The following is a 72089-nucleotide window of genomic DNA, read 5'->3' on the forward strand; positions in this document are numbered from 1 at the left end:
TGTTTAGTTGAAGGTAATTCATGTCATAAGTATATAACCTAGTCATTTTTTGGTACTTTTTAAAAATTTTTTGGTACTTTAACTCAAATTTTCTGCAGCATTTGATACTGCTGACTGGTCCCTCAGTGCTACCTTGGAATGCTTTCACTCCTTCAGTTTGCAAGGTATTTTATTATTCTTTTTTGTTTTCTACTTCTTGAATTGCTGCTTTTTTTATCCTTGTTATTTTTAGCTTTCTCTAAACTTTCTCCAAATGTAAGCATTTACTAAAGGTGTAGTTCCTGACCATGGAGTTACTCTTCTAAACTATCCTGGTGAATTCTGTCTTATACTCTCAATTATCTTCTCTAGATATACAGATTCAAATCATCTATCATCAGAGTTCAAGTTCTCCGATGTCAATTGTCTACTGACCATTTCTATAAATGTCCTCATTTTCCCTTGAAGATACTAATTCTCCCGGACAAGGATGAGGAGCTCTTCACTTTGTTCATTCCTGGTGTAATGATTCAGTTATCTAGACCTGTCAATCCTTCCTCTTTATTTCTCATGTGCATCCATAGTTCCTACCTTCAAATTCTCAGCACATGATAGTACAAATAATATCTCAGCTCATGCTGTGACCACCAATTTAAATAATCACGCTTCCCTAACCTTAGGTCATGCCAGTTCTATCCATCGATTCCTATGGGCCCAAGATTACAACATCCTTTTCCTCTCTCCCATGGACACTAAAACAATAAACATACCAGCACCAGTTACATACTGATGTCTTACTACCAGTTAGCCTTTAGTTCACTAATAGTATATATTCATACACTAGTGCTTCTTTAAAAAGACCATAAGCCTCTTTGTAATATGGACTCCTGCTCCGCCCACAACTTTTAATTAGGCAATAGTGTTAGGATTTTTTAAAGCATGGTATCCTGGGGGATTCTTCTATATTATAGTATCACAGTTCAATTTTACCTCATCAATATTATATATAAAAAAGAATATGTGCTCATAAACACTTTCAAGATATAATAATAGTACTTTTATGACTACATTACTCTAGAACTTACAAGGCACTTCCCATCTATCCAGTGCAGAGCCTGGACAGCATAGTGCCCAACTTGGGGCATGAACTCATGAAGTGAGACGCTTAACTGACTGAGCCACCCAAGTGCTCCTGAAGAAGGATGGTCTTTTCAACAAATGGTGCTAAAGCAACGGGACATTGACAGGCAAAAAATGAACCTTGACCTAAAACTCCTTTCTTACACAAAAAGCAACTGTGCTGGAGTCTGCTTTGGATTCTGTGTCACCTTTCTGCCCCTCCTTGACTCACACTCTCTCAAAAAATCAATCAATCAATCAGTCCTATTAGTGGGATCATGTAATATTTGTCTTTATATGATTGGCTTATTTCACTTACCACAATGTCCTTAAGGTTAATCTATGTTGTAGCATATGATAGAATATCTTTTTTTAAGGCTGAATAATATTCCATTCTATATATACGCCACATTATCTTTTTCCATCCATCCATTAATGGACATTTCGGTTCCAACCTCCACATCTTGGCTACTGTGAATAGTGTTGCAAATCTGTCTTCAAGATCTTATTGTCAGCTCTTTTGGATACATACTCAGAAGTGGGACTGCCAGGTTAAACCATAGTTCTAATTTTAATTTTTTGAAGATCTTCTGTACTATTTTCAAAGCAGACGCACTACTCTGCATCTCCACTAACACTGTGCAAGCATTCAGATTTCTATACATCCCCACTAACACTTATTATTTCCTGTTTTTTTTTTCTAATAGTGATCATTCTAATGGGTGTGAGCTGATATATCACTGTAGCTCTTTCTGCATTTCCCTGATATTGATGATGAGCACATTTTCATAGACCTGTTGGCCCCTTGCAGATCTTCACTACAAAAATGTTGATTCAACGCCTTTGGCAATTTTTAATCAGGTTATTTGGTCTTTTGTTATTGAGCCTTAAAAACTCTTTTTATGTTCTGGATATTAACCCTTTGTTTGGTATATGGTTTGCAAATATTTTCTCCCATCCCATAGATTGACTTTTTACTTTGAGTGTTTCCTTTGTTGTGCAGAAGTTTTAAAGTTTGTTGCAGTTCCATTTGTCTATTTTTGCTACTGTTACTTGTGCTTTTGGTGTCATATCCAAAAAAAAAAAAAAAAAATCACTGCCCATTCCTGTGTGATAAAGCTTCCCCGCTATTTTCTTCTAGAAGTTTTATCACTTCAGAGCTTATGTTTAGGTTCCTAATTCATTTCTGAGCTAATTTTTGTATGTGGTATAATACAGGGGCCCAGTTTCATTCTTCGTCATGTAGATATCCAGTTTTCCCCCAAATAATGGCCTCTGCCCATTGTGCAGTCCCGGCACTCTTGTAGAAGATCTGTTAACCGTACATGTGAGAGTTTATTTCTGGATTCTCTTCTGTTCCAGTGGTGGAGATGTCTGTCTTTATCCAGTAGCATACAGTTTTTACTATCCTGTCTTTATAGTATGCTTTGAAATCAGGAAGTGTGAGGCCTCCAGCTCTGTTCTTCTTTCTCAAACTGTTTTGACTATTCAGAATCCTTTGAGATTCTATACAAATTTTAGGATTTGTCTTCTATTTTTTAAGAAACTGTCATTGGACACTGAGATACCACCTCACGCCAGTCAGAGTGGCTAAAATGAGGAAATCAGAGAACGCGAGATGCTGGCGAGGATGTGGACAAACGGGCACCCTCCTACACTGATGGTGGGAATGTAAACTGGTACAGTCCCTCTGGAAAACGGTGTGGGGTTTCCTCAAAAAACTAACAATAGAACTCCCCTATGACCCAGCAATAGCACTGCTAGGAATTTACCCAAGGGATACAGAAATGCTAAAGCATAGGAGCACAAAAACCCCAATGTTCATAGCAGCACTCTCAACAATAGCAAAAACATGGAAAGAGCCTAAGTGTCCATCAAAAGACGAATGGATCAAGAAGATGTGGTTTATCTATACAATGGAATACTACATGGCAATGAGAAAGAATGAAATCTGGACTTGTGTAGCAACATGGATGGACCTTGAAGGTGTTATGCTGAGCGAAATAAGTCAGGCAGAGAAGGACAAATATCATATGTTTGCACGGAGGATTAGGAGGAACTTAACGGAGGACCATGGGGGAGAAGAAGGGGGGAAGTGGTGGGGGAAAGGGGGAGAGGCAAACCATGAGAGACTCTTGAATGCTGCCAAAAACTGAGGACTGATGGATGTGGGGGGGGGGGAAGGGGGATGGGCACAGAGGAGGGCACTTGTGGGGATGAGCACTGGGTGTTATATGGAAACCAACTTGACAATAAACTATTTGTAAAAATAAATAAATAAATAAAAATAAAACAGCAAAAAAAAAAAAAGAAACTGTCATTGGAGTTTTGATAGGGATTATGTTGATTCTGTAGATTGCTTTGGGTTCTTCAGACATTCTAACAGCATTAAATCTTCTAATCCATGAACATGTGATATCTTTCCATTTATTTGTGTTTGTTAATTTCTTTCAGCATAATTGATTGATTTCTGTTTCTAGTTGACAAGTCTTTCTCCTCTTTGGCTAACTTTATTCCTAAGTATTTTATTCTTTCTGTAACTATTGTAAATGGGATTGTTTCGTTAATTTCTTTTCTGATTGTTGTTAGTTTATAAAAATGCAACTGATTTTTGAGTGTTAATTTCTATCCTGCAAGTTTATTGAATGGTTTATTAGTTCTAACAGGTTTTTTCATAAGTTTGTAGGGATTTATACATATAAGATCATGCCATCTTGAAAAGAGATGATTATACTTATTCTAATTTGGATGCCTTTATTTTCCTTTCCTTCCCTAATTGCTATGGCTAAGACTTCCAGTACTATATTAACTAAAGATGGTAAGAGTGGCATCCTTGCCTTGTTTCTGATTTTACAGGAAATGGTTTTAGTCTTCCTTATTGAGTATAAATTAGCTATAGGCTTTTAATATATTTTCATTATTATGTTGAGATAATTTCTTTTTATAAGTAGTTTAAGTGTTTTTATAATGAAAACATATTGAATTTTGTCAAATGATGTTTTCTGCTGAGATGCTCATGTGATTTTTATTCTTTGTTTTGTTAATGTGGTGTATCACAGTGATTGATTTGTAGATGTTGAACTATTCTTGCAACACAGGGATATATCCCACTTGGTCACAGTGTATGATTATTTTAATGTGATGCTGAATTTGGTTTGCTAGTATTTTGTTAAAGACTTCTGCGTTATATTCTTCAGGAATATTGGCCTGTAGTTTTTATTTTCTTGTAGTATTTTTGTCTGGCTTTGGTATCAAGGTAATTCTGGTCTCATAAAATAAGTTTGGAAGTGTTTCCTCCTCTTGAAGTTTTTGGAAAAGCTTGAAAAGAATTGGTATTATTTCTTTTTTTTTTTTTAATTTTTTGGAAGAATTCACTAGTGAAACCATCTGGTCCTGAATTTCTCTTTGTTGGAAGATTTTTTATTACCTTGATATTTTATTTTAATTAGTCCAAACACGTGAAAAGCAAGACTTGAAGCAGTTATAAATCACTTCCTGCATATTCTCAATATATGTGTTTACTTTAACTGTCTCTGACAGCGGGGCTAATATGGCACTTCAATATTGAAAAGATTTAATCTGGGTACTGAAGCAACGACTGAAACAAGGTTTTAAGTGGCATAAATGAAGGGGCACCTGAGTGGCTCAGTCGGTTAAGCATCTGACTTCGGCTCAGGTCATGATCTCACGGTTTGTGGGTTCGAGCCCCGCGTCGGGCTCTGTGCTGACAGCTAGCTCAGAGCCTGGAGTCTACTTCAGATTCTGTGTCTTTCTCTCTCTCTGACCCTCCCCTGCTCACGCTGTCTCTGTCTCTCTCAGAAATAAATAAAACATTAAAAAAAATTTAAAAAAAAAAGTGGCATAAATGAAATATAAAATGGACAAAATTAAAATGTCACATGTTTACTAATCTGACAATAGTTCAAAAGTATGAATATAATTGTGACCCTAAAATAAAAAGATAAAAGTAGGTATCCTTTTCTGTGTATTTTATAGGTAACTGTCCTTTTATTACCCATGAATAAAAGTCAGAGGGTTGCACTTCCCTCACCCTCCAAGGTAGCCTCTAAAGGATGCCTATGGCCTTTTTGGTTCAGAGTCCAAGGAAAGGACCTAGTCCCAATGTTGCTATGGGAGGCAAAGATAATATTATATAAAGATATATTCTTATCATTACATTTCTAGGTTTTCTCTATCTTTTCGTGTTGTTGAGGCAACATTCTAAGCATTTGGTCACTGTGCTTCATTTGACTATCTATTGAAGGCCCGATCTTACAGTGAGCAATAGTAATCTAGCAATTAATAATGAATGTGCTCGACCTTTAAGAAACTCATAGCGTTCTGAAGAAGGCAGCCATGTCTATGAATTTTCCTTTGAAAGTGTCAAGGAAGGAGCAACGAATCTCAACTATGGGGTAAATAGGAGGTAGTGTTTGAAACTCTATTCATCTTTTTTCCCATTTCAATCCAATCATTCCTAGGACACAATCCAACATCTACTTACATTTATACAATAGCAGTTGATATTTACTGAGCACTTAATATATGCTGCTCTACAGATTGATTATTTAGGTGACCCAAATATTCGCAGAGGTAACTCTGGCTTTTGACATTTAGATAAATTAATTTAAGCATGTATTCCTCATTCTTTGGAGCCTAGCGCCCTACCCAAGATATCTGCTCTTCCAGAGACTTAATTTTTCACTTTTGGCTCTAAGCCCCTGCTTTCACTCATGTATGAATCTTATTCTCTAATATCATACCAACATTCTCTTCTTCTTTGTACTAGACCATATATAAGAACTATTTACAAAAGACATTTGTGTGGGTAGCATACTGAGCTGGTAGAAGAATTTTACATTGCAAGAATACCAAGAAATTAAAATTAGTTATTTGTGGTCTTAAGCCTTTAGCCATCCTAATACTGAACATTTCCAGCGACTTATTTATTCACAGTTCAGACTTCTATAATTTCACTTGATTGTCTCTCTATCTTCTTTCTCCTGACAGGGAAAAAAAAAAAAAAAGTATTCAGTTCTCAAGCAGAGAAGTTAATTATTTCTTACCGTCTTTTTCTAAAGTATGGTTTCAGGATTGTAATTCCATAGCTAAATAATTTAGGTTCTCTGCTCTGCCCCATTCAATGGACAGGGGTATTTTGTGCAATGTCAGCTGTATCTCTGAGACACAAAGGTGAAAGTCGGAGTAAATAGTAAATAGATTTGGCCGTATTGGGTACCTGGTCACCAGGACTGCTTTTAGCTGACAGAGTAGATATTATCACCACTCCCTGGGGCCAATAACCATCAATTTTTTTCTATCCCTGGAATTTAGTGAAAAACTCACGTTTGGTTTGGTTTGGGTTTCCGTTTCTACCTACTACCATTCTCAGAGGGAGAGACAACACTTGACAAGTATGCTCACAGAATTCTAAGCTATGACTTCTAATTGAAGAGGGGTTATTAACATCTTCAAGATGTTTTCTAAGCATATTCTTCTATAAATACAACAACAATTACCAGGAAATTTGAAATCTACCCATTAGAAACCATATTAAGATCTGATTCTTTGAGTAAAGTTTCCACATTAAAATCATCCAAAGATGTAGCAATAACAATCAGCTGGTGCTCAAAATGTAACTGGGTAGGTGGGAGAATTGTGATTCCTGACACTGATGTTCACAAAAGAAAGAACACCTCACACTCAACACAATGGCTAAAGAAAAATATGCAGTCACGGCAAACACTTGTGTTTAGCACTGGGGCTTCCCTAGGCTCTCTGAGAGATCTTCAATAAATGTTTGCTACATTGAACCAAATATAGGAAGAGCAATATTTCTAATATACATATTTGTATTGCCACCGTTTTGATAAAACACACTTCTCCTACAAGTAAATGAGAAAGACCTAACTTAAAATAACGTTAATAGCTAATAAAGACAATTTTTTAAAATTTTTAAATGTTTATTTTTGAGACAGAGTGTGAGCAGGTGAGGGGCAGAGAGCGAGGGAGACACAGAATCTGAAGGAGGTGCCAGGTTCTGAGCTGTCAGCACAGAACCCGATGCAGAGCTCTGACTTACAAACCACAAGATCATGACCTGAGCCGAAGTCGGATGCCTAACCTACGCCCCTATAGGCGCCCCTATAAAGGCGATTTTGAGTCTGGTGGAACTTCTGAATTGAAGGACACTTAAGCCAGACATCAGTAATTATGAAGGTGGTAGGTATGAAGAAGTAAGCCATGCCACCTCTAAGAACATGAAAAATTTATAGTTGGACTAGCTTTGTGTCTCTTGTAAAGTTTCAGAACTGAAACCACAGATGGAAGGAGGTAGTGGCCTTTTCTTTAAGCAGAAAACTGAATGTAGCATACCGCAGTTCAAACTGAGATACAGATGATTAACTCCTAGGAATTTTGTTAATATTCTTTTTCCTCTCAACATAACCAGAAATCCTAGTGAATTAACCTAAGCACTGTTATCTATACATTAGAATGATATCAGAAGATTGTTAATAAAATGCCTTAAAAGGTAAAATATATTCCCATGGGTAGCATGCAAACTTTAAGGTGAAAAATTATCTTTGAAGAAACAGGAAGAGCTGACTATTCATAAATGAGGCATTACAGGTCAAACAGTTGTCACAATGCAAAGAATATATTTTGAAAGAGCTAAAAGGACTTTAAAGATGATCTACTCAAACCATTTTTTTTTTTTTTATAAATAAGAAATTTGAAAGCCAGAGCAGTTCAAAGACTTGACCAAGGTCCCACAGCTGGTTACAGACAGACTTTTAAAACTATACTTTCTCAACTCAACCATTTTCAAGAAGTTATTATTTGTGTTTTTTAATAGTTGACACTTTATTATTGTTTTCTTGAATTATTTTAAATGATATCTATTTTATGTGTAGTGTGTGTGTAGTAACTTAAATTTTTTAAGATGTTTATTTAGTTTTGAGAGAGAGAGACAGAGTGTGAGCGGGGGAGAGGCAGAGAGAGAGGGAGACAAAGAATCTGAAGCAGGCTTTATGCTCTGAGTTGTCAGCACAGAGCCTGATAAGGGACTAGAACCCATGAACTGTGAGATCATGACCTGAGTCAAAGTTGGATGCTCAACTGACTGAGCCACCCAGGTACCCCATGTGTGTGGCAATTTAAAAGCAATTTATCCTTCTATTTTCCAAATAGCGTTACCTACATCAACTGCATCTAGAATCTGAAAGCATAATTCTCAGTTTCCAATATACCTTAGATTTTGTATACTGTTGGATGTTGGGCTCAAAACTTTTTAAATGACAAATTCCTTAACTTGATAAATATCTGGAGCATGCTCTCTTAGAAATTATTATAATACTGATCTCTTAATAATATTAATATTAGAACTAAGTAGACCAGGTAGATTTTTTTTCATTCTTTTAATAGCAATGAAATGCAGAATACACATAATTTTTGTCTCATTTTAGCAGTCATTGGCCTTTATCCCACCATCAATTAGCAATTATATTTTCTACATTTTTACTACCTCCAGTAAAGTACCACTAACATCCTTTCACATTCTGGATTATGTGTTATATTGCTGAAAGACATTTGAACCTTCTATTTCTCTAACAGGCCCTGAGGTGATTTGGGTTTTATTTCCATTTTCAGCAGATACAAAGAAGTAATAAGCTTATAGTGTGTCATTTCTTTCTGAGACTCAAAGAAGAGGATGCACTCACAGGGGCAAAAGTAATTTAGGATCAAAGACTGGAGGGCATAACACAAAGCCGGTGAAAACCTCTGGAGAGAGAAAGAAATAGAAGATCTCCAAGTAGGATTAGAGTTATAGGAGGGAAGAGGTAGAAATAGAAATCCTAGAGAAGTCCAATTAATAATGGCCCTTTTAATTTGGTGTCTGGCTAGTAGGGACATCATTTTGGTTCACTTTAAATATGTTGCATATTCAAAATACAATAATAGATGCAGGTTATAATCAAGTTCAGTAGTACTTTAATGAAGAAGATGATCATCTGGGGGCAAATTTCTGCACCTGAAATTTCCAGGGCACTTGATTTTAATAGGTTTATTGAGTGGATTTCAAAAGAAGCCTGCCAAGGTTTATAACTACTCATTTCTATGGCCATATTCATGCCACGTTTTAGAAACCTGACTGAATTCTCTTTCTGTATTTTTTTTTTAAGTTTTGAATAAATCTTAGCACATGTGGAGATGGCCGGTATTGGCAGAAATTTGTTTTAGATGTTTTCAAAAGACATGTGAATGAATCATTATTTTCTAAAAGTTTGCTAGCAATTTAATGTTTTAAGTGGGGATCTGTTTAAAGACAACTTCTAATAGCAGCAAGGTACCAAGTATGGGGTAGTAGAAGTAGTTCATTCCAGGTGCAGGCATTGAGGGAGTACACTGCTGTTGGAAAATTTAAAAATAATGAGAACATTGCTGAAAGTTTTTTTTTAAACGTCACCGTGCACCAGCAATTATGAATAACACCAGTGATAAAATCTTCCTCACTGAGCCAGACTGCTCCCATTGCCTACCTTCCTTTAGTATGCTACTCTCTAACAGTAAACGGCAAATATATGTGCTGACTTGTACATGTTACTTATGAATGTACAGTCATCCTTCCATTTTTGTGTTGATATGGTTGCCAGGGAAGTGGCGAGTTCCCTTTAAATATCTGTATTAGGAAATTTCTAGGGGAGCCTGGGTGGCTCAGTTGGTTAAGTGTCCAACTTTGGGTCAGGTCATGATCTCACGGTTTGTGGGTTCGAGCCCTGTGTCAGGTTGTGTGCCTACAAGTCAGAGCCTAGAGCCTGCTTCAGATTCTGTGTCTCCATCTCACTCTGCCCCTCCCCGACTCTTGCTTGCTTGCTCGCTCTCGCTCTCTCTCTCAAAAATAAATAAATGGTAAAATATTTTCAAAAGGAATTTCTATTAAGAAATCTGTATTGAATAGGCAACAAAAATATAAAGGAGGTATATCTAGATCAATACTTATTATCTACATTTTATTTTTTATTATTTTTTTAATGTTTGTTCATTTTTGAGAGACAGAGAGAGACAGAGCATGAGTGAGGAAGGGGCTCAGAGCCTGACGCGGGGCTCAAACCCACAAACTGCGAGATCATGACCTGAGCCGAAGTTGGATGCTTAACTGACTGAGCCACCCAGGCGCCCCTTATTATCTACATTTAAAAATTTTCCTCTTTATTGGCATAAATGTTACAGCCTATAATGTGTACACATCTTCAGTAAACAGCTTGGTATATTTTTCCATGTATATGTATCAATAAATATAAATATAAACATATACATGGAAAAATGTACCAAGCTGTTTATATATATAATCTTCACCTAGATCAAGATATAGGGTATTTCCATTACCTAGACGTTCCCTTGGGGTCCTTCCCAGTCAATACATAACCCCCAGAGGTTACTACTAGTCTAACTTCTATCACCATGGTAGATTAGTTTTTCTGACTTGCTCATGGTGTAAATTGAATCATGCAGTGAATAAAGAAAAAGTAAAAAAAAAAAAAAAAAAAAAAAGGAAATCTGTATTTAGAAATGTTCCTTCCACTGTTCTGAGATGAAGTCCTGTGGTGCTTTTCATTCCTATGGTGCATCTATCCCATATGGATCTGTAATATGGCTCTTATCCAGAGCAGCCCTCACCAAACATCTTAATGCCCCTCAAAACCATTAATACAGTTATTTCAGACTAGAGAGGAGCAGTCTAAGCAAGTCTTGCTATAAATCTAGTTCCTTTCTTTTCCTTTAACTCAGCATAAATAAAAATTCCCAAAACCTTAATTTTTCATGGAAATATCTAATGCAACATTTTATCTTCTGTGTTTATGGGATATCCTGCAAACAAATGGTTAACTGGTCAAATAAGCTTGGGAAATGTTGCATAATATATTCTCCTTTGGGGAAAGCAAAAGCACATTAAAGGCGTTGAGAAGTCCTATAAGAAAAAATGTATATACATTCATTGAACCTAGTGTTTTCAAACTTAAGAAATTTTTTTTGCATGCCAATTTTAAATATCCCATGAAATTAATGTTCTCTAATAGGAGCTATGGGAAATGCTGGTCTAATTACTTTATTATCACTTTATTGAAAAGCCATGTGTACATTCCATGGGCAAACTTGCATCTCTAATAAATCACTTTCAATACTGTTGGCATTTTAAACATTTTTGAGCTAAATTTAAAACATTTTCATGATTATAAACTATACTATTATTTAAGGGAAGCCTAGCTTTAACTAAACTAGAAATTGACTGTGAAAGGAATGTGTACGTACGAGTGTTTGTATGCATGCCTTTATACAGGACATTAAATAACATTGTGGATATGTCCTCAAGAAAAATACCAGAGCAAGTGTAGTTGTGAATTGCTTTTAATAGCATCTTCAGCTAAAAGCTGGGCCAACAACATTGAATTCCAATTCAGAGATAGCAATCTACTAAAAGGGAATTGTTGCATTACACATATGCCTATTTTATTATTTTTATTTTTTTATTAGAGAATAAAGTAGTACATATAAATTAATTTTCTAAATGACGTCAACTTATACATTTAAGCTCCAAAACTATTTCTCCCCTTTATTTAGTCTTCTTTAAAATGAATCTTCCTAGAGTTCAACTCACTTAACAAATTGTATTACACCTTTTTTTCTTCAAATTTTTTTACATTTATTTATTTTTGAGAGACAGAGTGTAAGCAGGGCAGGGACAGAGAGAGATGGAGACATAGAATCCAAAACAGGCTCCAGGCTCTCAGCTGTCAGCACAGAGCCCGATGTGGGGCTTGAATCCACGAACCAGTGAGATCATGACCTGAGCTGAAGTCCGGTGCTTAACCAACTAAGCCACCCAGACACCCCTGTATTACACCTTTTCCCTGATTACTTGAGGCACAAAATGAGTGATATCACACTGTCTACTATTTCCTTTCTTTTGAGCAGATATCTTTTCTAAGAACATCAGGTTCAGTGTTTCCCTATCAAGTTAACTTTAATTTGTATGTGATCGTAAATTGATGGGCTTTAGTTTCTCCTAAGCAGCTGAGGTCTTGATGGAGAGGTTTCCCCCCTGAATGTGTAGTTATGTTGCAGAGAGTTGTTGGATGTCTCGGAGGGAGATGGGAAATGATATGGAAAGGAGAGCAGGGTGGACTAGTTGGAGGATTCCCTTGTGGTAGTTGAAAGAATGCACTATTGTATTCCATAATTCTGGTAGTGGCTTCAATACTAACTAGTTGTTACCTCTGGCAAATTACCTAACTTGTGAGCCTCAGTGTTCCCATCTGTAATATACAATCACTATATTTACCATTGTAGAAGTATTAAAAGAGATACTAAATGTCAGATAAAGTTTCAGGTCAATACTAGATTGAGAGCCACAACGATAGTGTACGTAAACAGTACATAGACATTGGGACCCTAGAAAAGCGACAAATCAAAAGCCAAATGACACCCAAGAGCATGAGGGAGTATTTTGTGGCCAAATCAAGGAAAGAGTTCTAAAATACAGGCAAAAGGGTCACCTCTTTATGAGATAGTATAAAGTAGTTAAGCATGTATGGTTTGGAGTCTGGCAGGAATGGTTTAAACCAAGGCACTGAAACATACTAGGTTTATTACGACTGTCAAGTTATTTATCATAAACCTTTTTTTACACATCTCTAAATAAGATAATTTGTACCATAGGGTAGTTATGAGAAGTACACACACACACACAGGCACACACACACACACACTTGGTTAATGACTGGCCGTAAAACCCAGTAAAGAGTGCTGATATGATAATGGAAGAGATGACAACAATGACATAACACACTCACCTTAATTCCTGATACAGTGTAAACAGGTATGTGTCCTCCAGTGCTACTAATCAAGCCTGGCTTCACATATTCCTTCATTGTAACACTATTTAAAAAATGTGATAAACGAACATCTTCACGTTTCTTACTTTTCTCCACTTTTATGTCACGGAAGGAGTCTTGCCATTATAAAATTGCATTTGTCAAAATCCCTAGTGAATGCTATCACCAAAAATTTAGGATGGAGAGTGAAAATAAAGTCAAAAGCTTTAAATTTGGCATATATGGATGCTTGGTATTTCCTCAGTTGTTCTGCGCCTTGGCTGCAGATTCTAATCGCCTGAGGAACTTCTAAAGATCCCAAGTCCCAAGCTACACCTGAGGTGAAATAAACCAGCATTTCTGGAGGTGGAACCCACGATCAGTCATTTGTAACCTTCCCAGGTGATCCCAACATGCGATCACGTTTGAGAACCGCTGCTCCAGGTTAGCGGTTGTCAAATCTGACTGCCTGTTACACTCACCTGAATACCTTTCAGAGTTTCTACCCAGACCAACTGGCACTGACTGGGGACCTACTATAGGTCAGGTATGGTGCCACAAAGTTTAAATATATTGTTTTCTTTACATTTTACAATATTAGAACATGAATTCATAATATTCCTAATCTTCAACAGAACCCTACGAGGTAGGTATAATTTTCTCATTTTAGAGACTTTAACTTCCACAAGGATTTATATGTATCTTATTTGCCTGATCCTCAGAATCTAGCATAGTACCTGGCACAACACAAACAAGTGATAAACGTTTGCTTAATGAATAAGCAAACAGAATTTCACATGAAAAAAACTTAGAGAATTTAAGGAATTCTCCAAAAGCTGCAGAGGCCAGATTTAAACCCAAGCCTGATTGATTCAGGAGCCCAGGCTTCCATACCCTGCCACGCTGTTTTTCTTCTTTGCCTATGGAACTGTATCAGCTTTCCATAACAGCACTAGCAGGAATCACATAGGCAAATTATAAGACTGTCAATGAGGTAATTCATCTTTTTGTGCCATCTCAAGGGTCCCCCCGAGTGTTCCTAAAATCCATTCCAGAGCCACTGCTTACATTCAGCAATGCTTACATACATTATAATCAACCTTTATGAGTTTGAAGACACAATGGGATCTCCTCCATTAAACCCAGTTAACCACAATCTCTTTCCTCCATGCCCATCCTAGAATATGGGACAACTCTAATTTCTCCCTTTCTTTGAATTCCTAAAATAATTGTCATTTCTATTATTTATCTTGGTACACATCACATCCCGTCTCATATGTGTAAGTTTCACAGAAGCATGCTCTCTATATACAGTATAATTATGAAAGCTCTAAAAACAGGTAACAATAGCATATATTGTCTCAGATACTATTCTAAGCACTTTATATATACTAACCCATTTATCCTTAGAATAACCAATTGAAGTAGAAACTTTTAATGTATTCACAAATGAAAAACAACAGTTATATTGACATACAGTCATCAAAATATTTTCAAATTTATATAATACAGTAATATATTTTCTTCATTATAACACATTTGATACAAAATTATCATTGGGCCTACAATGATCATAAATGTGAAATAAGATGAGCTCAAGTTTTATTTCAATATAATTACAACTTTTTTATGTGCATGGAATTATCTACATTGTCTATTGCTGACAGAGTTATAGGTATGGTCTTTTTATTACAGTGCTCTGTTGCCTACTTTCAAAATCAAAGGAAATGCTAATTTTTGGAGATGGGGGAAAAAAGAGATGTAATTTTCCCTTTCTAAATTCACATTCTAGTTGAATATAATTAGCAGAAATCCAAGAACTCCTGGCCCCTAAACAGTTATTAGGCATTGAACCACCTGCTACTTCATATGTTCAAATCTTTATGTGGGGGAAAATCAGATGTACTTTACTCCTTATTAGCTTGGAAATATATTTTGGTTATAGTTACATCAATTATTAGTGAACATTTGCATCAAGATTTAGAGTACTCCATTGACTGTGAAGGCATTCAGAGGGATTCTAAGAGAACTGGCTTGTACATTTAGTAATTTTCCCAAAATTTCATCACTGTTCAGGAAATTATAAAAGAAAAACAAAGAAAAAATTAAAATTATAATCAGTGCTAGCTAGCTTCTGTTTTTACACATAGCGCCTATTTAACCAAAAAGGTTGGCATTCAGTAATATACATTCAACTTTTCCATAAAGTACAAGTTCAGCCTATAAAAAAAAAAGATGATTTTTTTTCCCCTCTCACAATAAGGCAAGATACAGATAAAAAGTCAAAACCTTAACAGTGCTAGTGGGATCTTCAGTCAGCTACCAAATTGAAATTGGTATCTTTCTTGTTATAGAGCACCAACAAAATTTTGCATGTTATATTGGGGTGCCTGGGTGGCTCAGTCAGTTAAGTGTCCGACTTCGGCTCAGGTCATGATCTCATGCTTTGTGGGTTTGAGCCCTGCATCGGGCTCTGTGCTGACAGCTCAGAGCCTGGAGCTTGCTTTGGATTCTATGTCTCCCTCTCTTTCTGCCCCTCCCCTGCTTGTGCTCTGTCTCTCTATATATCAAAAATAAATAAAAACAAAACCAAAAAAAAGAAGAAAAAAATTTTGCATGTTATAAATTGTGGAAAGAGCTTTATTTTGCTTTTAATAAGGTAATTCACTCATAATATATTCAGGCTAATGAATATGATTTTCTGCTATATTATATAATATATATACATATATATTATATATATACACATATATATTCTGCTTTTATGTAGTAGTTCTATTAGACAGTGTTAGTAGCATAGACTTACTAAATCTTGCCAGTATTAGGTCCCCTAGTGTAAAGAGAAAATATTTTCTTTAGGGAACAAAATAAAACAGAATTCTTATTAATGTATCTTTTGAAAAAATAAACATATGTTTAAATGCTCTGCTAGTCTTTACTAAAGTTCTGAAACTAGGTGTTTGACTTTTAGACCTGACAGATGGCAGCTCCCCCCACAATCTGCCTTTCATTTTTTCTCCATCTCATTTGGCATTTTTTAAGGGCAACAGGGAAAGCCTAGCTTTCTTAGCTGCAAATCAGACTAGATCTTTCATTTCAAACAGCTCCAGTTAATTGCAATACAGTGTTACTTTGAAAAGGGCAGGGACATAAACAGGTAGAATAAGCTACAACTTGAGAGGTAATTAATTAATTGCTGCTTCTTTATGTGGACCAGGTCTACCAGTCCTCACTCTGACCCAATGGGCAAATCAATACGGTTGTACTCTAATTATTAAATATGCACACATTAAAAAGTTACATTATTCAGACTCTTCTGTGGAATTTCCCAACGGAAGTTTAGTTTACTGAAGAAACTTTGGTGCAAAGCAGGTATCATGAGGTCACTGACAGCATGATTTGAAATGAAGGCAGGCAAAAATCCCAAACAAACAAAAACACCCCCCCCCAGAAACGATTAATATGAGAACAGGATTACAATGTTCACAGTTTTGCCATATTGCTCTTCAGTATCATGAGTTAGTAAGTTACTTAGCAATATCCTATGGAATTATCTTCTTTGTGCTGTGTTCATAGAACACATCACACCCAAGTACTTTGTTATACCTTTATGGGGTAGGCAATAAACCCTTAACTTAGAGTCACAAGAATTTAGTAGTACCAGTTTTACGTTATTTTTCTAATGTTTATTTATTTATTTTGAATGGGTGGGTAGGTACAGAGAGTGGGGGGGAGAATCCCAAGGTGGCTCCATGCCATCAGAACAGAGCCTGACATGGGGCTCAAACACACGAACTGTGAGATCATGACCTGAGCCCAAATCAAGAGTTGGATACTTAACTGACTAAGCCACTCAAGTGCTCTTTGGAAAAAAAAATATTTCAGTGGTTGAATTATTAGTGAACCAAAAACAATTGTGGAACTGGGGCATTACTTACTTATTTCCCTACTACATGAATAATAAATTAAATGAAATCAGTAGAGCAAAATGATGATCATTTCAAATGGACTAGGACAAATAAAAAGTCAGAACAAATTTATCCATGAACAAGAAATTTCATTCCCAGAGCATTAATCACATAAGGAGAGGCTCTGAAATTTTCTCTTGGTCAATTTTTATGTAAATATTGATTCCAGAGACATAGAATGAAAAAAAAATACATGTTTTATATCAATAATCTATTTTCTCAGTTAAGCATCTACTAGAAGAAACTGGTTTTTTGTTTGTTGCTAGATCACTTTATACTTTTAAAGTTTTTGCTTAAATTCCAGTTAATTAACATAACACTTTGGCTATTATAGATAATGCTGTTATAAATCTCAGGGTGCATGTATCCCTTTGAAGTATGGTTGTATTTTCTGGGTAAATACTTGGTAGTACACTTGCTGGATTGTGGGGTAGTTCTATTTTTAACTTTTTGAGGATCATTCATACTGTTTTCCATAGTGGCTGCTCAACTTTGCATTCCCACCAACAGTGCAAGGGGGTTCCCCATTCTCCACATCCTCACCAATACCTGTTGTTTGATCTGTTGTTGATTTTAGCCATTCTGATAGGTGTGAGATTATATGTCATTGTAGTTTTGATTTGCATTTCCCTGATGATGAGTGATGGTGATGTTGGGCATCTTTTCATGTGTCTATTAGCTGTCTGTCTTCTCTGGAAAAATGTCTATTCATGTCTTCTGTCCATTTATTAATTGGATTATTCCTTTATGGATGTTGAGTTTTTAAGTTCTTTATAATATTTTGGATACTAACCCTTTGTCAAATATGCCATTTGTAAATATCTTCTCCCATTCTGTATGATGCCTTTTACTTTTGTTGATTATTTCCTTGGCTGTGCAGAAGCTGTTTTATTTTGATGAAGTCCCAATAGTTCATTTTTGCTTTTGTTTCTTTTGCCTCAGGAGATATATCTAGAGAGAAGTTACAGCTTATGGTCTCTTCCAGGATTTTGATGCTTTCCTGTCTCACGTTTAGGTCTTTCATCCAATTTTAATTTATTTTTGTATATGGTATAAGAAAGTGGTGCAGTTTCATTCTTTTGCATGTTACTCTCCAGTTTTCCCAACAACATACTTTGAAGAGGCAGTCTTTTTCCTCTGGATATTCTTTCATTCTTTGCCAAATAGTTGTGGGTTCATTTCTACCTTTTATATTCTATCTATTGATCTTTGTGCCTATTTTCATGCCTCCACCATACTGTTTTGATTATTACAGCTTTGTAATATAAAGTCCAGAATTTTGATGCTTCCAGTTTTGCTTTTCTTTTTCAAGGCTGCTTTGGCTATGTAGCTGTGGAGTCTGTTTTCAGTATTTAGGTCGATTTCTGGGGTATTTAGGATGATTCGATAGTTATCTAGTTGTGTTCATGGGATGAGGTGAGCCTAGGGTTCTCCTACTCTGTCACCATCTTACTCCCTCTCCCTAAGAGATTTGGTTTTAACAGGGGCGCCTGGGTGGCTCAGTGGGTTGGGCGTCCAACTTCGGCTCAGGTCATGATCTCATGGCTCATGGGTTAGAGCCTCACGTTGGGCTCTGTGCTAATGGCTCAGAGCCTGGAGCCTGCTTCAGATTCTCTGACTCTCTCTCTCTCTCTCTGGCACTCCCCTACTCATACTCAGTCTCTCTCTCAAAATAAACAAATATTAAAATTTTTTTAAATTAAATTTGGTTTTAACAGATTTTTACGTCTCATGGTAATGGCTGACTATTACTACCATTTTGTAGTTTGGTCTGTGAAATTAAATTTAAATAAGTTTCCTATGGTTCACAAATCTATGATGTTTTCCATCTACAATGCAACATGCATCTTGGACTCTAATACAATATTTTAGTAATAGATGGACTTACTGAATGGATCTTGTGAGCTCTTAATGTAGAAATAATCCAAAAATAGAAGATATGCAAACCAAGTAAAACTGTCACAGTGATGCGTTGCCACTAAGATTTGATATTCACTAACCTTCTACAGATTAGAATGGTTTACACTTGGCATTTCCTATATTTTTTTTATTATTCCTCACAATTACATTATAAAATAGATTCAAACAGTTACATAACTTGCCCAAGATAAATAGAAAAGCCAAAACTATAATTCAAACCTGACTCCAAGGCTTCTGCTCACAACTTCCAAACTGCATTCTTTATCTTAAAATTATCTCTGAAAAGTGTAATACTCTGCAATGGCATTAATAAAAGAGACAGTCAGAGACAGGTAGAAAGCTGGGGCTTCCAGATAGCTGAAAAGAATGTGTAGTTACTAACTCCCCAAATTTCTCCCCCTGCCTACGTGAAATAATTTCAGAACTATGAACATTTTACACCAAAATCATACCTCAGCATTACTTCAAGACAGAATACTGAAATTACAAAATGACTGAGGGGAACAAAGTGAAATCAACAATACGTAGCACACAGTCACTCACACTCATGCCTCCCTCCATGCCTCTTTCCTGCTACAGGGCTTTGTGATAAGCAAATGCAGACTAGGAAAAGCTGTGAAGAGTACCAAGGCTAGCAAAGGGGCCGCAGGGTGATTTGGAATGTGCACCTAAATGGTTAAACCAATTCTGAATCTAAACACAGTGGTAAAGTGTTCAGACAAGTCAGAGTATGGAGTACAGGTAGGAAATTTCAACATAAATTTGATTTAAAGGGCCAGAGGCAATTTATAGAACTACATAACAGTTAAAAGGACAGTTTTACAATCCCTTAGCTTCTGGAGGTGAATAAAGGCTAAAACGAAGGAAAAATCAACCTGTGGCAACTATATGACTATGGGAATAAAGAAGGAAAAAATGAAAATTTAAAGTCCTGAAAAAAGACAAGATAAACTTGAAACCAAAGATTCACAACATTCAAAACCCTTCTCTCACGGCCAAAATAAACAAAATAAGGTAGAGAAATAAAACACTACTACAGAACCTGGCCTTTGCTAGACTGATGATAAAGGGCAATGTTATACTAGGAGACTTGTAAATCACCCCAATGCCATAAAAATGAGCAAGAGGAAAGTATATCCATACAGAAATATTTACAAAATAAGGAATGAAATTTCACCCAACTGAGTAAATTAACTCTGAAAAACACCCTTGAAGTAGAATAAAAGTGTAAGTCTACACTACAAAAAGAATATATTAAAACAAGCACTTAAGAACATGAAAAATATTCAAAACAAACATGAGCAACAGGAAATCTCAATATTTGCTGCTTTAAATTAAAACTGGAATGATATGGCCACTTTAGAGGGTGATTTAGCAATTTCTTACTAAAGTAAGCATAGTTTTGTCATAAAAACTAGCAATCATGATCCTAGATTTCAACTGATTTGAAAACTTATGTCCATACAAAAACCTACACACAAATGTTTCTAGCAGCTTTACCTAAAATCTCTAAAGCTTAAAAGGAACCAAGCAGTCCTTTAATATACGAAAGGAGAAACAAATTGTGCTAGATCTTTATAATAGAATACTATTCAGCAATAAAAAGAAATGAGCCATGAAGCTATATGAAAACACGGATGAACCTTATGTACACATTAAGTAAAAGAAGCCACTCTTTAAAAGGCTACGTACTGTATTATTCCATTTACATGACATTCTGATTAAAAGCAAAATTCTAGAGATAGTAACTGGATCAGTGGTTGCCATGTGTTTACTGGGGAGAGGGTTGAATAGGTGAATCAGATTTTTTGAAGGGGGGTGCAGAGATTGACTTTAATCTTCCCTCCTGAGCGTGGACTGCACATAATTACTCCTTTCCAAAAAAGAAAAAAAGGAGAACTTTCTAGTGGAGAACCATGACAAAAACTAATTCAGCTAGGTGGCTGAGGTTAACATCAGAATTATAAGTTTTATCGTAATATGTACTCTTGATATGATGTGATGAGAATGGCATTTTAGTTCTTATGGAATTCCTCCCCCAAATCCATAATTCCAGTCTAAACAGGATAAAAGCATCAGACACAGCCCGGTTGAGGAGCATTCTACAAAATCCCTGACCAGTGCTCCTGAAAACTGTCAAGGTCATCAAAAATAGGAAAAGTTTAAGACATTATCACCATGAGGAGCCTAAAGAGACATGAAAACTAAATGTAATATGGTATTCTGGATGTGATCTGGGAATACAGAAAGAATGTTAAATAAAAATTAAGGAAATATAAGTAAAGTGTTGATTTCTTTTAATAATAATGTAATAATATTGGCTCATTAATAATGACAACTATGCCATGGTACAGAAAGATATAATAACAGGAAATTGGGTATGGGATTTATAGGAACTCCATACTATTTTCCTAATTTTCCTATAAATTTAAAATGCCCATAATATAAAGTTTATTTAAAATACTAAACTATTAACAAAGAGAGTGTGAATCAGGATATTATATCCAGCCAAGGTATCTTTAAATATCAACGTTATTAAAATAAAATTTCAACATAAAAGAATAAATGTAGAACCATGGTTGCTAGGGGCTAGGGGTCGGGGAAAATGGGGAGGGGTTGGTCAAAGGACACACACTTTCAGTCATAAAGATGAATAAGTTCTAAAGATCTAATGTAGATCATGGTGACTATGGTTAATAAATACTGAATTGCATACTTGAACTTTGCTAAGACACTAGATCTTAACTTTTCTCACATCAAAAAAAATTATGAAAGGCAATAGATGTGTTAATTTGTTTGATGTGGTAATCATTTTACAATGAATACATATACCAAACCATGATGTTACATACTTTAAATATATACAATGTTTATTTGCCAAGTATACCACAATAAAAATGGGAAAAAAAATTTAAAAAGAATTTAAGGAATTCTGCTCCCATTAGTGTTTCTTGAGGAATCTACTAGAGGATGAATTTTTATACAAGTGATGACAGAGATAACTTCAGCAAAAGGACTAATGTTGAATATTTCAAAACATGCATATAAAGCTAAAATCTAAGTGAACATGAAGGTAAAAAAAATTAATTTATAAATGTTATTACAAAAAATTAAAATTATGCATCTAAAAAACAAAAGGGAGAGGAAAAAGGTTCTCATTAATCTATAGAGTTCAAGCTCAATGAAAACTGCAGTTGTGTTTTAACAACAGTAAAATTACAGTAGAATTTATCTGAAAAAATAGAGATTTATAAGTAGCCACGTTAATCTTGAAAAAGAGAAATTAGAGTTCTTGTCTTCCGATGTATTAAAACAGAGTACAGGATCATTGTAATCAATATAGGGTAGTATTCATATAAGAACATATATTAAATACTCCAGGTACTCTGCACCTCTTCATTTGACAGATAGCCACATCTTTGGCTACAGTGCCAGTCATGTTCTTGAACATGATGGTGAGGGTCAGAGAATGTGGATTTGGCCCTACTGGGTGCGTGGTCACCATGGCTGCTTTTAACTTTGACAAAGTGGTTACTGTCACCATCAATGACCCTTTCATTGACTTCAATTACATGGTCTACATATTCTATTATGATTCCACCCATGGCAAATTCCACAGACAATCAAGGCTGATAATGGGAAACTTGTCATCATTGGAAAGCCCATCTCCAACTTCCAGGAGTGAGATCCCACCAACATCAAGTGGGGTGATGCTGGTGCTGAGTATGTTATAGAATCCACTGGAGTCTTTACCACCATGGAGAAGTCTGGGGCTCACTTGAAGGGTGGGGCCCCATATGCTGATGCCCCCATGTTTGTGATGGGCATGAACCATGAGAAGTATGACAACTCCCCCAAAATTGTCAGCCATGCACCCTGAACCACCAACGGCTTAGTCTCTCTGGCCAAGGTCATCTGTGACAACTTTGGCATGGTCATCTGACCAAGGTCATCTGTGACAATTTTGGCATTGTGGAGGGACACATGACCACCGGCCATGCCATCACTCCCACCCAGAAGACCGTGGACGGCCCCTCTGAGAAGCTGCTGCATGATGTCTGAGGGGCTTCCCAGAATATCATCCCTGCTTCTACTGGCACTGCCAAGGCTGTGTATAAAAGGCCATCCCTGAGCTGAATAGAAAGCTCACTGACATGGCCTTCCATGTCCCCACCCCCAACCTGTCAGTCATGGATCTGAACTGACACCTAGAAAAAGCTGCAAATATGATGACATCAAGAAGGTGGTGAAGCAAGCATCAGAGGGTTCCCTCAAGGGCATCCTGTGCTACACTGAGGATCAGGTATCTCCTGTGACTTCAACAGTGACACCCATTCTTCCACCTTCAATGTGGGGCCTGGCACTGCTCTCAATGACCACTTTGTTAAGCTCATTTCCTGGTATGACAATGAATTTGGCTATAGCAACCAGGTGGACCACCTTATGGTCCACAAGGCCTCCAAGGAGTGAGAGACCACTGGACAACCAGCCCCAGTGACAAGAAGAACAGAAGCCCTCAGCTGCTGGGAGTACTCGCCCCAACTCATCCCCCAACACACTGGGAATCTCCTGACCTCCACACAGTTTCCATCCCAGATCCCCGTAAAGAAGGGGAGGAGCTTGGCGACCCCTATATTGTCATGTACCCTCAATAATGTATGCTCTACCCAGAAAGGGAAGAAAAAAAGAAAAAGGAAAAACCAAATACTCTGATGGAACAGAATAAGGAAAGCAAATATAAATAGATTTGCATATGTGTAAGAACATGAATACAATATAATATATGACAAAATTAACAGCACAAATCAAAAGAAAAAATTGGTTTAGCAAATTATATAGGAAAATCTGTCTCACTATAAGCAATATATAAACCTGTATCTCTTAAAATACTTAAAAAGATGGCCATATATTCACTGAAGTTCTACATATAAAAGCAAAACAATGTAAAGTTAATCATGTTAAATGTAGGTGAATATTTTTTGTTCTCTAGGTCTGGGGATTCATGATTCAGAAGCACATACAATAAAGCTAAATTTACAAATTCAATAATCTCATTTCTGTTTAATGATACTGACAAAGTTAATAGATGATAGAATAGGAAAATATGTTAGTAATGTCTGAAATTAATAAGGGATTAATATGTAGAATATATGTGATTCTTTTAAAATTCAACCTTTGGGGCGCCTGGGTGACTTAGTCGGTTAAGCGTCCAACTTTCGCTTAGGTCACGATCTCGCGGTTTGTGGGTTCGGGCCCCGCGTCGGGCTCTGTGCTGACTGCCAGCTCAGAGCCTGGAGCCTGTTTCAGTCTGTGACTCCCTCTCTCTCTGACCCTCCCCTGCTCACGCTGTCTCTCTCTCTCTCTCTTTCCTAGAAGTAAATAAAAAAACATTAAAAAAAAATAAAATAAAATTCAACCTTTAAAACACAGGGGTAAGAGTTAAAAAAAATAGGCAAAGAATATAAACGATGGGAGAATGAATTCTAAAAAGCCTAATAAACATACTAAGTAGTTTCCAAACTTATTAATAATCAGAAAAATGCCAGTTAAAACACTGATGTATCACTTAATACCTATTGAACTAAAAAAAAGTAGAAAGTTGTATATGTGCAAATATGGCCAATCACTGCTAGTGGGAGAGTGCACTGGCTCATATGTTCTAAAAAGGAATCTAGTAATATTTATTCAAATAGGTATGTGTGTGCACAGAAATGTGTATGTATATACACAAACTATGATTCAACAATTATACTTCTGGGTATATGACAAAGAAATGTTCACATAGGTTCATAAAAAGAACTGTACTTCTATATCCTTTGCTGTGTTATTTGTGGGTGCTGGGGAGTTTGACGAAACTGAATGTCCATTAATGGGTGAGTGAATAAGTAAAGTAGAATGGAGAACCACACAAAATATGATTCGTCATTTAGAAGCAACAAATTACATGTACACATAGCAACATAAACAGTTAGTGCATGTGTAAAAATGTAAAAAATAGAGATAAAATCCATACAGGTAAACAGAAATATGCACAAAATAATACAATTTATTCTGTGAGAGCACATCTAAATAAAACAATCTAGAGAAAACAAGCACATTAAAAGGCTGCCTGTGATGGAGTATGAAAAAATCGATGAACGATATGGTGATGCAAGAAAACAAATAGATAATCAGAATAACTCCAAAAGAAATAGATAGAATTGAGGGGCGCCTGGGTGGTTCTGTCGGTTAAACATCTGACTCCTGATTTCAGCTCAGGTCATGATCTCAGAGTGGGGAGATCAAGTCCTGCTTGGGGCTCCATGCTGTATGTGAAAGCTGCTTAAGATTCTCTCTCTTCTGAATCTCCCTCTGCCTTTCTCCCCTGTTCATGCTCTCCCTCTCTCGCTCTCAAAAAAAAAAAAAAATAGAAAATATAAATTAACAATTTTTTATAAAATTGAAATGCAATTCAAAAGTTGCTTCCTCTACCTGCCCCATGGCCAATCAAAATATACAGAGTTTTTAGTAGCAGGTCCTAGATAAAACTTTAAGGATTAATTTGTGCCTGTGACTTACGTAATTATAAATGATGTATCCCAAGGACCCATCAATTCTATTCCTGAGCACATATTCCTAAAAAGCTATCATATATGTCCTTAAGATGCCAAACATTTTTTTCTGATGGCAGAAAGCTGGAGGAATCAGGAAGTTCATCAGTGCTAGAATAAAATTATAGTCGAGATACACCCAGGAGTACTGTGCATCATTGAGAAGTAACAAATCTGATATAAACATAAACATGATCGTGGGTAGCAAAAGTAAGAAAGAAAACGTTATATATATAATATGGTACCATTTACTTAAATTTCAAATACATAAAACTATATGCACACATAAAAATACACATTTTGTAAGAATACAAATAAAAACTACACATTAAATAATTGGAATGGTTGACTATAGACACATTAAAAAATTATAAAACTCCCTGAGTTTCACTGTTTACATCAGGAAAATACAAACAATAATTGTAATTTAAAGTTTTCCAAAAAAATAAAAGCAGCATGATTTATGGTCTTTGAATCTTTTTTCCCTATTTCTCACCTGAATTCTTTGTATTTAGCCCACGATAATTAGAAATTGGCTACGACACACCTGATTGACTGTTATAGGTTTAATTTTGTTATAAACATATTCTGGGGAAATGACTACATTCTTCACTGACACAGTTCTGTTCTAAGCACTCAGCAAAAGAAAAAGAAAACAGGTATATTCTTGGGAATTCAGGTTGAGACAAGAGCCCAGCCAAATGAAGAAATCAATATATAGCACGTACAGGCTTTTGTTATTCCTGCTCTTTGTCCTGTGGCAGCTGTGAGTAATTCACTCCATTTTCTTAATTGTGAAGGGATATCACTTCTGCTGAACTTTGATGGTGGTGACTGACTAAGCCCAGCAGCCAGGTAGTTGTACAGAACATAATGATAAAGTCTTGCTTGCCTGAAACCAATCTAAAATGCTAGCGTTGGGTGGGGGCGTGGGGGGCGCATGAGTGGCTCAGTTAAGCGTCCAGCTTCGGCTAAGGTCATGATCTCACAGTTCATGAGTTCGAGTCCCACTTTGGGCTCTGTGCTGACAGCTCAGAGCCTGGAGCCTGTTTCCAATTCTGTGTCTCCCCTTCTCTCTACCCCTCCCCCACTTGTGCTCTGTCTCTTGCTCTCTCTCAAAAATAAATAACGATTAACAATAAATAAAATGCTATCCTATCACCAAGCCAGGCTTTTTGTGATATCAGTTCTATTAAGGTAGAGTCACTCTTAAAACCACCATTCAAGTAAATAGCAATGGTAGTCATTGCATGAGGCAACCTAGTTGCCAAATGAATCATAGTTGCGGAATAAATCATCTCATCAGGTTTTTTTTAATGCTTATTTATTCTTGAGAGAGAGAGACAGACAGACAGAGCATGAGCCGGGGAGGGACAGAGAGAGAGGGAGACACAGAATCCAAAGCAGACTCCAGGTTCCAAGCAACAAGCACAGAGCCTGACATGGGGCTCGAACCCACAAGCTGTGACATCATGACCTCAGCTGAAGCCGGACACCCAATCGACTGAGCCACCCAGGCGCCCCATCTCATCTGTTTTTATGAAAGTGCAGTATTACCAGTGTCTGGTTATCGGCTTGTAAAAGACTGAAGCACTGCATCTAGACAAAGAGCAGAACTCTGTCATCGAAAACATCCACAACTACTGGAGAAAAAAAGCTAGCCTACGCAAAGGTAGACACTTCAATTTAATTATTTTGCTTCAAAACTTCAAAAGCTAAAGCTCCTTTTGTAGAATATAAGTAATTCACAGCAGCATTGAAATGGAGTGGATACAACTGTGATTAGAGGTTGTGGAAGCTGTCATCAACATGAAATTAGCAATGGTTCTTATCAGAAAAGGCAGATTCTGAAATTGATCTGACAAAAGTGATAGATGAATAGCTGAACTCTAGCTTGAGTACATCATAAAGTGTGTGAGAACAAGGGGCTGGCAGAGTATCGAGCTAAGCATCATGCTCAAAGCAAAATGCAGCCCGTAAACAACCAAATTTGGATGAACCGTGCAACTAAACTGAAGGAACCTGTAAAGGAAAACAATTCTATGCTATTCTAAAATGTCGACATAGGCCATGGAGTATCATCGTCCCAGTCACTATTATGCGACATAAATCGTAGAATAATAAATAACCGGGGCATCTGGGTGGCTCAGCCGGTTAAGCGTTCAACTTCAGCTCAGATCATGATCTCACCATCTGTGAGTTTGAGCCCCATGCCGGGCTCTGTGCTGACAGCTCGGAGCCTAAAGCCTGCTTCTGATGCTGTGTCTCCCTCTTTGTCCCTCCCCTGTTCGCACTCTGTTTCTCCCTCTCTCAAAATAAATAAACATTAAAAATTTTTTAGAAAGCACATTGAATAACCACAAAGCAGTGTGCAGAAAGCTAAAGAAATAGCATAATCCATATGGGGCTCCCTAAGAGACTACTAGGCTGTGATCTCTCAGTTCACTCTCTGGTTCCTTAGCGCAGAGTGGACCCAGGACAGTTTCACATTCACTTAAGTGACCTGTCTCAGCTTCTACAATGAATAGGTACAAAATAATCCAGAGGAGAAGGAAATATTGGTTAGATAAAATAAAAACAGAAATAAAATAAAAAGAGAAGGTTATGTTAAATAATATCTGGGCCTCACCTTTTGGTATTAACTTGGCTGGGCTATTGATCCCAGGGTCTCAGTGTGGTCTGAATCCTATGCTTTAACAGGTCTTATGTAAAGCTTCCTGTTGAAACCTTTAGTGTATTTTCCTCGCGTGGGGGCAGTGACGTGAAGACAGAGAACAAACGAACACGGAAGAGCGTGGTCACGTTTCACAGGTAAATGAGGCTAAGGCTAAACCATCATTCCACTTCTCTTTGTATCAATGGTCAGACTAGAACTTTGATGTCCAATTTCATAATGTAGGTTGACCTCTCCTCAAGGAGTTCTTTCTAGCGTTATAATTCCACAGGTTATTTTGAGAATGTATAATCAATAAAACTGTCACCAGTGATCCAGAAATAACAGCAGGTGCATGCCAAGAAGGAATGCTATTTTGTCTTATTCTCCTTGATATTCTCCCACATAGATTATGTAATTCATCCAAGACAAAAAAGGGTGATTGTGATAAAAGCCTCTGAGAGTCTGGAAGTATAATCTAACCTAGACGGGGAGCCCTGCAATTTGTGAATGTTGCTTGATGAAGTTCTTACTAGGGACAGCCTGCTGCTCCGAACTGCTCTCATACAGAAGACTGACCATGAATTGCATCCTCTGGCAGCCAGATGTCATACTGTGAAATGCCTGAGACACAAGGTAACGACCAGGTCTGTTTTCTTTTTCTTTCTTTCTTATTTTCTTTTTCTTTTTGTCTACCCAATCACGTTTTCTTAATGGAGGAAAAAGAAGAACACGAAAAGAATTTTTTTTGTTTGGCTGAATCAAAATTGCAAAGGTCCACTTTCTCCTTACGTTGGAAATATCCTAAGTCTCAATAACAACATCATACCCAGTGAAAGCAAACTGCAAGGATATAAAAATTTAAATATCCATTATTCCAGTAGAAAATATGGTCATAAATAATGCTTACAATCTGGAATCACAGATTAATAAGCTTTGGAGATACTATCCTCTATGTACTAATAGAAAACAAAGTATAAGTCAATGAAGTTATACCATAAGCTAGAAAACAAATGTAAAAAAAAATCTTATGCTAATTCTGTCATTTGGTAAGTATAATATATTGAATTATATATGATTTATCATAAAATTTTTCTAAAATTCCAATTGTATAAGAAAATAGTATACTTGGGGAGCCTAGGTGGCTCAGTCAGTTAAGCACTCGATTTGGCTCAGGTCATGATCTCACGGTTCATGAGTTTAACGTCTGCATCGGGCCTGCATCAGATTCTGTCTGTCTCTCTTTCTCTCTCTCTCTCTTTCCCCCTCCCATGCTATATCTCTCTTTCTCTCTCTCAAAATAAATACTAAACATGAAAAAGAAAGAAAGAAAGAAAGAAAGAAAGAAAGAAAGAAAGAAAGAAAGAAAGAAAGAAAGAAAGAAAGAAAAATGTGGTAAACTTAACGCAATTAACTCCAGGCTGGAGCCTATTTGAAGACATCAAATTACTTTTTTCTAGTGAAAAGTGTGAGGAAAATACACTTCTTTAGGGATTTTGAGAGATGTTGCATGGAATTTATAGATTGATTTAGGAGGAACTGGCATCTCCTACAATCTGTGTGTGCTCAATTATTCAGACTCGTGTTTAAGAAAAGGTATTTTCTTTAAACGTAACTTGCCAAAATCTTATTAGGTTTATCTTAGATATACTAAGATTCCAATTGCAAGCCAACTTAAACGTGGTTAAGAAAAATGTGGTGTTTATTAATTCACATGAACACACAATGGAAAATTCAGGAGTGTGGTTGGTCTCTGAGAAGAATTAATGTAGAATGTCAAACACCACATTTTCTCTAAATATAAACTTTGACTCCTCTCTTCTCCTCTCCCTCCCTCTCTCACTCTGCTGCCCCCAATTCACCCAAAACAGGTTCTCCACACCTCACACAACACAATTTTCACCATATTGCTCTATATTTATTATACAAATAGTGCCAAACCTGATTTCTATTTTCAGTATCTGTTTCATCTATTTTCACCAATCTCTTCATTCTGTATCTTTTTAAAAATATTTTTAATGTTTATTTTTGAGAGAGAGAGACAGACAGACAGAGTGGGAGAGTGGGAGGGGTAGAGAGAGAGGGACACACAAAATCCAAAGCACGCTCCAGGCTCTGAGCTGTCAGCACAGAGCCCAACCTGGGGCTCCAACCCACAAACCGCAAGATCGTGACCTGAGCTGAAGTCAGATGCTTATCAGACTGAGCCACCCAGGTGCCCCTTTATTCTATATCGTTTTAAGGTATAAATAAGGTACAGACCATAGATGTATTTTTTAAAGGAAATTTGAAAATAACCCTTTTCAAAATCTCAGGCAGAAAAGAGTAACACCAGCAAACTGGCCAACTAGGAAGCTGGAGGCCTTCAGTCTCTCATGAAAACACCTTAAAAAAAAACCCAAAACAACCTTGCAGAAGTGCTTGAAAATAGACAGTGTTCCATAGCAACACAGCAAGTGCTCAGTCAGGAAGGAAACACATTCAAGATGGTAGGAAATTTTCCGGCGCTTTTACTGACCCTTGTTCCATGTCCTGCTGGGAACAAGGCAACACGGTCCAAAGGAAGAAGCCACCCAGTTTCCAATCCCCTCTCCCAAAGCAGAGGTAGCAGAGATTATCTTACTTGCAATGCTCTACCCTGTCTGGCTGTCTGAGGTTTTGCGTTCTGTTTTGCTGGACTCAACTCAGATGAGGAATAGCAGCATAGTTTGGATGACAGGTCAGGAAAAGGCAGGGACAGTAGCAGGCATGGCTTAGGAAAGATGCAGAGGGCCTACAAGTCCATGACACTTGGGGAAAGAGATGATGGGTAGAGGACAACAGCAGAAATCTAAGACACCAAGGAGAAGTTACGCTGAGATTCTTTGTGAAAACAAGACATTCAAAGGCTGCCATGTATACAAGAGTCATGTATACAAGATAATCAAGCCACACACAGGACAAGATAAAATGCACGACCAGAGAAGACTTGAAGAGACCTTCAGCCCGCATCCTGGGCTGATCCACGAGTTCAGAACATGACTGCTAATTAGGGAAAGTCTTTCCCAATACAGAACCAGTCTGCAAAGACTGGAAGAGGTCACAGAATTTTTTTTTCAAATTAACAATTTGCAACAAAAAATATCCACAAGGCATATAAATAAACAAGAAAACATACTACAAGGTAAAATAATGTAACAGCAATCAACCCAGAGGAAACACCAACATTGGACATACTAGACAATCATTTTAAAACAATCATCTTAAATGTACTCAAATCGCTGAAGGAAAAAAGGGACAGAGAATTAAAGGAAATTAGGAAAACTATATATGAACAGGATAACAATATCACAAAGAAATAGAAATTATAAAAAGGAGCCAAACAGATATTCTGGACTGGCAATATACAGAACTGTATTGAAAAATTCACTAGTGGGGTTCAACAGCATACTCAAACAGCAGAAGAAAGGATAGTGTACTGGATGATAGACATTTAAATTATTGTGTCTGAGAAGCAAAAAGAGAAAAGAATGATGAAACGTCAGTAATATCTAAGGAGTTTATGGGACACCACCAAGAAGACCAATTTGTATGTTATGTGATTCCCAGAAAAGAGGTGAAAAAAGAAGCAGAGATTATTTGAATTAATAAATGACAAATGAATAAAAATCATTACAAATCTATGTGATGGGTCCATGATACATAAATATGTAATTTTTGATATCAATAATATAAAGTGGGTGGTGTATAGCTGTGGGAATATTTTTTATATGTGACTGAAATTAAATCGGCATCAATCTAAAAAAGATTGATATAATTTTAGGATATTTTATGTAATCCCCATAGTAACCACAAAGAAAATATCTATGTTGTATTCAGAAAAGGAATTGAGGAGGGAATCAAAATGTATCAACACACACACACACACACACACACACACACACACACACACCAGAGAACTAAACACAAAGAAAGGCAGTGAAGCGGTAAGGGAGGCTATCAGTGATAAAGAGCTGTAAATCATACAGAATATAAATAACAAAGTAAGAAACGTCCTTCCCTGAGTAAATAAATGTCAATGGATTAAATTCCCCAATCAAAAGACACAGATGGACAAAATGGATTTTTAAAGAACATCATTTAACAATATCCTAATTACAACAGACTCACTTTAGGTATAACAGCACAGGTTGAAAGTGAAATGGTAGAAAAACATTCCTTGCAAACGGTAAATGAAAGAGAGCAGGAATGGCTATACTCATATCAAACAAAATAGACTTCATGTCAAAAACTGTTACAAAAAACAAGGATGGGGGCGCCTGGGCGACTCAGTCGGTTAAGCGTCTGATCTGCTCAGGTCATGATCTCACGGTTTATAGGTTTGAGACCCGCGTCAGGCTCTGTGCTGACAACTAGCTCAGAGCCTGAAGCCTGCTTCAGATTCTGTGTCTCCCTCTCTCTCTGAGCCTTCCCTGCTCACACTGTCTCTCTCTCTCTCTCTCCTAGAAATAAATAAAACATTAAGAAAATTTTTTTAATAAATAAACGTTAAAAATAAAAAAAAATACCTTGACAAATGAAAATTAAAACAACACAACATTCCAAAACTTACAGAGTATATCAAAGCAGTGCCATGAGGGAAATATATATCAGTAAAAGCTTATATAAAAAATGAAAAGAAATATCAAATCAACAACTTAACTTTACACTTTAAGGAACTAAAGAACAAACTAAGTTCAAGATTAACAGGAAGAAGGAAATAATAAAGATTAGAAAAAGATAGAGAATGCAAAAGCAATAGGGAAAAATCAGTGAAAGCAAGAGCTGGTTCTTCAAAAAGATCAACAAAATTGACAAACCTTTAGCTTAGCTGACTAAGAAAAAAGAGAGAAGATGCAAATAACTGAAATTGGAAATGAAAAATGGGAGATTATCAATTTTACGTAATAAAAAGATTGTGTATAAATACGATGAACGAATGTATGCAATTGTATACAATGAATAAGTTCCTAAAAAATAAAATAAATGTAGAATTTCCACATGAGCCAGAAAACCCACTTCTCTATGTATACCCAAAAACACTGAAAGGAGAGACTTCAACAAATAAGTTTGCACTGATGTTCACAGGAGCATTATCCTCAATTGCCATAAGATGAAAGCAACAGGTATCTATCCACTGATAGATGAATAGATTAATAATGGGTGGTATATACACACAACGGAATATCATTCAGCTTTAAAAAGGAATGGAATGCTGACATGCCAGGACATGGATGATTCATTTTTAACAAGATGTTTTTAAAGTGTTATTTTATTTTGAGAGAGAGAACACAAGCAGGAAGGAGGCAGAGAGAGAGACAGGAGAGAGAGAATCCGAAGCAGGCTTCACGATGACAGTGGGAAGCCCCACATGGGGCTCGAACCCATGAACCATGAAATCATGACTTGAGCAGAAGCCAAGGGGGAGGTACTTAGCTGACTGAGCTTCCCAGGTGTCCCATAACATGGATGAATCTTGGAAACATTCTATGTGAAATAAGTCTGACACGAAAGGACAAATATTCTAGGATTGCAGTTATATGAGGCATCTAGAGTAGTGCCAGAATGATGGTTGTAAGGGACTCGGGGTGGGGAAGGGATTGGAGCACAGGGAGTTATTGATCAATGGGTACAAATTTTACATTTGGGAAGACAAAAAATTCTGGAGATGGAGAGTGGTGACGATTGTACAACATTAATGCCATTAATCTGTACTTGATGCCATTATCTGTACAGCTAAAAATGATCAAAATGGCACACTTCATGTTATATATTTTATCACAATTAAAATAAATCAAGGCAAATTTTATGCACATGCTAAAATTTTAAGACTGCAGTTTGATAAATTTTGTCAAAGGTATTCACCCATGTAAACAGCAATCTAATCAAAAGATAAAAATATTTTCATCACTCCAGAAAATCACTTTCTTCCCTATTTCAGTCACTGCCCTTCACAGTAGTATAGGCAGCTGCTTTCCTTATTTCTATTGCCTTATGTGTTAGCTGTTTTTGAGCTCTGTCTAAAAGAATAATATACTATGCAATTTTTGTAAGCTGTTTACAGAGGATGGCAAGTGTGATGATAACAGTTATTCCATAACCAGAAGGAAATGTGTGATTCACTTTCTTTGAATCAGAAGCCTGTCTTAGGTATTATGATAGCTGATATATTTGGTCTCAGGAGAGGCAACAATAGCTGTCTGGCCTCAAATCTTGACTCAGGCATTAATGACTCTCGTCGTAAACGACTCACTGAGATATCTAGGCTCCCCTAGATAACTCATTTTTAAAATGCGACTAATAGTGTTATCAAATTTATCTAAACGTTATCAATATTAAATGAGTTAAAATAAACGAAAGCATTTAGGACATCAATTGGTATATAGTAAACAATACTTACTAGCTTTCCTGTTTTGTCTCTATGTATGCCTTAAGTGGGGGGTCAAGGCCTAAATTACTGCTTTCGTAGCCGACTAACATGCCTGTTTCATTTCTTCAATTATCTAGATTATCCCCCTTCTTCTAGCCCCCATTGTTCTCATACTGACTTAGAAGTCCATCATAGCCTATCTTGGAAAACTGAATATTTTGTAGGTCTCCTCTTTTTAATTCTATGAAATAATTGTTCATTTGTTAGGTTTCATAGCTAATCCATTCCCACCAGACACTATATATATATACACTATAGTATAGTATAATATAGTATAGTATAGTATAGCATAGTGTGTGTGTATATACATATATATATACATATGTAGTTTTTCCACACTTCTTTTGTCATTTCAGTGGGACTTTGAGAGGGTAGAAGAAATTATATATATATATATATATATAGACATTTAGAGAGAGAGTCAGCTATGTTGAACCCGAAGTTTCTTCGTTATTTTTATATTTGAATATTTATGTATATCACACACACATGCATACATGCACAGATACAGTATAATTGGGGGGAGTTAGGCTGGTCTCCCTGTTCAAAAAGAAAAGAATACCAGGGTGCCTGTGTGGCTCAGTTGGTTAGGTGTCCGACTTCAGCTCCGATCATGATCTCATGGTTCATGAGTTTTAGCCCTGCACTGGGCTCTGTGCTGACAGCTTGGAGACTAGAGCCTGCTTCAGATTGTTGTCTCCCTGTCCCTCTGCTCCTCCCCCACTCACAATCTATGTCCCCCTTTCTCTCAAAAATAAACAAACATTAAGAAAAAATTTTAGATAAAAAATTTTTAAAAAGAAAATACCACCAATGGTTATTTCAGACCTACATGGGTCTATAATCCTCTTTCTTTCTGTATGCATCTTTAAGTATTATCTTTTGAAATAATTAATTTACCACATATTTATACACTGAATACATTTGTCCTACACTGTTTTACAGTCTCCTTTAGTGATTGTGGTATACTTAAGAAGTCTAAATTGGGATCCTTAAGATTTATGCAAGCTTGATATTGACTATGTATTCACAGAACACAGATATAAAAAATAGCCTTGTCATCAGAATGGTGAAACACACAGATCCATTTGGGGAGTTTTCTAGTGTTACTAGATAAAATTGTGTTTCAGAGTATGCCAGGAATTTGCAAGATGAAAATACTCTAACTTGGGGTGCATGGGTGACTCGGTTAAATGGCCAACTTTGGCTCAGGTCATGGTCTCATGGCTCATGAGTTCGAGCCCTGCATTGGGCTCTGCACTGATAGTGCAGAACCTGCCTGGCATTTTCTCTCTCTCTCTCTCTCTCTCTGCCCTCCCTACTCCCTACTCTCTTTAAAAAAATAAATAAACTTAAAAAAAGAAAATACTCTAATTGGACAACATACTATAGGATAAACCCAAATTAGAGGTGAAGTTTACATATAAAGAATAACTTTTGGGGCACCTGGGTGGCTCAGTCAGTTAAGTGTCTGACTCTTGATCTCAGCTCAGGTCATGGTCTCACTGTTCATGAGATTAAACCCCAGGTAGAGCTCTGCACTGACAGTGTGGAGCCTGCTTGGGATTCCCTCTCTCCCTCTCCCTCATTCATGCACGTATGCATACACTCTCTCTCTCTCAAATAAACTTTAAAAAAAGACAATAACTCATCCCATTCCTCCTGATAATTCCTGCACAGCTTATATTGTGGGATAATCCATGGTTTGGTTTTACTGTGTATGGAATGGCATATTAGAAAAACAAAACTGGAAATGAGATCCCAGTGTGAATAACTTATCTTCTAAGATTAGAAAAAATTCAGTTTTTTTATTTGACAGTCAGATATCACATGACCTATCCATGTGGATTAAATTAACATAAGGAATTTGATTTCGAGTCTGAGTTGTGATAAAATTTGTAATATATTTCACAAAGTTTTTTTATAGAGTTCTTTTGAATAATAAAAAGACAAACATCAATAGAAAATAGATTATATGAATGTAAAGTCAGAAAAATAAACACAGAAACCCAATTAAAAAATATATATATACACATATATATTTAAAGCTCACATTCAAATGATGAATGAATACAAGCTAAATTAATAGCAAGAAACTAATTAGTGAATCAAACTGGCAAACTTTAAAACAAATAATATGATAACACTTAGCTTTCATGGGACCACAAAAGCAGACATTCATATAAACTATTAGCTGGAGTAAACATTTTTATAAACTTTCTGGAAAGCAAGGTAGCTATTTTTATCAGTTATTATTTAGCATTTCATTTGTTCCAACAATTTCATTTCTACACATTTATACTAAGGAAATAATTAAGGATGCATGGAGTTTATCTATAATTAATTTGATAATGCCTGTGACAATAGGAAATATCTTACATGTCTAAATATAGGAGCTTGAGTGAACTAAGGTTCATACAATTTTTTGGTCTTGGGTTTATAGACACTAGGCCACCTTTCTTTTTAATTGTTTCAAGTTTTTATTTAAATTTTAGTTAGTTAACATATAGAGTAATATTAGTTTCAGGACAATTTAGTGATTGATCACTTACATGTAGCACTCAATACTCATCACAACAAGTACTTTCCAAAAGCTATCTCCCATCTAACCCATCTCCCCCTCACCTGCCCTCTAGCAACTTTCAGTTTGTTCTATACAGTTAAGAGTCTCTTATGGTATGCCTTCCTTTCTCTTATTTTTATCCTTTCCCCTATGTCTATCTGTTTTGTTTCTTAAATTCCACATATTAGTGAAATCATATAATATTTGTCTTCCTTTGACTTGTTTCACTTAGCATAATAAACTTTAGTTCCATCCACATCATGGCAAATGGCAAGATTTCATTCTTTTTGATGGTTGAGTAATATTCCACTGTATACATTCTTTATCCATCCATTCATCAGTTGATGGACATTTGGGTGCTTTCCACAATTTGGCTATTGTTTTTTTAAAGTTTTTTTTAAATTTAGTTAGTTAACGCCTAGTGTAATATTGGTTTCTGGAGTAGAATTTAGTGATTCATCACTTACATATAACACCCAGTGTTCCTCACAAGTGCCCTCCTTAATACCTATCACACATTTAGTCCATCTTCAACCCACTTCCCCTCCAGGAACCCTCAGTTTGTTCTTTATAGTTAGGTGTCTCTTATGGTTTGCCTCCCTCTTTTTTTTCCTTCCCTTCAACTATGTTCATTTGTTTTGTTTCTTAAATTCCACATATGAGTGAAATCATAATGGTATTTGTATTTCTCTGACTTATTTCACTTAGCATTATATACTCCAGTTCCATCCACATCATTAGAAATGGCAAGATTGTATTCATTTTGATGTCTGAGTAATATCACATATATGTACCATATCTTCTTTGTCCATTCATCAGTAGTTGGTCATTTGAGCTTTTTCCATAATTTGGCTATTGTTGATAATGCTGCTATAAACATTGGGGGTGAAAATATCCTTTCAAATCAGTATTTTTGTGTATTTTCAGTAAATATCTGGTAGTGCAATTGCTGGCTTGTAGAGTAGTTCTTTTTTTAATTTTTTGAGGAAACTCCAGACTGTTTTCCAGAGTGGCTCTACCAGTTTGCATCCTACATTTTTTTTCTTTAGAAACTGTGATAGCTGCAATGAGGTTTTACACAGAAATTAAAAATGGATTACAAAAATATATTTTGATAATATCTAAAATATTTCATAATGTGTGTTTAGTAAAAAGTTGTTCCCAAATAACTATACCTAATATTATGCAATTATTTTGTTACAAGCACACACACACACACACACACACACGTACTACAAAACAGAATAAATGTTGTACATATCTTTTAGATGTCAATACAGATGATTCATATTATCTTTTGATTTACATTATGCTCTAAGTTTTCTTTCTTTTCAAATTTTTAAACATTTTAGAGAGAGAGAGACAGAGAGAGAGCAGGGAGGGGCAGAGAGAGAGAGGGAGACCAGAATTTGAAGCAGGCTCTAGGTTCCAAGCTGTCAGCACAGAGCCTGATGCCGGGCTCAAACCCAGGAACCACGAGATCATGACCTGAGCCGAAGTCGGACGCTTAACCGACTGAGCCACCCAGGCACCCTGTAAGTTCTCCTTTTTAAGATATTATGGATTTTAACTCATTTATCATATTTACCTAAGGGTATCACTATTTTAATATTTTTATTAACATAAAATTTATACCATGTGTGATAATTTTAATGTCTGATCAGTAAAACTGCACCATTTTTACTCCTGATATTTCATAACTCTTTGTTTTTTAATCATTATTGTTAAAGTTACATTAATTTGTTTCAACAAACTGACTTTTGGCTTTGTTAAATTTCTTCACTGTAATTTCTTTTCTTTTTATTTTTTAAATGTTTTATTTATTTTTGAGAGAGAGAGACAGAGACAGAGTTTTGTGTGAGCAGGGGAGGGGCAGAGAGAGGAGGAGACACAGAGCCTGAGAAGCAGGCCCTGTGCTGAGGGGTTCAAACTCGTGAACCATGAGATCATGACCTGAGCCAAAGCTGGCTGCTTAACTGACTGAGCCACCCAGGTGCCCCTCTTCACTATAATTTCTTATCATTTACTTTATATCTTATATAAATCTATAAAATATATTATGTTCTTCTAAATACATTGAATTTGATCTGCTGTTCTATCCCAAGCTGATTTAGATAGATACTTGAGTTACTGATATTGATTTTTCCTATTCAACATGTGCATTTCAGGCCTTATTTCTTTTAATTTGTATGTCACTGCATTATATACAATTTTATATTCAATAATTTCATAATCATTAATTTAAAAATATTTTTTATTTTCATCACATTTGTTCTTTGTGTCATTAGTTACTCTGAAGCGTGTTGTTTAATTTCTGAACACTTGATGGTTTTCTAATTATCTCTTTCTTGCTAATTCTTGTCTTAATCCTCCTGTTTTCAGAGAACATCCTGTGTGGGATTTCAGTCCTTTCAAATTTGCTGTGACTTCTTTCATGGTCCAGCACATAATCTGGTTTGGTAAATACTGCTTATGCACTGAAAAACAAGGAGTATTCTGAAGTTAGGTGGGTAGAGTATTCAAAATATGTCAGTTAGGTTAACTGTGTTTATCAACATTTATAGATCTTTAGTGACTTCGTTTTGTCTGCTGTCCTAAATTTACTGAGAAAGTTGTCTTACCATCTCCAAACAAATTTCAGTTACACATTCTTGTATAATCCTTGTCATGTTTACCCTAAGGATTAGAATACATACTTGACTTATTACATTCTACCTCAAATCGCTAATTTTACCACATTCCAAGCAATGCAAAAAACGTACAAGAGTTTCACTTCACTTAGCTTCTCCCATTCTCTGTCCTACTCTCGTATTTCTTCCTCAGAGGACGTAAACTGCACACTTATTTACCTTTCTGGTGTTCCACATTTCTTTCAGCAGTCCTGTGCTACTATATCACATAGAACATTACAGTTTTCATATTATTAGAGCCTGAAGAATTCCATTTAGTTTTTAACACTGTATAGGATAATTTCTCTCATATTTTGATCAATCTCTTCATTTCATTTGCATTTTTTGAGGGAAGGATTTACTGAATGTAGAATCTATTTTCCTGTTTTTTGTAAGCATTTCAAATGTGTCATTAAATTGATTCAGGTCTTCCATAGTTTCCACCAGAAAAAACCATCAGTCTTATTATAGATCATGTATCTTTTTTTTCAGTAGATACTTTAAGGATCTCATTTTAACTATGGTGTTTGTCAGTTTGACCACAAGGTTCTTACATGTGGTTTTTTTATATTTGGACCTGCTTGATCTTGTTGAGCTTCTTGAATCTGTGATTAATATTCTTCATCAAGTTAGAAAAACTCCTTATCAATATCTCAATTATTGCTTCCTGCCATTTTCTTCCCCTTGCGTTTCTGGGAGCACAATTACATGCATGTTTTGCATTTTGTCCACCTGTGTCTCTTTCTGTCATGCTCTATTACTTTTTACTCTGTGCTTCAAATTGGATATTTTCATCATTAATCATATCTACTAGATATCTAGTTTTTAAATTCACTAATCATATCTACTGCTGTGTCTATTCTTCAACTTAGCCCATCCAATTAGCTCTTTAGATATTGTATTCTTCAGTTATAGACTGCCCATTTCATACTTTTGTTTTCAGAGAGGGAGAGAAAGAGAGAGAGGGAGAGAGAGAATCCCAAGCAGGCTCCACACTGAATGATGCGTGGTTGAATCCCACAATCATGGGATTATGACCTGAGCTGAAATCAAGAGTCAGACACTCAACTGACTGAGCCACCCAGGCACACCCTATTTTATACTTTCATTTTTATTCCTATTCTCTGTCGTTTCTTTTTTTAATTTTCTTCATCTTTTCCTCTACTTTCTTTAGAATATTACTCAGTTACTTCAAAATCTTTAACATTTTTATCGTCTGAAGGTTTGTTACTGCTTCTTGGTATTTTCTCATTTACTGGTCATATTTTCATGCCTCTCTTCATGTCCAGAAAACTTTATTGTTTAAAAAGAAAATTAGAGAGGTGTCTGGGTGGCTCAGTTGGTTAAGCATCCGACTTCGGCTCAGGTTGTGATCTCATGGTTCGTGGGTTCGAGCCCTGCATCTGGTTCTGTGCTGACAGCTCAGAGCCTGGAGCCTGTTTCAGATTCTGTGTCTCCCTCTCTCTCTGACCCTCCCCTGCTCACGTTGTCTCTCTCTCTCTCTCTCTCTCTCTCTCTCAGGAATAAATAAAACATTAAAAAAAATTTAAAAAAAGAAAATTAGAAACTCTAAATAATGTTATCTTCCATCAGAGAAGATACTCCTTCCCTCTGTTGGGTAGACTGAGGAGGTGATCACATGAAGCCAATCAAGGAATCAGCTGAGTGATAGCTAGACTGAAATTTTTGTAATGTTCAAGATACCTCTATGTCAGTCCTGTTTGGGGTCATAGTCTTCTTGAATATTTTTTACTGCAAACTTACTGGATCTTCCTTCCCTCATTCATGAAAGTCTGTGGAAGATTTACTACTGCCTTTGGATTTTTAGAGCTTAGCACTTTTGCTGTCCACAATCACTCCCCAACTTCCAGTTACAGAAAATGACTTGATGGAAAGAATTGCCATGAGTGTAAAGCTATTGTTCTTCTAGCTAGGCTTTGTCTCCTAAGCACCACAAGAATACAGATAATTTCACTCTGCCTCTCAAAACCAATTGGTCTTGTCTACCTACCACTCTTGGGCAGTCCCAGAAGTCAGCTAAATCCCATGGTGCAAACCCACCATATCAAAATCTCCTCAGGTTTCAAAAATGTTGCCCCATGCAACTACCAAAAAACAGAACAGTTTCATCTTTCCTCTTCATAGTATGCCCATAATCAGTAAATAACCTCAGGGGAAAAAAATAGCTGGTAATCATCAGTTCGCTCAGAGAGGATCCCCTCTCTAGAATTCCAATTTATATAGTATTAGCTGTTTCCAATCAATAGATAGCTCTTTGACATCTTTAAAATAAGATTTCTGTAATTCATCAAACCTCTATTGAATGATACAAATATTTGGGATTTGGGAGTTTTTTGTTATCTTCTTCTGGGAAAAAGAAGTTAATATGCTTCTGGGAAAATGAGTTGGGGACTAATCTTCATCCAGGATCAAGGTTTGAGATTCCTCTGGACCACTCAAGTCATAGATTCAAGCTGCAAATCCATAAGAGACCTGGTTTATGTCTGGTATATTTTTGGTTCACCCTTCCTGCAAGGTTACTGCCCACATAGTTCCTTGTTTAAAAGGGAGAGTGGGTTGTTTATCAGATGCCACCCATATCTTACTAAGCCTTGGACTTTGAATTTTGTTGACCTGAGTGCCAACTAAGTCACATCTCAGTTTTGTAGCTCTTTTTTTCTAGATTAGAACATGCCTAAAGCTATAATAGTTCACCTCATTGGTTTGGCCTCCTGTTTTATTTCAGTCTATTATTTACCATATTGTTATTACTCACCTGCTCTTAGAAAAAAATTATATTTTTAACTTATTATCCAGGTCTTTAGTTTTCATCAATGGGAGAGTTAATTACCTACCCTACCATTACTGAAATTAGAAGTATGCTTCGTATTTATTATTATGAGGAAAATTGAGCTGATTCACAGTGTATAGAGCATGGCTCCAATTTTATTTAAAAAAAAAAAAGGCCTACTGAGAAAACTAAATTAGTTAGAATCCTATATTTTAAAAAATTTCTCCAGCATTTTAATGTTAGCAGATAAAGGAACACCTGGAGAAAATTCACTCTATGTGTGTTTTGTTGTTGTTGGTTTTTTGGAAATAAAACACTTTTTAATGAAAAAAAAATCTAACTCAGTGCCAGATGACCTGGATTTTAGTCCCAGGCCACTAAATTTGACCATCATTTTTCTGAGTCTCGGTTTCCTCATTTGAAAGATAATTGAATTATCTTTAATGACTCTTAATTCTGAAAGTCTTTGGAGCTTACAAAGAGTATTTTCTAGAAGTGTTTATGGCTTGGTAATGTAGGTCGCTGCCCCAGGAAGAGACTTTGGTCTATTTATTGAATCATTCAGCAAATTGGTATAAACAACTTATATCTGGGGTGCCTGGGTGGCTCATTTGGTTAAGTGTCCAACTTTGACTCAGGTCGTGATCTCACAGTCCATGAGTTCAAGCCCCACTTTGGGCTCTGTGCTGACAGCTCAGAACCTGGAGCCTGCATCAGATTCTCTCTCTCTCTCTCTCTCTCTCTCTCTGCCCCTCCCCCACTTATGCTCTGTATCTCTCTGTTCTCTCGAAAAGTGAATAAATGTTAAAAAACATTAAAAAAACAATTTATTTCTTTCCTTTATTTTTAAATAGTTTATTATCAAGTTGGTTTCCATAAAATTTATTTCTTAATATTGTATAGCTTTTATGGCATATATAATTTCTATTTTTTTGTGTTCTATTTAATTTTATAAACTAATGATTTGTATGTGTTAAACTTACATCCAGATTATTGTATAGTATCCATTTATTTTTCAGTTGTTTTGCCTTGAGTTTTCCAAACACATATCCCAATAATTAATATCTTTGCTTCCTTCATTCCAAAAGTATGATTTGCTTTCTTATTTATGTTGTAATGTATTAATATTTGTGAAATGATGAAAAATAATAAGTAGATTTGCTCAAGGACTTGCTTATTGCTTATTCCAATGTGATTAGAATTTCATCCATATACATGGTACAGCCTGTAACATGGAGATACATATTCATTAATATATTAAGGAAGATTTTAATTTTAGTTTTGTAAGATTTTTTTTCTTTATCAGGAATAAATGATGACATATTTCAACTGCTTTTCTGCACTATAGACATGAGGGTACATCTGTCATTTGACATATTTCTGTTATAATTTGTATTAATATATTTTCTTACCTAAAATCATTGCTGAATTCCTGGAATAAACTGTATTGGCTATAGTACATTAATCTTTTACCATATAATGCTAGACTCCATTATCTAATATTTTATTTAGTATTTTCACATCTATATTTTCAGTTCATTTTGGTCAATAGCATTCCCTACTATTGTTAAGAATTATTTACATTAGTTAGATGTTAAATTTTATCACTCTTTTCAGGATCCATTTACATGACCATATGTATAGTTCTCAATCACTTTGGCAAACATTTTTTCTTAATTAGGGTTATAGAGAACCATGAGGTTTTCTTGAATGTTTATACGGTATTCTCTATATTTCTGTGATTAATTTCCAAAAATGTATATCAATGTGGCTTTCTTTTTATTTAATTTGCAAGGAAAACTGTGGGACCTTTGACTGTAAACACAAATTTCTTTCATATTTTTAAAATTTATGTCATTGATTATTTCTAACTTCGCTATTTCTATTTCTTCCTCAGGAACACATACTTCTTAAACTACATTTCTATTCTCTTGCCTTTTTCTCTGTAATCATCTTCTCATAGTTTGTTTTGTTTTGGTCCTTGTCATTTCCCTCCACTGTATGAGACAGTGTATTACTCTTATCACTTACAGGACAGAAATGATTTTTGACAGTCTTAATTTTTTTTTTCTTTCCTGTATATTTTTATTTTTTTAATTTATTTTTTTACAAATAGTTTATTGTCAAATTAGTTTCCACATAACACTCAGTGCTCATCCCCATAAGTGTCCTCCTCCATGCCCATCCCCCCTCACCCCCACATCCATCAGTCCTCAGTTTTTGTCAGCATTCAAGAGTCTCTCATGGTTTGCCTCTCTCCCTTTCCCCCACCATTTCCCCCCTTCTTCTCCCCCTTGTTCCTCCGTCAAGTTCCTCCTAATCCTCCTATACGTGCAAACATATGATATTTGTCCTTCTCTGCCTGACTTATTCCGCTCAGCATAACACCCTCAAGGTCCATCCATGTTGCTACACATGGCCAGATTTCATTGTTTCTCATTGCCATGTAGTATTCCATGGTATAGATAAACCACATCTTCTTGATCCATTCATCTGTTGATGGACACTTAGGCTCTTTCCATGTTTTAGCTATTGTGGAGAGTGCTGCTATGAACATTGGGGTACATGTGCTCCTATGCCTCAGCATTTCTGTATCCCTTGGGTAAATTCCTAGCAGTGCTATTGCTGGGTCATAAGGGAGTTCTATTGTTAGTTTCCTGAGGAACCTCCACACTGTTTTCCAGAGGGGCTGTACCAGTTTACATTCCCACCAACAGTGTAGGAGGGTGCCCGTTTCTCCACATCCTCGCCAGCATCTAGAGTTCTCTGATTTGCTCATTTTAGCCACTCTGACTGGCGTGAGGTGGTATCTCAGTGTGGTTTTGATTTGTATTTCCCTGATGAGGAGGGATGCTGAGCATCGTTTCATGTGTCTGTTGGCCATCTGGATGTCCTCTTTGGAGAAGTGTCTGTTCATGTCTTCTGCCCATTTCTTCACTGGGTTGTTTGTTTTTCGGGCGTGTAGTTTGGTGAGTTCCTTATAGATTCTGGATATTAACCCTTTATCTGATATGTCATTTGCAACTATCTTTTCCCATTCCGTTGGTTGCCTATTAATTTTCTGGGTTGTTTCCTTGGCTGTGCAGAAGCTTTTAATCTTGATGAGGTCCCAACAGTTTATTTTTGCTCTTGATTCCCTTGCTTTTGGGGATGTGTCAAGTAAGAAGTTGCTGCGGTGGAGGTCAAGGAGGTTGTTTCCTGCTTTCTCCTCTAGGGTGTTGATAGTTTCCTGTCTCACGTTCAGGTCCTTTATCCATTTTGAGTTGATTTTTGTGCATGGTGTGAGAAAATGATCTAGTTTCATTCTTCTGCATGTTGCTGTCCAGTTCTCCCAACACCATCTGTTAAAAAGGCTGTCTTTTTTCCATTGGATATTCTTTCCTGCTTTGTCAAAGATCAGTTGGCTGTATACTTTTGGGTCCACTTCTGAGTTCTCAATTCTGTTCCATTGGTCTATGTGTCTGTTTTTGTGCCAATACCATACTGTCTTGAGGATGACAGCTTTGTAGTAGAGGCTGAAGTCTGGGATGGTGATACCTCCCGTTTTGGTTTTATTTTTCAGTATTACTTTGGCTATTCGGGGTCTTTTGTGGTTCCATACAAATTTTTGGATAGTTTGTTCTAGTTTTGAGAAGTATGCTGGTGCAATTTTGATTGGAATTGCATTGAATGTGTAGAGTGCTTTAGGTAGTAATGACATCTTAACTATATTTATTCTTCCTATCCATGAGCATGGAATGTTTTTCCATTTCTTTGTGTCTTCTTCAATTTCCTTCATAAGTTTTCTATAGTTTTCATCATACAGATCTCTTGTATCCTTGGTTAGGTTTATTCCGAGGTATTTTATGGTTTTTTGTGCAATTGTGAATGGGATCAGTTTCTTGATTTCTCTTTCTGTTGCTTCATTATTGGTGTATAAAAATGCAACCGATTTCTGTACGTTGATTTTGTACCCTGCAACTTGGCTGAATTCTTGGATCAGTTCTAGTAGGCTTCTGGTGGAGTCTGTCGGGTTTTCTATGTAGAGTATCATGTCATCTGCGAAGAGTGAAAGTTTGACTTCCTCTTTGCCAATTCTGATGCCTTTGATTTCCTTTTGTTGTCTGATGGCTGATGCTAGGACTTCCAGCACTATGTTAAACAACAGTGGTGAGAGTGGACATCCCTGTCGTGTTCCTGATCTCAGGGGGAAAGCTCTCAGTTTTTCCCCGTTGAGGATGATGTTAGCTGAAGGCTTCTCATAGATGGCTTTGATGATGTTTAAGTAGGTTCCTTCTATCCCAACTTTCTCTAGAGTCTTTATTAAGAAGGGATGCTGTATTTTGTCAAATGCTTTTTCTGCATCTATTGACAGGATCATATGGTTTTTATCTTTTCTTTTATTGATATGATGTATCAATGTGAATCTTAATTCTACTATAGTATAATTTCTTGGCAATATTTTCTTTTTTTTCCAGCCATTTTCATTTACATCTGACCTTGTTTTTAAGATTTTCTGCTCCTTTTGTGAAAAAATCACTCTTCCATGCAGTCTCTTGAGGCCGCCAAACACCTTCTTCAGAAATTTCATAATTATTCAGTAGGCCATTTGTTTTTCAAATATACATGCTTCCTTTGAAATTGTGGGATTGTGTTCCCATTTTCGGATTGTGTTTCCATTCTCTTTCTCTGTATATTTCCCATAAACCTGAGGTGCTTCTGGTGGTGGCTGTGTTTGGTTTTTCTTTCTCTATTTTTCCTTGAATGAAGTAAAGCTTTATCTGGACCCATTTGACAGTCCATAGGACTGCCTTGTACTCACTGATTTATAGATACATTAATTTCCAAAATCAATTCTGGGGGCATATTGATGTGTAGAGTTTCCATCCCAAACTCATATTCAGCAGCTATCAGTTAGTATAATTCTGATGCTTGGAAGTAGGATAATTTTCTACCACTTTGCCTGGTTTCCTAACATAGACCAATTGATTATGTGGCTCCCAGGACTCTTCCTCTCTCTGTCCTCCACTTTACCTACTGCCCCCCACAACAAAACTTTACCCCTAGAAAATATATCCCTTTGCTCCTATGGTGTTATACTTTTGTTACTGCTGTTTCTGTGTATTTTTAATGTAGAATAAACTGCCCCTGACTTCGTGGTTTCTTCCTGTCCTTTTGAGAAAAATTGTTTCATCAAGGGAAACCTAAGAACTCATTAGACTAGATCTGAAGACCTTTTCTTAGTCCACTTCCATATACTAATGCAAAGGTAATGGAAATTCCTTCCAGAATCAAGCATTAGGTCAGTGTTAGTTTTCAGTGGTGACATGAGATTTAATATTAATCCATACCTACATTTCATATATTAGCAGGGATATGGGGAAGTCTCAATCAATGACTACAAACTAGGCATTACTTTAAGCTAGAAATCATTTGAGGGCACTTCTATTAATGGCTCATTTTCTTGTACTTGAATTAATCCATAGTTCCTAATAGATATAAAGTAGGCATGGTCTGTTTCTTCTCTTTCTTCCCCACCTTTATTGAGGACTAACTGAAAAATATAATTTTATATATTTAAAGTGCACAACATGATTTGAAATGCATGTACATTATGAAATCAAAACAAAATCAGTATCTCCAGGAGATGCGTGCACTCCTGTGTTCATTGTATCCTTACTCACAATAGCCAAGATACGGGAACAATCTAAATGTCTTTCAATGGATGAATGGATAAACAAATTATGGAATATATAAACAATGGTATATTACTCAGCCAGAAAAGAAGGTAATCCTGCCATTTGTGATAATACGGATGAGCTTGGAGGGCATTGCACGAAGTGAAATAAGCCAGAAAGAGAAAGACAAATACTGTATGATCATACCTATACATGGAAACTTTAAAAAAAAAAAGTCAATTTCATGGAAACAGAGAATATAATGAAGGTTGCCAGGGACCGAGGGAATGGGGAAATATGGAAATGTATTTCAAAGGGTACAAACTATTAGTTAGAAGATGCATAATTTCTGAGGATTTAGTATAGCATGGTAACTATGGTTAATAATATGGTATTATATACTTGAAATTTGCTAAAGCATGATCTATTAAGGCCCAAGACTTCCTATGAACCTACTCCTTCCTATATTTATCACTGTCCTCAGTACCTCCAATATTTTCTATCTCTAAGTTTTCCCAGTGTTTTGTTTTTTTTTTAACAAAATATTAGCCAGAGTCCATTAAAATTATTCAAAAAGGCAAAGAACTATTTTCTTTTTATCTAACATAGGAGCAAAATATTGGTTCACAAATACTCCTTATCTCAAGTTTGGATTGGAAAACCCATGATATATTATCTAGAGTTTACAGCCTGGAACAATCTCAACTATTCTTTAAGTGTCTCAGAGGGCCTAGGGACAGGCAACAGCAGCAACTTCAGATTATACTTGTTTTCAGAAAAATGGAACAATAACAATATTTGGTAGCTTACTAAATAAATTAAAGTTTATATTCTTCATAGTATTTATATTCAATAGAGCAAAGGAATCTTGTACTTGCAGAGCCTTTATCGATTTCAAACAGTATCAAGCAAAACTTGAAGATAATGAATATCACATATGATGTTAAATGATGACATGCATGTATTCTTCACTATACTGCCAAAAGTGAAATTGAAAGAACTTTGCAATTAGAATTTTCTCAGATATGGATAGCCATATTAAAATGTAAAAGGAGTATTATTTTCTTTAAGGAAATATAGCTTATACATAAATTAACATTAAAATCGATTAATTATTTAGCTATTTAATAAAAGCATTGAATCAAAAATGTCAACACAAAAGTAACACATGGTGCCATTTCTGAATACTTTGAACAAGAAATAATTTTATCCCATATTCAAATTAATAATTTTAATGGCCACAAATATAAAAAAAGACAGACTAGGATAATACAAAGAAGAGGAATGAGTATCATACACTTATTTTACTCCTCTAAAACTAAGACTCATATGAATTCATTATAAAATAGAACTAATAAAGGTATCACAACTATCCCTTAATAGGCCTGAGAGAAATGAATTCAAAACTAATGGAATAGAGAATCAGTTGTTCAGGGGCACCTGGGTGACTCAGTCGGTTAAGTGTCTGACTTCAGCTCAGATCTGTGGGTTCAAGCACCATGTCAGGCTCTGTGCTGACAGCCAGCTCAGAGCTTGGAGCCTGCTTCAGATTCTGTGTCTCCCTCTCTCTCTGACCCTCTCCTGCTCACACTGTCTCTCTCTCAGAAATAAACAAAACATTAAAAAATTTTTCAAATAAAAATTCAGTTGTACAGTCTCGTGTCCTTTAAATTTTAATTGCACAATTTGACAATTTTACTTCATATATGCCATTAACGTAAGACTCAGTCTGTTACAAAAATACATAAGAAGGGCATGTCCCTTATACCAGACTCTGTTGTATGCCTATTCAGTTTCTCTAATATTAGTTTTCACATATGCGACTTCTGGCTTAAATTGGAATATATCCCAATCAGTTTTATATCTTACCACCTCCTATTCGCCATTCCTAAAAAGCTATCAAATGAGAATCCTCTCAGATACAAGGGACTGTTTTTCCATCATTTGAGTGGTTGTCTCAATATGAGATTTTGCCAAATGGTAAAAGGCTTAGGGAAGTCTCTCTTGGATCTGATAGGGTATGGAATTTTATGAGCAAATAGGTTTTTAACTCCTTGTTGAACTCCTGGCCATATCTTCATCACTGTGGTTAGCTCTGAAATCCATTCGTTCAGGAAATAGACCTCTAAGTCAATGGCACCTGCAATCTAAAAGGACGTCATCTTTGGCTAAGATAATCCAAATAATTTTCTTTTAAATTGTCTAATTGAAGCAGTAGTAATACCCTAATTATGGTTCTGAAAACAAAGGAGAGAAAGCAAAGAACAGTTGAACAGTATTACCTTGGGAGACAGAGAAACCTGGGCTCAGGTCCTTACTCCATTGCTAACTAATCATGTGACTTTGGGCAATATTCATTCCCTTAGTCTTAATTTCTTCATCTTTAAAATTAGGGCACCAGTACTTGTCTCATGTGACATGAGGTTTCAACGAGATGGCACACTTGAAAGGTATGGGTCATAGTTGGTATTTAATAAACACTAGCTTCTTTCCTTAATAGCCACAACACTATGAAGGGTGAGAGACAATCTCCTGGTAGCAATAAGAGGCCTGGAAACTGGACTAGTATGGGTCAGGTTTGTTTTTTGGTACTTTGTCTCCTTCCATAATTCTGCTTTGAGACTTCTCCAAGATCAGGGAAACCATTTATTGATCATCGTTTGTCCTCTAGTGATTTCTATGCCACCTGTAATAAACTCATTTCAGCCTCTCCAATGTTCTGTGCTCTCAAGGTCTCAACCTGTGCTCTTTCCTCCATTTTGAACACACATCATCCAGCTCTTTATTCATCTTTTAGGTCTTTCTTTAGTAACTCTCCCATGAGTCCCTAAATTAGGGTTTGATGTCCCCCTGGCATTCCCATAGCCCATATGTCCTGTACTGTAATATGAACACTGTCTATTTTAATTGCTTGTTTACTTGTCTAGCTCTTCCCCTGTAATGTAAATGCCATGAGGGCCAAGATTATGTCTACCTTATTCACAGTGAACCGGTGAATAGGAAGTGGCAGTTTCTCACTTGGGCCATTTGTCAGAGGACTGGGAAAGGCACCCTGCTGTCTGTCCAAGTTTATCCAGCTGAACTTGTTAAACAGGCAGATGTTTCCTCCCTAATGCCCTCACTATTTCATAAGCAATTCATATGATCCACTCATTTATGTTTTTCCTATACATCACACACAAGTCGGTAGCATTAATGAGCCAACCTCTCCCTTGAATTTTGGAGAAATACTCATGTTGAACTAAGTGATCTGATTATGACAGTTTGAGAAGTGACCGCACAAAATGGAAAGAACAATGGACTGAGAGCTACAAATCCCAAGTGTTCATCTCCCCTCTCTAACTCATTAGCCATGTATACCTAGTTGTCTTGTTAACCTCTGAATCTGAGTTTCTTCATCTTTAATCAATTTTAATTATTTCATAGGGTTGTTGAAAGTGTCAAATGACAAGAAATGGGCAAGTAACTTGAAAATGAACAATTTTATCATTCAAAGAAGCTTGAGAATATGATTATCTCACCTAGAATTTGGAAACTTTGCCATATAAGAAAAAGTAAATGTTATTACATTTTGTAGAATATCCCACTGCATAGAACAACCCCATATTTAAAAATATACTAAGAGTGGCGCCTGGGTGGCTCAGTTGGTTAAGCATCCAACTTAAGCTCCGGTCATGATCTCATGGTTCACGAGTTTGAGCCCTGCATTGGGCTCTGTGCTGACAGCTCAGAACCTCGAACCTGCTTTCAATTCTGTGTCTTCATATATCTCTGCCCCTCCCCTGCTTATACACTGTCTCTCTTTCTCTCAGAAATAAATAAAACATTAAAAAAAATTAAAAATGCATACTAAGAGACACTAGTGATGTTTATTCAATTTTATAACTCATATATAAAAACCCTTTTATAAACTGGGATATCAATCTTCCTCCAATAAACTTTTTGAATATATTGCATATTATTCATGTGAATAAAAATGTATATTGAAACCACTTTAATGTATATTTTAAAATTTGAATCTGTTAAAATTAAATAATAAAATAGATCTTAATTTGAAAACTTAAACATTTCAACTCCAAGTTATTCATTAAATATACCATATGGTTTTCTGGTCTTTTAAATTCAAGCACCTAGTGGAATATTATTTTTAAAATATTCTTTATCATTCTGCTGAAAACATACTTTCCATAGGATGACTTTTGCAGACAAGCTTAAAATCTGACTTTTGACCCTTAGTCAGAAAGTAGCAAACCCCTAGGAGACCCCAACAGACCCTCTACTTTTTCTTTTCTAAGACTCCTTGAATCTAACCTCAGCCCCTTATCAGTCCATATTCGATTTGCAGTTTTATGAAAAAACTCACCAGTGTTATTAATTCAAAGGGAAAATGGCCAGTTTTAATTCCTACCCAGAATCTAACTACCCAATGCAGAAAGAAATTGGTATTCCTTAAAGTTGAGCTTTCTTAAATTTAATTTCATGCATCCTTGACACCAGCTCAAATAGCATCCAGATTCTAAATGAGGTTTGAAATAGGTAAAAAAAAAATTCCACATTTGCTGTTTTCTACAAAAGTACACTATATCTCTAGCATCCAGATATTTTCAAGGAGGTCAAGCTCAAACACATCCTTCAGGCTTTTTTTCCCTCACACTCAAAATATGTAACAATACCCTTTTGGGATGAAGAAATCCATATGCCCTAAAGAAAGTATTACTTAGTGGAAGGGTCTTCAAAAGTTCTTTGGGAGAATGAATGAAGTTTTGAATAGAGCTTTCAAATTTTTATAGGTCCAATAGAGAATCGTCTCCAAGATGTGATAAGAAAAACCATGAGTAAAAGACACTTGACTCCAAGTATTTTCCAAATTAGACACTAAATTTTTTGAATTTTTAACTGCTTTGAGTTAAAAAAAAAATACATAGTCTTCTCATAACATTTGTCACCTTACTACAAATGCTCCAGTGATGGCAGCCTTCTTGTTCTTTCTACCATCTTTATGTGTGTCACTTTCATTACTTAGAATTCTCTCTGCTACCTGGTCTGAGCAAATCCCATAAATTATTCCAGTCTCTTCTTCCTCTGTGATGATCCAGACAAGGCATGAAGAACCACCAGAAAGGTAACTCAAAGGAGTTTAGCGTAGTTTAGAAGACAGGACTTGCTGTAATACATAGACTTGACAAGTCTGTGCCTGAGGAAAATGGAGAATATGGCATGGCACTGATAGAGCCACTTTGGGATTAGAGATTACTCGGTATGATGGGCTATTTGTACGTATAATGAATGGCAGATAAAGATACCATGGGAGGGACAGCAGAGCACTGGAAAAAAAGGGATTTGACAAAGCAGAAAATCTCCCTCAAATCTAGAAATCTTCCCCAGGAATGAACAGATAAGGAAAAGGTAATGGATGTGTAATTGGAGAGACCTAAGAGAAAAAGGGTTTCCAAGAAATTTTTTCTTTATGATTTATACTTGCTTCCAGATCAAAGTTCTACCAAAAATACTGATACTATTGTGTGTATGTGATAATACCAGAGTTTTAAGGTAAAACAGGTTGTTATAGTTAGGGAAATTGTATCATGGAATAACAGTTTACCTAAAAGGTTTTTTTTCTGTGCTTTTGACTAGATTAAGTGGAGAGAAAATGCTCAAATACAACAAATTATTTATTTTACGGTTTGCCAAATTAACCAATTTATTTACTAAATCTTTCATTTTGCAACTAGCTTTTTTGGTATTATGTCAATGCATGTAGACTGATTGCTCTATTGGGATAAAGCATCTTATGATTGCAGACTGTCCAAAAGTTACTTGGCTTTTAAGGAACTCCTTCCCTGGAAATAGTAAGCAGAGCCAAATAAGACTAGAGGCTATGTGATTGTGAAATTAAACTGAGTTTTAAGAATATCTTAGGGGTACCTGGGTGGCTCAGTCGGTTGAGTATCTGACTATTGATTTTGGCTCAGGTCATGATCCCAGAGTCGTGGAATTGAACCGCATGTCCAATGCTGAGCATGGAGCTTCCTTGCTCTCTCTCATACTCTGCCCCTCTCCCCAACTCAAATGCACTCTCTCTAATATAAAAAATAAAAAAATTTTAGAAATGTTAAGTTTCAAAGTTAATTTGACCTTACATTTTTAAAAAGTATTTGCAAAATCAACATTTTATGGAAAAAAATAATGTAGGTGATTAGGTATTTGATTAGTCAAGTTTATTTTCCTTGTCAGTTGGTAAATAATAGTACAAATGTTTAATCCTACAAACTTGAAATCCAAGGCAGTAAAAATCCAGAAACCACATATAGTATCAAAATATTAATAAGTCTTAAAAAACCAATATTAAAGAAATGAACAGAGTAATTTATTTGTACAAAGGATTATCTTAAATTACATGCAAAACTTTGGTTAATTTATTGCAAAGGAAACCTAATCTTTATTGACTTCTCTACTTTCTATAGGACTAATTTATTTTTTTAAATTTTTTTAAACGTTTATTATACTCTGGTTTCTCTTCAGATCGCATAAATCTTTGGCCTTTTAAACGTTTATTCATCTTTTGAGAGCGTGTGAGTGGGGGAGAGCCAGAGAGAGAGGGAGACACAGAATCGGAAGCAGGCTCCAGGCTCTGAGCTGTCAGCACAGAGCCAGATGCGGGGCTTGAACTCACGAACCAGGAGACCATGACCTAAGCCAAAGTCAGACGCTTACCCCGACTGAGCCACCCAGGTGCCCCCATGGGACTAGTTTATTTAACCTTTGGTGACTAACTCTGCTGGTTCCTAAGAATGGATGGGTTTTGTGGGACATCAGGCTTTCCGTGCTAAAATTAGAGTATTTCAAGCCAGCCTCATGTCAAAACTGGCCCAATTCCTATGGTTAGGCACCAATTCATGATTTTGACACAAAATATATGTGTAACCACTTAAGCACCCTAAAAGGATGAAATTCTCATGACATACGGACCAAAATTTGATTCTATGTATAAGTTCCCCATCAGTATCTTCCAAGATTTCTGTATAAGGAACAAGTGGCTCAATCATTGTTATAACAGGATTTCATGAGTGCATCAAGTTGGAACAACATTAACTTTGATGCCAAAGAGAGTTTGAAAACTAACTCCATCACTCACTAGCTGGGTGACTTGAACAACATAATTTAACTTCACAATCCTCAGTTTCCACATCTATAAAGTAGAATGATACTACCTTACCTTGTAAGATTGCTGCTTATAAAAGCAAGGTGATACATAGTAAAGTTTTAAAAGTAATCTCACTTTCATCCATTTTATTAGAGATATCAAAATGGAAAGATAATTAAATGGTTTCTTCCTTCTCAAAAATTCAGTGATTATCTCAAAGATTTAATCCCTACTGTGACTGTGGAAGTTATTAGTCAGGGTACTCCAGAAAATAGAATAGAAAATGATACACTCCCCCACGCCCCCGACACACACACACTTTGTTAAGGAACTGGCTCACATGGTTGTGGAGGTTGGCAAGTTCAAAATCTGTAGGATAGGTCAGAAGGCTGGACACCCAGGAGAAGGGTTGCAGTTTGAGTCTAAAGTCAATCTGCTGGTAGAATTCCTTTTTCTTTCAGAGAGGTCAGCCCTTATCTATTAAAGCCATCAATTGATTGGATGAAGCCTACTAACATTATGGAAGGTAATCTGCTTTACTCAAAGTCTACTGATTTAAATGCTAATCCCATTAAAAAAATACTTTCACAGAAACATTTATAATAATGATTGGCCAAATATTTAGGTTCTGTGTCCCAGTCAAGTTGACACATTAATGATCCCATGGAGAGAATGTAATCCATATTTCCTGGGCTAAATCTATGGTGTTAAAGATGTTTCTCATTTCCTTGCATTAGGTTTTAGAGGTATTAGCATTCTTTGGCTGTATATAAAAGACCTGAGGTTAATAAAAAATGGAAGTAATCAAACACTAAAATACTGGGGAAGCTCAGGACCTAGAGCAGAGCTCTAGGCAGTTCAGAAACTGAAGCTAGCTCCTCCAGGGAAAACACATATACTTCAAGCAAATTTTTAGAAAGTAGCGGCTGTAAATGTCCGGTATATTGGTAGAGTCAGAGTCCATTCATGACCTCTGGTAGTTAGCCAACTAGAACCAGGAATGTAGAGAATTGAGTACTAATTCAAACAAAATATTATAACAAATAATCAAATATGTCATTATTAAAACCATAGTATAGGGGCACCTGGGTGACTCAGTTGGTTAGGCATCTGACTCTTGATTTCGGCTCAAGTCATGATCTCACAGTTATAAGACTGAGCCTCAAGTCGGCTTCCATGCTGAGTGTAGAGCCTGCTTGAGATTCACTCTCTCAGGGCACCTGGGTGGTGCAGTTGGTTAAGCCTCTGACTTCAGCTCAGGTCACCATCTCATGGTTCGTGGGTTCCGGCCCCACGTCAGACTCTGTGCTGACAGTTAGCTTAGAGCCTGGAGGATTCTGTCTCCCTCTCTCTCTGCCCCTCCCCCACTCATGCTCGCTCGCGCTCTCTTGCGCGCGCTCTCTCTCCCCCCCCCCNCACTGTCTCGCTCCTTCTCAGAAATAAACTTTAAAAATTTTTTTAAAATGACTCTCTCTCTCCCCCAGCCCTTCCCCCCCTCATGTGTTCACTCTGGAAAAACGAACAAACAAAAACATAGAATAGCATCCAGAGTGTAGTACAATGAAACTGGTTTAACAAGAGCCAATACCAAAGATAATGATAAGGACTAGAAATAGTCTCACAGTAGACCTCAAGTCTGTTATAGCCAACCTTGGACCACATCAACTCAGAGAGCAGACAAGACAGCATCAAATCAGAGAAGTTAATAAGATCAGAAAAACGGGATTGTAGAAGAATCAAGATACTTATTATGTGGAAAAACAGGCACACAATTTTAAAGTAGCAGGCTTAAAAGAGCTAGTGAAAAATACTGCGGTAGTTCAAAATGGATAAAAAATAGTATCTTTAAATTACTATTGCAACATTTTTAGCAATATTATGTGCATTTGACAAAATGTTCTGATTATAACTGAGCTTTCATCTTTCACTAGAACCATCATTGTTCATAAGAAAGATAATGTACATTAGATCAAATTATTCCAACTGAGCAAGATGTTAAATGTCACTTCAGGTAATGAGATAAATGAAGGAAATTTGTAATAAGTGGAACAGTCTCCCAGGGACTTATTCACGCTGGAGAATTTTAATCGGCTTCCATGGTAAAGGTTAACAAACACTGAGATTGCTCCTACTTGTACTCGTCACTTAAAAAGCATTCTTCCTGCAAAGAGTTCAAGGCGGTGGTACATTTGCTCCATTTCAGAGAGTATGGGATATCCTTTGTGGAAATGATAAGTTCATCAATATTGTCAAGAACAAACATTTATTGAGCACTTTGTAGTTGTAGGGCAGTAGCCTAAATGCTTGCAACACGGAAAGGCATAAAACACAATCCTTTTCCTACAAGAGAAAGTCTCGTTATAGTATAACCAGAGTATATTTTTTAGAATATAGACTTCTACTAAAATGTTCCATTTGAATAAGTAGTATTCAAGCCACAAAAGACTATATACTATTCAAGACAACTCAGATAATTTAAAGGCTACTTACTCAATGCTTCTTATTACTACACTAACTTTGAGCACCTACAATTCTAGATCTATATCTACTTGAGGGAATCAATGGGATTGTGGTCTGGAGTGTTTTCCAGCATCAATTCTGACACCAACTGTATGGGTTTCCCCACACACACACTAATTCTTCAGTCTCCACCAACTGGATGTCCTACAATTTAATTCAGTTCTGACACTCATTATCTAGAGCTAGCATCAACCCCACTGGTTATGGGTTCAATCTCACAAGACTGTCTCAAATCCAGGGGCGAGTTGTAAGTTCCATGTTGCCACCTGTATTTCTTCTACTAGCAAATTTAGGGGTTTCCACAACCCCCTCCTCAGGTCCAATAATTTGGCAGAATAGCTTACCGAACTCAGGAAAGTACTTTACTTACTATTACCAGTTATAAGGATACAAATGAAAGGCCAGATGAAGAGGTACACAGGGTGATGTCCTAAAAGGTCCTGAGTGTAGGAACTTCTGTCATCGTGGAGTTGGAGTGTGCCACTCTCCTAGTACATGGATGTGTTCACTAACTTGGAAGCCCTTTGAGTCTTATCATCTAGAGGTTTTAATGGAGGTTATATTTCATAGACATAATTGATTAAATCAATGACTGCTGGTGATTGAACTTAATCTCCAGCCCCTATCCCCTCCCTGAAGTCCAGGGGTGTGGGATGGAGTGGAAAATCCCAAAGCCCTAATGACATGGTTGGTTTCTCTGGCAAACATCCCAATCCTGAGGCTGTGTAACGGCCCACCAAGAGTCTCTTTATTAGCACAAACTTAGGGATGGTTGAAAGGGGCTTGTTATAAAGAACAAAAGACACTCCTATCACTTTCATCACTCAGACAATCCAAGTGTTTTAGAAGCTCTGTGTCAGGAACTGAGGACAAAGACCAAATATCTATCTCTTATTGAATCACAAATGATAAAGAAGGCAAGGGCTAAGATGAAAGCTTACTGAAACATTGACATTTGAAAAATATTATGATTCATAAATCTTCTATCTATTCATGTTAGTCAAAATGCTAGTCAAAATCTCTTAGAAACTGGGTGCATCAGAAACCTCGTTAGTCACTGATATAAATAACTGTTCATTCTGTGTTAAGTAAAATATTTTTTTCTAGAATTTCCAAATTATCTGCTACCCTTCTGCACAGTTTAATATTAGTCTAGAAGGCAAACATCATTATGGTTGCTGCAAGAAAGAATAAGAAAATCCCAGAAAATTAAAAGAAATTCCCCCATTTTGTTACGCTAATGGCAACTGATGTATAGCTCTTTGAAAGGAAGCTTATTATACCCAGTGAGTATGATTCTTCATTGTGATAATTGATACCTCACTAGCAAGAAATAAAAGTCAAACAAATTTCTAGTGTTCACAATTACACTATTAAATATGACGGGAGAAAGGAGTGCAGATACCTAATTTTAATATCTTGCTTCAACGTGGATCCCAGTATACTCTACAAAATACTTAAGCCCTCATACTCCTGTTATTAAACACCACAAAAAGGCATAGATTACCCAGTTCCAGGAAAAGAGGACACTCACTTTCCCTGCTCTTCCCCTGTAAACACAACTAAATGCTCTGGAAATAATTCAATAGACAATCATAAAAGGATCTTGAAAGATGAAAAGAAAAAGACAAACTGGCTAGAAACCTCAGTACCTGAAGAACCACACAATAGTGAATTCTCTGGCTTTTCCTTTTTATCTCCCATACATTCTAGACTGGGTTCCAGAAAGGGCGGCACTCTGGAACATCCAATGAGCACAGAAGCAAAACAAAACAAGAAAACCCTGACCTATGTTGCCAAAGGACCCAAAACAGGCAGCCCCGCAAAGACCTAGTGGTGAGATCCATCCATACCCTACACTCAAGGCAGTGCACAGCCCAACCCACTATAGCAGCTGCAACAGCATTATTCCTGCCCAACAACCAGGACAGCAGTAGCCAGATCTATGAAGTAGCTGCAAGAACAGTGGGGCCCAACATGGACACCTGGAGCAGTAATAGCCTCAATCAACCAGAGGAGTAGCAACAAGCAGTGTGTACAGTACCCGGAGGCAGGTTTCTGCCATAGTGGGAGGGCCGAGAGTTCCCTGTTCAACACCCAGGGCAGCAACAGCTAGATCTTCTGTGGCAGCAGCATTAATAGAGCCCAGTAGGAAACCCGTCTCACACAGCACATCCAGAGTGGGACCCCAATCTACCACAGAACAGCAACTGTAGGATCCTTTTTCTTGTACCCAAAGCAGTAGCAGCCTTATCTTCCAAAATAGGAGGGGACTCATTCACCACTCCCCACCCAAATCAGTGACAGCCCCATCTGCCACAGCAGCAAGACATGAGGTCCCTGTCACATAACTGGGAGAGCAAGGGCACCAATCCTACAGAGTGGGAAGGAACCAAAACCTAGACTTTTCTGAACTTCACACTAAATTTCACTGGGCAGTCTAGGCAGCACATGTAGGGATTGAACAGGAGCTCCAGTGGAACCAGAAGTAGGAAGCCAATCAGAATAGAATTCCAAAGCTCTGAAGATTATCATTTGCACTACAGCTCACAAAAGTAGGCAAGGACCTGCATGCAAAACCTGAACGTAAAAACTGCCTGCTTAACTAGAAGATTTAAATGGGATCAAGAGTCTCCTGACATACTATACAAAATGTCCAGGATAGAACCAGAAGTCACTAGTCATATAAAACAATAAAAAACACAACTTGAATGAGAAAAGACAATCAACTGACACCAATATGGTGATGAAACAGAGGTTGAGGTTATCTGACAAGGATTTTAAAGCAGGAATGATATGTTTTTAGAAATAGGGGCACCTGGGTGACTCATTCGATTGAGCATCCAACTCTTGATTTTGGCTTGAGTCATAATCTCACAGTTTGTGAGACAGAGCCCTGCATCAGGCTCAAGGAGCCTGCTTGGGATTCTCTCTCTGCCTCTCTCTTTACCTCCTTCTTTCTCTCAAAATAAGTAAATAAACTTAAAAAACAATATATCCTATAAAAATCTTCTTAAAGAAATAACTACAAGTTCTCTTGAAACAAATGGAAAAAAATTCAAAAAAGTTCAAAGAAATACAGGTTATAAAAAAGAACCGATTGGAAAGCATAGAACCTAAAAATAAAAGAGCTGAAATTAAAAAAAAAAATCTCACTGGATACATGCAATAATAAAACGGATATGACAGAAAATAGAATTAGTGAATGAGAGGGCTGATATTTACACATTCTGAGAAACAGAGAGTCAAGGCATTTTGTTTAAGAATCATAATTGTTATTTATTGAACTAGCTTGCTATAATTGAGACACTGCTTTAGTGCTTCACACAAACCCCATTTAATCATCAAAGCCATTATCAGTTATTGCTCTATTTTACAGATCAGGAAACTAGGGGTAACATGCACATGGCTATATAGCTGGGAAGGAGATAGGTTTGAAAAACTAAATTTATCCAGCTGTAATACCCATCTCTTAACTAGTATTTTGCTTCATAATACACAAAGGCAGTATACCAAATGTTAACAATGTTTATCTCTAGATGATAGAATCTAAAGCAATTTTGTTTTCTTTTTAAAGAGAAGATAGGACTTGAATAAGTCCTTGGTTCACAGACGAGTTCAGCTTCTCAGGAGGGATAGGCATGAGGCATTCTGGGCAATAGGAATGTTGGGTGCAAAGGTGTAAAGATAAGACTGAAAAGAAGTATCAACTAGTGGAAGCTATGAAGAGATAGATTTGAGCTCAGTACAAGAAATACTTTTCCTAAACATGGCTTTCCAAAAATAAAATAGAGTACCCTGAGATGAAAATGACTGTCTCAAAGACATGTCTGCACTCCCATGTTCATTGCCAAGAAATGGAAACAACCTAAGTGTCCTTCAATGGATGAATAGGTAAAGAAAAGTGTGTGTGTGTATCATTCTGCCATAAAAAGGAGGTCCTGCCATTTGAAACAACATGGATAAACCTTGAGAGCATTATGCTAAGTGAAATAAGTCAGACAGAAAAAGATAAATACCATATGTTCTCACTGAAATGCAGAATCTAAGAAATCCAAATTCATAGAAATAGAGAGTAGAATGGTGGCCTCCAGGGTCTGGGGGGGGGGCAGTGGGGAAAATGCAGAGATGTTAGCAAAAGGGTATAGACCTCCAGCTATAAGATGAATAAATTCTAAGGATCTAATACACAGTATAGTAACAATAACTAATAATACTTTATTATATACTTTGAAGTTGTTAACAGAGTTGATCTTAAATGCTTTCCCCACACAAAGGTGGTAATTATGTGAAGGGGTGGAGGTGATAACCTTATTGTGGTAATCATTTTGCAATATATACATGTACCAAATCAAATTATACACCTTAAACTTACATATGCTATATGTCAATAATATCTGGGCTAAACAAAGCTGGGCTAAAAGTAGACATGATGATATTAAAGAGCCTAGCTAAACATCTGTTTAAAGGGATATTATATAGTCAGTAGCAGGAATGAAATCTATCCATCTGAGCTAATATGGAAAAGGATACAATCTATATTAAGTGAAAAATAAAATGTGCAGTATTAAATATAATTATATCTGTAGAAGTTATAAAACATGTTTATAGATACATATATATGCTGCAATATACTTTTTCTTAAACAAAAAATTAATGCTTACTAAGAGCTAAGTTGGAGGGGAAGAATTAGTGGGTTGGAGTCACAGTACTAAGAAGCTTTTACTTTTTATTTTGTAGTTTTTTTTGGATTTTATGAATTTAAGCATATATCTTTTAGGTCAAAAGAGGTTAGACTTTTTGTCTTAACTGTACTTTCATTAAAAAAAAAAAAACCCTCATAAACAGTTTTAGTGCAGTGGTCTTTTATCAATCATGTCACATAGCTGAACCAGAGTGGGTCAGAATGTTCAGGCCTTTTCTGCCCAATGTTCCAGAAGTATTTGGTCGCTGACAGTTAATTAACTGAGCAGAAAGAATGAGAGAGACAATATGCAAAGGCAACCACTGTAAAGATTTTCAGATACAGGTTTTTTTCTGTTCAGAACCCTATGTATTTATGTCTATAAAAATTTCCGATGAAGCATAGGAGTAGTTTTGTGTCTAGTGCAGACCTGAAGAACCAGCCCACGACAGCAGTACAGGCGCGAGATGATGGTGGTTTGGATTAGGGTGAAAACAGAAGTGGATAGACATAAAAAGACTTAGAATACATTTTTGGAGGCAGAACTGGCAGATTTTGGTGATAAAAGGCCTGTAGTTAACAATGGGGAGGAAATAAAAACTAGTGGAGGTGCGCCTGGGTGGCCCAGTCAGTTGAGTGTCCAACTTTGGTTCAGGTCATGATCTCACAGTTCATGAGTTCGAGCCCCACGCAGGGCTCTGTGCTGTTAGAATGAAGCCTGCTTCAGATCCTCTGCCTTCCTTTCTCTCTCTTCCCCCTACTCATGCTCTCTTTCTCAAAAAATAAACACTTTTATTAAAAAAAAACTGGGTGGAGGGGTGCCTCAGTCGGTTAAGCGTCCAACTTTGGCTCAGGTCATAATCTTGCAGTCTGTGAGTTCAAGCCCTGCATTGGGCTCTGTGCTGGCAGCTCAGAGTCTGGAGCCTGCTTCAGATTCTGTGTCTCCCTCTCTATTTGCCCCTTCCCTGCTCATGCTCTGCCTTTCTCTGTCTCTCAAAAATAAATAAATGTTAAAAATAAATAGATAAATAAATAACTGGGTGGAATTGCTGACACAGGTGGGAGAAATTTGAGAGGCCTCTATAGTAATAGAAGGTCATGAGAAAAGTGAGAAAAGGGAGGTGTAAGCAAATAAATACCATGCATAAATAAAATAGATGACCACAGTGATAATATTACATGAATACCACTTGGTAGACAAAGAATGACATTTGGTAAGTATTAAAGACTTGGGATTGAGGGTCGTTTCCACCATATAACCTCTCTGAAGCGCAACTGGTGAATTTGACTTTTTTTGTGAGCATAATAATAGTGCCTAAACTTACAAGTTTCTTGTGAGGATGAAATCAGGTAATACACATGAAGAAAAAAAATCCCTTATAAACTCTATGCTGTGTTTTTTATCCCCATGATTTATTCATCCCATAACCGGAAGCCTGTGTCTCCCACTCTTCTTCACAAATGGGAACCCATTTTTGTCTGTTTTTAAAATTGTTTTGTTGGGTTATCATTGGCATAAAATAGATTGTAAAGTGTACAATTTGATGTTTGTATATACCAGGAAGTGATTATCACAATCAAGATAGTGAACATATCCATCACCCCAAAGCATGTTCTCATGTTCCATTGTAATCCCTCCCTTCTGTCCCTCCCCATGGCCCCACCCCCATAAACTGATCTGCTTTCTGTCACTATAGATTAGGTTGCATTTTACAGAGTTTCTATCTAAATGGCATCATACAGGAGCACCTGGATGGTTCAGTTTGTTGAGCATCCGACTCTTGATTTTGGCTCAGGTCATGACCCCATGCTTAGCATGGAGCTTGCTTGGTTCTCCCTCTCCCTCGCCCTCTCCCTCTGTCCCTCTGACACCCTCCCTCCCGTTGCCCCTCTCCCCCACTTGCACTTTCTCTCTAAAATAATAAAATTTAAAATACTTTAAATTTAATAAACTCTAAAGCACTATGTGTAGGTTAGTTTTTAATATAATTACCATTATTTAAAAACCATGTAAAGTAACAGCTTTCCTTTAATTAAAAATCCTTACCAGCAGCATACTACACTGCATATTACCTTCAAACATCAACTTGCCTTCTGTTATCTTCTATACTTTATACACTAGAGATTTATCCATGTTAACATTTTAAGTATTTTTGTTATAAAGGCTGAACAATCTAAGACTCTTGCCTATTTTTCTATATTGAGGTGTTTGTGTAATTGTTCTGTAGTACTTTTTGATATGTTCTAGATACAAAGTCTTCTTTTGTTACTAGCTTTGAAAACACTGCCTCTCAGTTCATGGCCTGAATTTTAAAGTGATTTTCAGCTTCCTCTATGGCAGAGTTTTGTTTTTCAAAGTTTAGTCTACTTTATCAATATTTTTTTCATTAGGATTTAGACATTTTACATTGTGTTTAAGAAATAATTTCCAGGGGTGCCTGGGTGGCTTAGTCAGATCAGTGATCGACTCTAGCTTTCAGCTCAGGTGAAGATCTCACAGCTTGTGAGTTTGAGCCCCGCATCAGGTTCCGAACACGCAGAGCCTGCTTAGGATTCTCTATTCCTCACTGTCTGCCCTTCCCCTGCTCACATTCTCTCTCTCAAAATAAAGAAAGAAAAGAAAAGAAATAATTTCCAATTATAAAATCATAACGTTCTCTTAATAATACCTCTTCTAAAAATGTCACACATTTAGTTGTCTAGCCTGGATTTTTGGTATAATGTAAGTTATGAATATAATTGTTTTCTATATGGATAACCAATTTTCATAGTATCATTTATTGACTAGTCCATCCTTTCCATCTCTGATTAGTAATTTCCATAAAGCTTTCAGATATGCATGGGTCTTTTAGTATGGTGTCTTTTCTGTTCCATTATTCTATTTTTCTACCCCTATGCTAATATCATTTTGTTAATTACCATAGAGTCATAAGAAATCTTGATACCTTTTTCTTTTTTAAAAATTGTGTTGACTATTTTTAGCCTTGTAGTTTTCCATATAAATCTTAGGATCAAGCCTTTTAAGTTCTATGGCAAAAAAAAAAAAAAAATCTCATGGCATTTTAAATACAGTTGCTTTGGATTGTAGTTTGTGTTGGTAAGTGTCTTTATAATACTGAGTCTTCCCATTTATGCACATGGTAGACTTCATCACTTAAGTTTTCATATTATCTTTCAAATTTTTAAAAATTTGTTTACACCTCAATTTTTAAAGATTTATTTTAAAGTCTTTTTCAGTCCTTATTTCTATTTAAAATTACATGTCTTTATTCCATTTTATAATTTTTATACCCAGTGAAGAGAAAAATAATTCATCCAGTAGTTGATATTGGGTCCAGTAAAATGACTCTAAGTAAGGTTTGTCTATATTTTTTTAATCTTCTTGTAGTGTCCCTACTTGTCATCAAGTTTAATTAGCCTTATGAACATATCTATCTCTTCTGACTCTCTAACAGTTTGCAGAAGGTAAAGTATGATAAAATTTGAAATTATAAGACTGGTCCCCAAAACAGTCAGGGCTTAATGTCTTATGGGTTATGGCTGGAAAAGAATTTGTTTACTACCTGTCTTTAATGTTTATTTTACTAAAGTGTTTCATTTTTGTTGAAGTTAATATTCATAAGTTTGCTCCAACTTGTTCATTTTATCTGGTTTTCACTGATTTCTAATTTAATGGATAAGTATCTTAATATTTATAAAATTCTCACTCCATATTAGTTTATAAAACTGTTTCTTATCCAAACATTATTTGTCTTTGCCTTCTGTCTGTTTTCTTAATCATCCCTGACAGACATTTATCTGTTAGTCCTTTCAAATAACTGTTTCTCTCAGTTTTATCCTTGTTTTCCAGTTTACTTTCTGTTCTTATCTCTATTATCTTATTAATTCTATACTTGTTTAAAATTTACCCTGTTATTTTTTCCTAGATTTTTGAGTTAAATATTTAATTAATTCATTCTGAATCTTTCTTGACTTTCTATAAGATTTACTATAATTTTATCTTATTTAGCCACATTGCAAATGTTTTCGAAAACCAATTCTTAAAAAGACAGTTATAAATATTGGTAACTCACATTTTTATTTCCTTTTTTATACATACATTATCTCATCAGGGCATTTTTTCAGTTTCTCACTTTCTTATTAATTTCTAATATAGCTTCTGGGATCAAAGAAAACATTGTATAGATTTTTCCTTGTTTAAATTTTTTTGATGTTTATTTATTATTGAGACATAGAGAAACAGAGCATGAATGTGGGAGGGGCAGAGTGAGAGGGAGACACAGCATCTGAAGCAGGCTCCAGGCTCTGAGCTGTCAGCACAGAACCCAACACTGGGCTCGAACCCACAAACCATGAGATCATGACCTGACCTGAAGTCTGACACTCAACCGACTGAGCCACCCAGGTGCCCCAGATTTCTCCTTTTTAAAATTTTTTTACATGTGATCAAACTTTTAGTATTTCCATATCCCTGAATAAATAATGTACTTATTTATTTTAGTCATTTCTATACATAATTACTAACTCTGTCTTGTTAATGTGTTGTTTAATGTTTCTTTTACCTTATGACCTTTTCCTGCTTGACTTATCAGTCTCTGTTATCATTGTGTTAAATCTCATACTGACTTTATAGTATTATAAATTTCTTTTTATAGTGTTTTCAATATTTGCTCCATGTATGTAAAATCTATAGTTTTGAACACATATATCTTCATGACTTTCTATACTCTTAATCATTGCTTGTATGTTTTGAGTACATTGTCCCTCCATTGTTAGCATTTATCACTTAAATATGATTCTGTGGGAGATTAAAAACCCTATACCAGCTTTCTTCTACTATCATTTTAAAATTATCCATATCAGTTTGTTTTAGGTATGTCTCTTTCAAATAGCACATAAATGTTTTTTATATGTATTTACATGCCTGTTTATTTAAGCTGAAACTCATTTAATGGACAAGTCTACTTATTTTTATTACCATTACTGATATTTATAATTGTTCTTGCCATTTTTTTGAACACTACTTACTTGTTTATCATGCTTATACTCTGTCTTATGCTGAATAGATAATCTTTATTCATTATATTTTCTCTCCATGTTTGAAAGCTATGATTTTTGTTATTTGAGTTTCCAACTGTAATATACACTCTTACCTTTAAAAATGTCTAACAAAATATAAATTGATATACTTTTCCTCTCAAAGACAGAAGTCTTAGAAAAATCTTAATAACTCACTTCAAAGTACCTTTCATATCCATCCACGTATCCAATTTTATCACTATGTAGACTATAGTATTTTCTCTTTATCATTAAGCACAAACACACATACTCAATAATACATACACAAAGTTAGTTATCTTTAAATATCAATAATCAAACATGTTTATATTTCTAATATAATATCTGTTCTCACTTTATTTCCTTCACTTTATGTTCAGTTTATTTCTTTAGTATTATTCATTACTTAGTATTTAATTGACTGCTTTAGTATATATTTATTCATATATATACGTACATAAATATATATACATATATAATGAAATATATATTACCTAGTATTTGCTTTTGCATTAGTATATATAAATATATATATACACACACACATATATATACACACAGACACTAAAGAGAGATTTAGAGAGACAAATAAAAACAGAAAAAAGAGATTTTCAACATTATTTAATGAAATATTTTACCTGTCTTTTTCTTGCTTTGTATTTGTTTTCTTTTTTCTTTGTATCTAATTTATTTTCTTTTTCTATTTTTTCATTATTTCTTTGAAGATACTCAGCTTTTTATTTTAAAGTCTTCAGATTATTCTATTTTAGTTTAACCTGAAATGAAATCATCCTCAGATTGCTTACTTTTTACCTGCTAGTTATTTTTAATCTTTTTAAGCCTGGGTTTTCAGACTAATTTTGATTAAGAACGGTCTTTCCCTTTCTCACCATTTCTCTCCTCCTTTCCTGTCTGGTGGCCTTGGAGTTGCCTCTACCTGGTACTCCTACCCCAGGACTCTACATGGAGTACTAATGATCCAGAGACCAATCCAGCAGGTATTTTGACTGATCTGCTGATCATGAATTAATGTCTATGTCCACCTATTTCTCTTGGAACTGAGGATCTTTAACGTCATATAAGCATTATAACTCCTGGAAGTGTTCAGAAGTAACTTAGTTCAACTTCGACTCTGAATAGGGCTAGACAGTGAGACTGGCTCTTGGGTGGAGGATTTTTACCCTACTTTAACTCACAATACATGATCTCTCAGCTAGGTCTGCCTTCTTTCGAACCTGGAGACTGCCAATTAAGCACGTTTAGCACAGCTTTTCACTCTGTATATTACTTTTCTGTTCCTGGTCCATAAAGATGGTTCATCTTATTTTTGGTATTGCTTTCTTATATTCTTATTATATTTTGTTTCCATTGTTAGGTTTTTGGAGGAAACAGAAAACCTCTTGATCAAAAGTGCCAGTCTTAAGACACTGGCTGTGCCATGTCATTCAAAAATCTACATTTCTGATATATCAAAGATTAACATATTGGATTTAGCCTGTTGCCAACCCTTGTCACAGCTGTACAAAAATACATGAACCAGAGAGATCTGCTCAGCATCTTGATGTGTTTCTTCTGTGAAGGGTCATAAAGAACTGGGGGAAGTATATAGGATCTCAAAATCTGGAACAAAGACAGTCAAAGAGGAGTAATTAAGGTGATAAAGGAGTGTCACAATTAGGCTAATGACAGCAAAGAATCTATCTACTTAAACATGTGCAAGAAACCAAAAACTCTTAAGTGTTTCAGATGGTATTATCAGAACTTAATCCAAAGCTTCTGCACTCTGATAATGAATTCTGAAACCGATTATTTAGATATTCCTATCCAATATTTCCTGCTGACATGTTACCTTGGTGAAGACAGCTGTACTTTCTGTGCTTCATTTTCAATTTATGGAATACCAGGTTATTACTCATTATGAGATTCATAACATTACCTTGAACAGTACCTAATAAAAGTGCTTATAAAATGCAATCACCCATGAATGCTGATTTAGATCACCAGTGGCAACACTGTAACATAGTACAAGAAATCCATGAGAAAGTGCTTGCCACTGCAAAGTAAATAGCCTTTCATTTTATGTATACATAACAAAATCAAATTTATTCTAATGAATAGGATTTAAGAAGTCCACCTTTACAGATGAAGTGGTAACTCAGACTCATTTGGAAGCTGAATTTCAACTCAAACTACAATTCACCTATGACCAACATAAAACCCAGAAAAGACTATATTAATAACATATAATAAATTCTCGTAACTCACCATTTAAGCTGCATCATACAAAAAATGCTAGGAGGGGCAGAAAAAGTCAAGTGACTTGGCCTTTCTTTCAACAAAAAATTATTGAGCACATATCATACAGAAGACAATGGAAACTAGCTTCTATTGGGTATAAAACCATCAAGAAAAAAATAAAAACAGTTGAATTTTCAGAAGATGCAGTGAAGTCAATGAAAATATAATAACATCTAGGAGATCTATTTTTTAATAGTTATTAGGATTTTATTTTTTTAATATAATTTATTGTCAAGTTAGCTTAACATACAATGTATACAGTGGGCTCTTGGCTTCAGGGGTAGAGTCCCATGATTCATCGCTTACATACATTATTCAGTGCTCATCCTAACAAGTACCCTCCTCAATGCTCATCACCCATTTTCCCTTCTCCCCCACTCCCATCAACCCTCAGTTTGTTCTGTGCATTTAAGAGTCTCTAATAGTTTGCCTCCATCTGTTTGACACTATTTTTCCCCTTCCCTTCCCTTCCCTCATGGTATTCTGTTAAGTTTCTCAAATTCCACAGATGAGTTAAAACATACAATATCTGTCTTTCTCTGACTGACTTATTTCACTTAACATAATACCCTCCAGTTCGATTGACGTTGGTGCAAATGGCAAGATTTCATTCTTTCTTACTGCCAAGTAGTAATTCCATTGTATATATAAACCATATCTTCTTCATCCATTCATCAGTTGATGAACATTTGGGCTCTCTCCATTATTTGGTTATTGTTGAAAGCACTACTATAAACATTGGGGTGCATGTGCTGTTATGAATCAGCATTCTTGTATCCTTTGGACAAATTCCTAGTAGTGCTATTGCTGCGTCATAGGGTAATTCTATTTTTAATTTTTGAGGAGCCTCCACACTGTTTTCCAGGGTGGCTGTACCAATTTGCATTCCCACCAAAAGTGCAAGAGAGTTCCCATTGCTCCACATCCTTACCAACATCTATTGTTTCCTGAGTTGTTCATTTTAGCCACTCTGACCAGTGTGAGGTGGTTTTGATTTGTATTTCCCTGACAGTGAGCGATGCCGAGCATCTTTTCACGTGTCTCTTGGCCACCTGGATGTCTTCTTTGGAAAAGTGTCTTTTCATGTCTTCTGCCCACTTCTTCACAGGATTATTATAATTTATCTTTATCCAATATGTCATTTGCAAATATCTTCTCCCATTCTGTGGGTTGCCTTTTTTCCTTTGCAGTGCAGAAGCTGGTTGTCTTGATGAGATCCCAATAACTCATTTTCACTTTTATTTCCCTTACCTTTGGAGACATGTCAAGTAAGAAATTGCTGCAGCTGAGGCCAAAGAGGTTGTTCCCTGTTTTCTCCCCTAGGATTCTGATGGTTTCCTGTCTCACATTTAGGTCTTTCATCATTTTTAAATTTATTTTTGTGTATGGTGTAAGAAAGTGGCCCAGTTTCATTCTCCTCCATGTTGCTGTCCAGTTCTCCCAGCACCATTTGCTAAAGAGACTGTCTTTTTTCCATTGGCTACTCTTGCCTGCTTTGTCGACAATTAGTTGGCCATACATTTGTGGGTCTAATTTTACGTTCTCTATTTTATTCCACTGGTCTATGTGTCTGTTTTGTGCCAATAGGACATCTTTCTAGTGCTAGAAAAAATGAGCTGCAAAAAGAATCCTATGTCCAGTGATAATATCTTTCAGAAAGGAAGGAGAAATGAAGATATTTTCAAGTAAATGAAAATTGATTTTGTCACAAGGAGGCATAAAGCTACAAAAAAAGGAAGTTCTATATAATGATGGAAAATGATGCCAGATGGCAATATGAAACTACAGAAAGAAATTGATACCAGATGGAAATGTGAATCTATAGAAAAAATAAGGAGTACCACAAATAATAAATATAAATATAGATGTCAGCATGAAAAGGCATGGAGAAACCTTAGGTGCATATAACTCAGTGAAAGAAATTAGTGTATAAAGGCTACAAACTGTATGATTCCAACCGTAAGACATTCTGGAAAAGGAAAAATATGTGCACAGTAAAAACATCAGTGATTTTCTGGTATTAGGAAGGTGGGGATGAATCCATAGAGAACAAGATTCTATTTGATACTGCAATGATGGACACATCATTATACATTTGTCAAAAACCATAGAATGTACAACACATCAAGAGTAAACCCTAGTCTAAAGTAGGACT

At 36.1% G+C, this 72089-nt stretch overlaps 1 pseudogene; it reads left to right on the forward strand.

Moving 5' to 3' along the window:
- Positions 1-22240: 22240 nt before the first annotated feature.
- On the forward strand, positions 22241-23329 carry LOC120225133 (annotated as a pseudogene).
- The last annotated feature ends 48760 nt before the right edge of the window (positions 23330-72089 follow it).

The sequence above is a fragment of the Hyaena hyaena genome, unplaced genomic scaffold (assembly GCF_003009895.1).
Source record: "Hyaena hyaena isolate Hyena2069 unplaced genomic scaffold, ASM300989v1 scaffold_1333, whole genome shotgun sequence".
Classification (NCBI taxonomy): Eukaryota; Metazoa; Chordata; class Mammalia; order Carnivora; family Hyaenidae; genus Hyaena; species Hyaena hyaena.